Source organism: Tyto alba, unplaced genomic scaffold (assembly GCF_018691265.1).
Source record: "Tyto alba isolate M040663 unplaced genomic scaffold, T.alba_DEE_v4.0 Super-Scaffold_18, whole genome shotgun sequence".
NCBI lineage: Eukaryota > Metazoa > Chordata > Aves > Strigiformes > Tytonidae > Tyto > Tyto alba.
The window spans coordinates 29,071,536-29,132,483 of NW_024881280.1; the positions used below are offsets into that span (position 1 = coordinate 29,071,536).

The 60,948-nt window shown below is 38.3% G+C and overlaps 1 protein-coding gene across 2 annotated transcripts; it reads right to left on the reverse strand.

Annotated features, from left to right (window-relative positions):
- Positions 1 to 22,267: 22,267 nt before the first annotated feature.
- Positions 22,268 to 60,685, reverse strand: GALC (galactosylceramidase). Of its 2 annotated transcripts, none has more exons than XM_042791162.1 (17): positions 60,372 to 60,685; positions 59,327 to 59,395; positions 57,333 to 57,396; positions 55,229 to 55,342; positions 53,648 to 53,787; positions 51,379 to 51,417; positions 43,012 to 43,142; positions 38,368 to 38,523; positions 36,845 to 36,969; positions 35,469 to 35,596; positions 34,897 to 34,986; positions 33,472 to 33,561; positions 32,984 to 33,128; positions 32,280 to 32,460; positions 28,559 to 28,722; positions 26,779 to 26,855; positions 22,268 to 24,995 (listed from the first exon to the last, which is right to left on the reverse strand). In XM_042791162.1, exons 1-17 carry the CDS (start codon positions 60,537 to 60,539, stop codon positions 24,852 to 24,854), a joined length of 2,025 nt encoding a protein of 674 aa, XP_042647096.1. In that variant the 5' UTR covers positions 60,540 to 60,685; the 3' UTR covers positions 22,268 to 24,851. The 2 variants fall into 2 exon arrangements, with proteins under 2 accessions (XP_042647096.1, XP_042647097.1); XM_042791163.1 differs by lacking the exon at positions 43,012 to 43,142 and adding an exon at positions 46,663 to 46,790 and having other exon boundaries at positions 60,372 to 60,684.
- Between the last annotated feature and the right edge of the window lie 263 nt (positions 60,686 to 60,948).

A 60,948-nucleotide genomic window follows, 5' to 3' on the forward strand; every position in this document is an offset into this window, starting at 1 on the left:
TATAAGATTATATGGATGTGATGAATGTGTCATTGCTTTCTCTAGTTCCTGTATACAGAACTCTGATCTACATCAACCAAGACCAGAGCCTGACCTCTCAGTGTGAGGCTCCAGCTGAATCGTGAGCTGCAGAGCAGAGACCTGTAGTCAGTAGTGACCTGCAGTTCCTCTGGCCTGCTTTTCAGGCCCCTTCATCTATGCTCTCTTCTACCTCACCCATGACTGTGCTGTGAAGTGTTGGCCTGAAGACTATGGGCTATCAGGCTGCACCAAGCTTTTGGTCACTTCTGGTTTAAAAAAAAAAAAAAAAAAAACAAGGATATCACAGTTTGGTGAGATGCATCGTCTGTATAGAAGTATAACAAGATCAAACAAGGTTACTGAGTGCTAACAGTGAACTCAAAAATTCAAGTGCCCACCACGTGACAAAGGAGCTAAGACTCCTGCCTAGCTCCTTATGCTATAAAGTCTGCCTGGGTATTCCTCCCCATCTGGAAAAGAGTCTCCAGTTCCTGTTGGCATCTGAACAAATACAGCCTACTTTTTAGATCAAGGATGAAGTAAAAGAAATTATAATTTAGAACAGATACCCCCTACCCCCAACCCTGTGGCTGAGAAAGGAGAGAGCAGCAGATGCATACCACTGGCAGACTTGCAGGACTGTGAGCCATGTGGGGACAGATCCAGGGACTGGGACAGAAAGGAAATGTAATGGGAGCTGAAGCCTCAGCCAAGGAAGCACTACTTGCATCTATATCATTGTTATGAGGGAAATGCAGCCTAAGAGAATATTTTCCATACTACAGCAAATGGAATGATTGTTATGGAATATACCAAATTTTAGGGGATGACATGACTAAAAGAAAACATTGTACATCTTTACTTCCCTTTCCTTCATACCCTTTTTTGCCACGTTACCAGATGAATGTGAAGTAACCCAAGCAGGACCATTAAACACACACCCAACATTAATTCCACCTTTTTAAGTGGAAAAAAAAAATAAAAGATTCAAAATTAGGACTGCAGGTATGGGAGATGTGACTAAATGAATGAATACGTACTCTGTTACACCAAGAACATTCTCAGAGACTTAAACCAATTATCAGTATTACCCAGACAGCTCTGATTACAAGTCTTGGAAGCTGTATGAAATAGACGTGTGTTAGTGACAGCAATATTCAGCTTCTGCATTCGTGACACACTGTAAATGTAATGGAGTCTGAGGGGCAAGACCACCTTATTAGTGCAAATATCTGAATTCTACGTCAGCTTCCTGATAAAGTTGATATCATTCTAGGCTGGGGAATTCTTCACATGAGAAAAAGTGAAGATACACATTGCTGGGTTGGTAACTTCCGTTGATTGTTTCCATCTATCAGTGTGAAAATCATTCAAACAGCAACAAAACGTTTCCTTTTCATGGTTTTACTGCAGCTGAAAAATTACTCCTCCTTCCAAGTAGGATGTCCAGCAGATTAAAAAACAGTATAAAGTTTCCCTCAGTCACAAATAACATTTTTATTACTATCAGAGCAGATAGCCCAACTGTTTTCTGACCTGTTACAGACCGTGGAATAGGGGTACACATGTCACGATTAGGGTCATGTGAGTTAGGCCATATGATAATTATCAGTGAGGTCATGAAAAAGAAAAAAGGAAGATGCTGAAGTCAGGCTCTCAGAGGTAAGACACTCCTGAATGGTGATTTAATTTTCAGGATCACATTTGGCCCTCTCCTGTTTCAGTCTCTTGCCTGATTTTCAGATCCTTCCCCATCTCTGCTGTCAGGCTCCCTGCCCATCCTACATCAGATTTTTGCCCCACCTGCATTTAGATCAGAGAGCTGCCCCACAGCACCACTGTCAGAAGAGTCACAGAGAGTTCAGAAATGAAATCACACTGCACAGATCTGACTGGAGCATGTTTTATGAGAATAGCAAATAGGTGACTAATCAGTCACTTGAAAGAAATACAAGGCAGTGGAGAATGCTCAGAGAGATGAAGAATTGCAGCTTAAAACCATAACTACTTGTGCCCTGGGCATGGAAAATGAATTATTGTCTTCCTCTTTGCAGTAGTCTTTTATATATATTAAAAGATCAAACGGCCACACATTCATTTTTTTCCTCACAACCCATGTTTCTCTGGGCTGTTGATTATTCCCATTGCTCTTCTCTTCAATTACTTCCACATATTTCTTTGCAGAAATACAATTTACACTAATAATAATCAATAGATAGGATGACCAAACCCTCTAAACTGAAGAAAAAGAACAGCTCTCAAAAAAAGACTGAATTTGCTACTTGGACTTCAAGTATTAAGGAAGGGAATTGTTTCTACTGTCAATAGGTATAAAAATGCATTACAAACCTCTCTGGACTTTTTTCTAGAACTTTTCTATAAAATGATTCATCTGAAGTAGAAAGACATGAGAACTCTGAAAAGAAGGAAAAAGGTGAAATATTTAATTTAGGGCCAAATTAGGGTAGACTAGACTAGACTCGAATATTTCAGTCAGAAGGAACTTACAACAATCATCTAGTCCAACTGCCTGACCAGTTCAGGGCTGACCAAAAATTAAATCAAATTATTAAGGGCGTTGTCCAAATGCCTCTTAAACACTGGCAGGCTTGGGGCATCAACCACCTGAATTAGGGGACCAATGGTACCCATAGTTTAGAGGGATGGTACAAGACCTGTCTGCAAGAAGAAACAACACCCTAAAACACGATGTCTGCACAGCCCAGTGTGTGGGCTCACCACCCTGGAAATTAGGGAGCCCGTTGTCGTGGCACAAGTCTGGCATATGGATATTTCTGAAGATATATTTAAATTCTGTCTTCAACTTGTAAGGCTGTTACCACCTCTTTTATTCAAAGCCTTTCCTCAGAAGGCACTGACTGGCTCAGAGGTGAAGTGAGTGAAACCAGATATATGGTTTGCCCCACACACTGTTTCTGAGACAAAAACACTGCAAGCACTGTAACTATCAAAACTGACATCTCTGGGCACCTCTCATGGCAGATACTGGTTGTTCTGCAATCTTGTTTGTATTTCAGAGACCCAGAGGAGTCAGGGAAACACTGTGTTTCCTCCCCAGTGCTTCCCTCCTCTCCTTAGATTTAATAATAATAGTAATTTACTATGAGCATGTACAAGCACACAGGTTAGAAAAGCTTTGCATGTTAATCCCTGCAGAGAAGTTAATTTTTTTGGTTGATATTATAAATTGAACTATATTCTTTATTCTTATTAAGTTAAAAATCATCTACCAACGTGCTTATTTCCTGCTCTCCCACCTGCTTCACGCTGCCCCTACACCAGACTGACTAATACCAGAAGTGAAGGGGAAGACCAAAATCAAGTCTCCAAAATAAACTCAGAAAGTACATTGCATTGCTGCAAAGCACCTTTTTCAAAGAGCACTCAAAGTGATTTCAAGCACAGGCCAAAAAAAAAAAAAAAAAAATCCTAAATCATGTAAGTGAAATGCAAATATCCATTGCCAGGAGATTATACACGACATGCCAAAAATTAGCTGAAAAATTACTTTCAGAAGCAGCCACATGCAACAGCTCCAACCATTTTTCTGTTACTGCGTTAGATAATGATCAAACCAGGAAGAACATCAGGTGACACGACTGAGGCATTGCAACTCTTACATCTCTTTGTTTCTTACTTCATGGGGTTGCCTGAATTCAGTCAGTTATTATCCAGCAAACAGTTAAAAGCTAAAGGATAATGTTCACCTAGTCTACAGCCTACAATAAGTGAAAATATCAGCAGGAAGAAAACACACCTTGACTATAAAACCAATTCTCAGTTTCTAATAGAGTTGGAAATATATTGAAAGTACAGTACACATATGCTGTATAGCAGGTAACATGTCATGCAGGTTGACATGGAAACACATTGTCATTGTCGTTTGGGTGGAAACTCTTAGAAAAATGAAGGGACTGTTTGCAAAAAGCCACAGTCATATCCTTATATCTCAAGAGCTGAATCAAGTATGAACCCTCCAAGACAACCCTTTGACATGAAAGAAAGGATGCTCGTGTGTAAAAGGGAGGCACAGATCAGTAAGGAGACTTGCTGTTGTTTGAGTCCCCCAAGTACCAGGACAAGAAGTCCTGGTAACCTGCAAATAGCAAAGCAAAATATGACAGTTGGAAGACAGTTTGGGGTAAGAAAAGTGCTGGAAGACTGATGGAAATTGACTTAGACAAGTACTAAATATAAGGCAAATAGAGTTACTGTTTGATTAATAAAGCAATAGCTCAGGCCCTGAAACAAAGCCAAGCTGCCACATACTCATTTTGTTGAGAAAAACTGACTCAGATAATAGCCTCAGGTGGCTGGAGAGTTCAGTGAGGAGTAAGACACTAGGACAGACTGACCTGGAGGGCTATCTAGAAATGAACCTACAGTGTCAGATCAGCTTTGGTGGTCAGCAGGAGTGTGAGTAGGACATGATGTTTCTCTTCACAAGGACTAGGCAAAAAAGTTTAGTACTAAGCACTGTTTTAATAGAAGGAAACCTAACAGGTGAGGATTTGACATTTCTGAGTATACAGCCAGACAGAGAAGCTTCCTTTGGTAAAACCAGTGTGAATTTCAGGCAGCAAGAGCTAAACATCTCACAAGCCCATCAGGCAAATATTTGAAAGAATAATGACACAATAAATGTGGCATTTTATAGCCTCAGCTAATGAGCAGGCTTCAGCACCTACAGCTCTAACGTAATTGAAAAGCAGAGCATTACTTAACCTATTTCTCATTAGTGTAGGTGTTTCATCCTGAAGGCTCAGTTCAATCTCCTTCACTAACTTATTCCACCAGTGATCTGCCAAGAGTGTTTCCCTCTTAGCTAGTCTCGTGAATTCTGCCTCTGTAAAAAGCAGGACTATTAATTGCACTAACTCTCTCTGGGATTTGCTTCTGTTCTTTGGTTTGATGGTAAACACCAGGTCCCACCGCCTTTTCCCTCTCTTTCCTGTGGTGATATTAAACACATGCATTGCTTTTACAAGACCTATCAAAAGTAAAAATTCTTTTCATGCAGGCTTTACAATAGACCTCCTCAGAATAAAAAAAAGACAAATAGGTATAATAGGAAGGTTCAAGAAGATGACAGAAGAGCAAGGCATCAGTCTGATGCGATATAGATAGCTGTTACAGCTTGATATGGACTGATTCTGAGGTGTTGTTCACCCCAAAACTCTTCCTAAAGTCCACTTGAATTGTGGATGCTCAACCTATCCTTTTTGATTAATACTACAAATAGCTCATTAATCAAATTTAAACTAATTTTCCAAAGCACTCAAGATTTCCCTATCACTCTGATATCACAGAGCAGAACAGCAGCTGCCGGCTGCTCTGTTCATGTAAAAGGAGGGTCAAAAACAGTTTTAGAGAAAGTGTCTTGGAAGTCAAAATCCTGAAAATTAAGAACTCTATATTAGAGAGCTAGACCTTTCCTCTTCAATTAGGACTGTTGTAGAACTCTTTGAGTCCTGCTCATCCCTTCCTTAGCCCTCCAAGGAAATGTCCAGCCAAACTGGGAAACCTAAACTTAACATTCCCAGCACTGACAGAGATGGAAAAGAAATGTAGGGAAAATACCTTTTTTTTTTCCTTCATAAAAACCTTTCAGATTGTTGCTGCCCTCGTAAAAAAATATGAAAAAGAGGAGACATTTGATTCTGCAGGTCACCCTTACAGTCCTGACTAAATAATAGACACAAGGGTGTCAGTGACTCTAAATGGTTATCTGCTGACCTGCCTAGGGCAAGTTGCACCTCCACAGAACCGGTCCCACTGATGCGTTTACAGCTCTAAGCCCATTAAAAAGGCTGAAGGAATTTAGATGAAGGAATAAAGGAATACAAGTTTTCTGGGATTTCTGTCTACGGGGGGTTGGTGGTTTAAAGAATTCTATAGTAAACAGAATTTAAACACTAATCATCTGTTATTTCTTGTCTCTGCGGCAGGAGTAGAAGGCTCCACAGGTAGCAGAAGTGCTTACTTGGGAGAGGCAGCCAACGAGGCTGAAAGCCCTCAGATGTATCTGTGCATCCCAGGCAGGGAATTGGGGCACTCGCACGGGAGACTCAAGGCAGTGACTAACAGATCTACTGCTCTGGGATGAAAAGACCTAGTCCTCTTCTGCAGAAAGCTTTCCTGCAGCTGCTATGGCAACAAGATAAGAAGGATGCAGAAAGGGACTTTCTTTTTTTCCTCCAAGTCACCTGCTCCACCATGAAGAGCAAGTGACATTGTCTCATCCTGAGGTGCATGGGTTGTTTCTGTAGTTCAGAACAAACCATCACAAAGCAGTTCATGCATATCACAGCTGTAATCCCAGTACTCCGAATGAAATAGGTCCTTCTCACTACACCCATTTCTGAAACACAGCCACACCACAGAGGGACAGCGATGCAGAAGATGATAGTGTATCAGTAATCAAGAATCAGTGCGGGTAGGCAGAGCACCGTGCACATTATTACAGGTTACAGGGCTCACAGCCTTAGTGTTGCAAAACTTGACACTGCCTAATTAAGTCCTACAAATAATCAGGCCTTATCTCACACCATATCTAAAAGGCAGTTACTGAGGAGGCACCATTCATCCTAACATCAGTGTACCTTTGGTTGATGCATGGGCCAGTGAGAGAAATCTCCAGCTCGGTAGGCTGCAGAATCCTGGGTTTTCCTCAGAGGTTTTGTATCCCAAGTTCTGTCCAGCTTGTGAAGACTGACAAGCTCAGGGTCCCCAAGTGTTGGTGTTCTGGGCATATGCTGAGATAATCAAAGACACTTGGTTCCACCCTCAGCTGGCTCCATCTGCTGTCACAGGAGGAACTATGGTTGTGCTGTACTATACAGGGAAAGCCTTAATATCACTGTCGAGGGAAAAACGACACTTCTGTAAATGTATTGTTATTTTGGAAGGGATTTTTTTGGTAATTAACATAGCGGTCCAAAGAACCCAGCCACCTTCACTGAGCAAAGCACACTCCAGAAAGCATACTGAACCAAAGAACCAGCTCCTACAAAAGCCAAGACAAAGACTAAGGAGCAGGAAATACAGTCACATCTGCAGAACTGAGGCAAAAGAGATTTACTGTCATGCAGGAAGTCTGTGGCCAAGGCCAGCTCCTTTGAGACCTGTCAGTCTAGCAGCTAAAATATGCATTCCTCTCTTTGCAAAGTCCAGCCCTGACAAACTTTCAGCTTGATTTTGAGCCTTTCATTTTACTTTCACTGCTAAAAGTAATACTGATTATCGCAAGAGGGAGAGAATATTTCTTTGCCTCTCTGAGGTGCCATGGCAATTAACATGGGTATAAGTTTTTAGGAAGATACAGAAATGGAAGGCACTGTGGAAGTTCAAAGCAATATTATTATATGGCTCAGAAAATGATACAATATGCTGACAGAAATTACACAGTATAGTGCTTAATAAACTTACAGCCAGCATAATAAAAATTCTGTCAGTAATAAACTCCTTTCCCAGTTGACTGCAGACCTGTGTTGCCAAAAATTATCACCCCTTTGCAGATCCTATAGCACTCCACCTTCATATTCGGTAAAATGGTACCCCAGTGACATTGGCAGCCATTTTATTTATTATCTACAGTAATGAAAAATACAAATAATTGACCTTAGAATTCTTGGGCTTAGTCCTAAATTGACACATTAAAAAAGTAGTACAACTTTATGTGCACTTAAGTGGATGTGTTTGCATCCAAGTGAGTAAGACATCAAGCTGTGTACCTACCTGAATCTATTATATTAGAGGCAACATTTATTCCCCTTTACAGTTCTCTTCCTTGCTGCCCTAGATGTTACTTATACTATCTCTTTTTGCAGAATCATCTGGCCAATCTGTTCTTATGTATCTGTCTGGCCTGAAAAGCAACCAATACACATCCAGAGACTTAAAAATAATACAGAACAACAATAAAGCATCGGTGGACATTTGTTCAATTCTAACATGATGTCAGCTTTTCCTATTACTTTAATGAGTAGCCACAAGTAATTTATTTGTTCACACAAGTGAATGTGAAGAATAAACATGCCACCACAAATGCCAGTGACGAGTAATGTCCATGGGACTATTTTGAAAGGCCTTTGATTTACTTCTTGTCAGGCATAAATGATCTGGTCATCAATTATCTGATCAAAAACAACATCTTGTCCACTCATATATCACCACTTTCCATAGGAGAACAACACAGTCACAGAAAAATTTGTAAATAACAAAGTGAAAACTGTTCACATAAACAGAACGATGGACAAATGCATAGAGAAAATAGGGCCTATTGACAGATTAGTCATAAAGACAAGTGACTAGAATTCATTAAATGAGTATTACCAGTTTACCATCTTTAACTATCACACTACAGCAGATGCCAGATTTCAGAAGACACGCCTCAGTAGTCTGAGCACAATGAAGTATTTGAATGCCCACGAGCTACTGGTATGAATCCAGGCATCGGCAGAACCTTTTGTCCCTTCATGGATGATAGGCCACATATCGGGATGTTTACTGAATGCAGATAAGACTTAGAAATCAGTCTCCCCTGCCAGGATAATAACAATCACATATTAGCTTTTCATTAAAGGAAAATAATTAGTCAACAGTGTCCCTGGCCAATCTTCTCAAGTCCAGCATGAGTATACTTTGTATGACTCATATCTTTCTGTTTGTTGCAAAGCTGTGGACAGTGGCTTTTTATTTTATGCATACCACATATTTCTGTTTCTGCACAGTCCCTTGCCTTGTCATACTGATCTTAAAGCTTAATTCAGACCCTGAAAGCTACAAGTTCTGTCTTTCCATTTCATTTACCACACTAGACCATAACTAACATCATTAACAGAGAAAGTGTTAGTTTTTCTTTCCCATGCGAATTGAAAGACAACCCATAAGCCAAATTCAACTGAACTCTAAAATACAACCCATGGTCAAAACACAGGGTACACAGAAGTTGTGGGGATGGAGGGGAGATCCTGCGACCCCCTGACACCAGGGTTGGTTTCTCTAGTCTCTACAAATAATTTCTACTTCAAAGGATGTTGAAGCAGTGTGACTTCCAGAGAGATCACAGCAGGGCATGACAATAGAGTGCTTGTCACATCCATGGGTGGGACATCCAGATTTAAGAGAAAGCTGCTGTCTGCACCATTTGATTCAAGTGCAGTGGGGTAGATAATGCTCACCTTACCCATAACTAGCCAAAGCTGGGTGACAGAGTATGCCTGGTCAAACAGGGTCAGCGGGAAGTGCAATTCATTACAGGGTACCAACTGTGCAGCTAGAAAGATGCTATCACTTATGCTACAACCATAAATCTATCTTCACCTGAATCCTACCGAAGGCCTTAAGCATCACTGTGATGAGATCCTTCTCTTTGCACGTGTTACTGATACAAAGAAAAATTACTGTGTGAAATATGCAAAGTCTAAGGCCAGCCTGGTTCTTTCTTGTACTAAACATTTGCTTATAGATCCTTTAAAAAGCACAAAAAAAAAAAAACAAACCAAAAACAACAAACAAACAAAAAAAAACAAGCACTGAGCAAGTCATTTGGCAAAGGAAGTGATGAAGAGTGAAGCACTTTTTCAACACAATAATGGCTCAAGAATGATACAGATTTATTGTACTGTGAGAAATGTTGAAATTCTTTTGATGTATGTTCAGTGCTGCTACCCTGTGTTATGTCTTCTAAGAATGGGATGACCAAATGCCACAAGGCCTTCTCAGAAATGTAGCATAGACCTAATAAATACATAAATAATCCAACATTTCTTTGACATTTATTGACTACCCAGGGGCTCATGGAATATGAAAGGCCTCTGGGATTTTAAGTACTGTTGCCTTGCAAAGTTGAAAGGCAAAGGATGGAAGGATGTTTTGTACCTGTATTCTGACATGTGAAGAAAATACAAGAAGCTGAAGGTGGGAGGAGATGAAATAGCTACTGAGCATGTTCTGTAGCCAGAGATAATATGGGTACCAATCTCTCATCCAGAGAGCCTATCAGCTAAAGCCTCATTTGTCAGAGTGAACTGGGATTGGTGTTTAACATTCATACTCCATAAAAGAAACTAGAATTTAGGGTTCAGCACAGTTCAGGATGCCTCCTCATGTCACAGTGCCTTTGTAGAGATTTCTCTCTTGTCCACTCTGTTGGGATACGGATACTGCTAGAATCATTCAGTGCACAACCAGGAAAAAGTTTTTCTCCCCTACTACTTCCTCCCCATCAGACAGTGGTAAACGGGAAACAGATTTTGTCATTATTTAGGTATTTACTCTTTCTACAAGATGCTTCAAAATGTGGTTTATGAAGACATAAAGATGGACAAGAAGGAATGTACTGAGGAGGATTTCATGATGCAAAACCAGCATTATTGGTGATAGCTGGTCCAATGTTGTGAAGATGTCAAAATTTGTGCTGTTTTCTTAAAATGCATTGTAGCCGTAAGCAGCACACTGAATTGCAAAACTATTAATGTAAATAGTTTATATATCTGTGTCTACATATTAGGAAAGAAGCAGAATGTAAAGACAATGGAATAGCTCCAACTCCAATTCAGCTATCATGCTCACAGAGCTTGATTTACTGTTTTTAATAGTGTGTCTTCTCTATGCTGGATCTGTCTTAAGAATCATTAAATTATTAAAATTTGTTGCAAGCTAAGAACATACATATGTTTTTACAGCAACTCGGTTCAAATACCATAACTCATTCAACAGCAATTGTAAAACACCATAAGATGAGGCTGAGTCCATGGTGAACACTCTTGTACCCCTCCAAAATAGAAAACAACCTCAACATTAGGGGAAAAAGACTGTCAAGTTTAATTTTCAGGTTTAAATCAGAGAGAACAAGGGTCTGAATATTTTCATTCGAAATCCAGACCCAGCAACCTGGCTGCCAGGCTGTGTGCTGCCCTGAATTGTGAACTCTTCTTTCCTCTGTCTGAAAAATCCTGGTTTGCTCTGTAATAGTAATATATCCTTTTAAAATCAGCATTAGGAAGGGATGCCTGTATCTACTATAAGCCAGCAAATATGCATAGGACACACTGAAGACAAACTTGAAGTCACTTGTTTTTGTGCTTTTGGTTAAATCCAAGACAAGGAGACATTCCAGATGCATTAGGTGGAATCAAGAAAAGACCATACTGAAAAAGACTCTTCTTTTGAAGTTCTTATTCTGCTCAAGCAACAAATCCAGGAAAGTTATTAGACCTCTTACCTCACTTTTGCACATTTTTTGTGAACATAATGGATGCAGTGTGGCTTCTCAATTTGAATTCTACTAGAGTTAAAACCTAATCTGTATGCAATCAATGGAAGCTCAAAGGAGGAGGTCACTGAAGTTACAATTTCACTGAAAATTACAAATTCCTTTTTCTTATAACCATGACAAAACACATCACTGTCTTGAAACCCTTTCCTCTTCCATTCCAACCACAGGAACAGGTGACAGGTACCCTGTATTATGCTCAGAGAATGCTGCAGCAACAAGATGGCTTTCAAAGTTGCCCATTGGTGGGTCTTTCTCTGATCTTGCAGAAGTAATTTTGAAAACATCACAAGGAACACATTGCTATTCCTTTGCTACCCCATCAGATACTTAAACACCATCATTTATTTGTGAAAAGCTGATTCTGGTCTCCTAATTTTTTCCAGAAATCTGGCTGCTTTGACAGAAGATAGGAAAAAATCAGAACCATGTTGGCATTGTTCTCTTCAAGTGGAATTTTTCCTCAGAATTTTCAAAGATTATTTCTTTCCCATACCAAAGACATCTTTTGCCACAGGATGAAAACTCCATTTCCCATGAGTTATAAAAAGGTCAATAAATAAAATTTGAAAGAGAAGCTTTATCATTGCATTCATCTAAATGAAGTTAAATATTTAGACATACTTTACATAACAGACGAATGCCTCTTAGGTCTTAGACAGAATTCTCTGCCTGAAGCAAGTCTCAGCATCCAAAGCTCAGTTTAAACCATTTTTGTGTGCATAACAACTGATCTTCCATTTCTCAGTTGTTGTGTTGCCATCACCTAACTACAGTCCAAGTTTCAGTATTCCAGTTCTCCATGGTAAAGTCCATTACGTGATTCTGTCTTCCTATAATGCAAGCTATTATTTCCAGAAGGAGAAAAAAAATAAAAGAAAGTTTAAAAGGCAAGAGCTGTAATTCTTATATTTGTTGTCTGAGTTATAATCATACTCTTTCCTTTATGATAGAATTTTTATTAATAGATTTCAAGGTTGGAAAAATGGAATAATGTCACTGGCACAGCATTTTACAGACAAGGAATCTCAGATACAAGAAACTCACGTTAGTGGCAAAAGACCTGACAAAATCTTGACTCCAGGACTGGTGTCGAGACTGGTTAATTATTCAGTAATTCACAAATATCCAAATTTTAGGTACACAAGGGTTTCTTTTCTCCAGTATTAGAACTTTACCAACGGGCTGACAACACTTCTGTGTTTGGCTTATCACTCTACAGGAGTACCAGCAGTGCTAAAAGTCACTAGCAGATTAAGATGTTGTCATTCTGTCCCCTTGGTGTGAAGGTGAAATGCCACCTCCTAAACTTCCTTAATCATCTGAGTAGCCCTCCTGTCTTTTCACCAAGTCAGTCATAAGGACAGACTGCACAAATGAAGCCTACCAGGAACCTTCACGTATCTGATCTGCAGCAGGGTTAAGTACCCACAGCTCCTGCTGAAGGTCACCAAGTTCTGTATCTTCACTTCCTCTGGAGTTAGGTCCATTCCCACACTTAAAACATCTTACAAATAACAGAGGGTTGCTCCTCAGACAGCTATTCCCAGATATCCTGCCTTACTCCTTGGTCTAGAGACTGGTGCAAGCCCTCCATTTAATGTGGCATTTTCCACATTACTGCTCTCAGAAGACTGTTTTCTGCTGAGCGTTATGTATGGCTCTCTGAGGCATCAGATTATAGCTCAGCTCTGTTACTAGAACTCCTTCTTATTAACTTTACTGCTCTGTGCTATGTATTACAGCACGAAGCAGCCCATGTGCCCACCAGAGCTGCAGCACTGGGGCCAAACAAGTGGTTTGTCATTACGGACGGGAAGCCAGAAACAGGAGCTCTTGCCAGCAACTGGCAAGCGCAGATTTACAGCAGTGGCTCGTCCAGGCTCTGCCTTCTCTCTCAGGAGCTAAAGGCTCTATCTTCAGTAAATTCACTCACTAAATAATCCACAAGGAACTTTTCAAAATTACTCGAAACATTGCTAAGAGGATGTGGAGCTGCATCCCTGAGCTGACTACACAAAACACAGTCATGCAGGTATTATCTTGCTGGCCAAGACAAGGCCATATAACTCACCTGCTCCAAAGATATTTGTAAATAACCACTGTCCTCTACAAGCCATACGATAGCTTGGGATCTCTATTCCACTTTGCTGTATATCCTTCTCTTATCCAAGCACATTTTTTGGTAAGTAATTTGACTTCAATGTACTATGGGTGAAAGGGAAAACCTATCAAAGTTTAATGATCACATTTTGGTCCCTCAGCACCTCATGGAAAGGTTTTTTTTCTAATTTTTGCACAGGAAGCTAAAGTTATAGCAAATAAAGGCAAAATGAAAACCTGAGATGTTCCTGAAGATCCTGTTCTGTCAGAGAAAACTAAAAGGAAAAGAGCCATGACCCAGACAGCACTGAGCACCTAAGGACCTGTAAAGATAACTAACAACACTTAGAGGAATTTCGTCATGAAAATAGGCAAGAAGTACACAGACAGTATTAAGGTTATAAATCAATAAGCAAAATTTCTGTAGTTCTTCAAAGATGTTCCCTCTCATTAGACAGGGGCATGACACTCCCACAGAAAACATTACCTTCCTCCTCTGCAGAAAATCATATGAAACACTGGTCATAAGAGCCACTTAAGACAAACAGGCACCAAGTTCCCTGCCTCGTGCCTTCTCCCACAAATGATGTAGCCACTCTTTAAAGAAGCAAGGCTCATGGATGCCTTACATAAAAAGCAGGACTAAAGAAGTACAGTCCCCACTCAGTTTCACACCTCCTCTGGGTATTGCTATAATCTCCATCAAAATCAGAAACATTTCTCACTTTGCTTTCCAGGAGGTAAGGTACAGCGATATGTTTTCATGTCAGGATCTTGTGTCTTCATTTTAATTTTCACAAAGTTCCTTTGCTTCCCAGTCCCTACACACATCTGGGTATGTCCTTTCTGGGGTTATGCAAAGGGCATAGAAAGAAAATGCCTGTGAACACATAACTAAGAACTTTGTTAAGCAAGGTGTTACCAGAAAGACTGAGCTGAGATAGCCCATGTTTATGCCCAGCATTGAGCTGCCTGACATCGGTGGCCTGTGAGGGACAGGGAAGGACATCACCTCAGGAAGTCTGGGCTTAATCCAGAGTGAAAGCAAATAGCTGGCTATTAACCTATAGCACATAAAGCTTTTGAAAACCTGGCATGAGGGAGTGAATTGCTTTCCCGGTAATAACTGCTCATTTAACCCTCCCATATTTCTGATTATGCTATTCTGAGACACTTGATAATGACCAAACCCATTCTCCCTTTTTGCTTTCACACTGTCATCCCCTTTGTTTTTGTAAGTTTCTCAATCACCAGAAAGTCAGACAGTTCCAGTTTCTGACGTGCTGTTTGTGTCCTCCCTTCACACACGTCTCCAGACCTCTGAGCAAATAACTGCCTTGTTCAAGGGTAAGCTGGGTGACAATTCCTCTACCGTTGCAAACATGCTGCTGCTTTCTCACAAAATGCCTCTGTCCCTTGCAGCTGCCCAAGGTATTGATTTGATATTTTTTAAATTAAAGCAGAAGATATGAGCCCCACACCTCAGAAAACCTGAGTGACAGGAAATAACAATCTTGCAGCTGTACGCTGTAAAAAGCTCCTATACGCCTTTCCCATTTGCTGTCACATCCAGTCTGAGGTTTCGTCCTGTGATCATGTCTGTGCACGTGCACAGCTCTCCTGTACAGTCTCAGTAGAGCACATACGGCTGCGTGTGGCAGCACACATGTGCATGCTCATAGGGAGACCTTCCAATATCAGGGTTGTGGCGTGTAAAAGGCTTCTAGGCTATGGGTTGTAGCAGCATAATTATCAGTGAAGAGCAAACTCATTGTGCACTAAAAATAATCACTGCAGATCCTTTCATAGCTTGAACACGTAAGTTAAAGATTACCAAGACTCACACAAAGCCTATGCCACTGGCAGCAATTGGACATTTGGAGCTTTTTCTTGTTTTAATGACTTTGATCCAGACAAACCACTGTAGGTAATAGGTGCTTTACAAAGTATTTAGTTTTTTATAGGTTAATCTGCTTAAAGCAGATGCAAAATTATTAAAAGACGAATTAGTACTCCTTGTAAGGGAAGCCTTGGGTTTTGTGCACAGAAGGCTATCCGTAGTCTCAACCTTATCTTTCTTCTCAAGTAAAGCTGCTTTTATTCCTTGTTTCCATGGATCAGACGGGCTGGCCCCAGACCCAGTAAGACAGCTATATTCTTAGTCATACTTCCACTGCCATCTAGTGTCTCCAGCACAGACTGCAAGGTCCTCTTTACGAACATGTCACAAAAGACAAAAAGTCCTAAGGTTCACGTCAAACCTCAATTTTTCATTCGGAAGCCAATCTTTGTGATACCAGTATAGATTTTTTTTTTTTTTCCGAGTACAGATCAGACTTTCTGTAATGAGGTGGTGGGGGTTTTTTGTAGCCTGAAGCATGAGCTCCCCTTCCTGACTGTCTGGGCTGAGTGGTAGTTTCAAATACCGTGTCAGTCACACTCAGTGAACTGGAATAGCATTACTGTTTATCTGGTTTTGGTTAGGACCAAGTGACTTTTCACAGGGAATTAGGTCTCCAGAGGAAAAGAAGTAGCTATAGTTCAGCAATAATGTGAACAGTGATCATTAGCTTAAGGAATACGACATTGTGAAAAGGAGACTGCAGATGTAACAACTGGACTTGGCTTTGGTTTTCAATCATACAATTAATTTTGCTGGGTACAACTTACATCATTTTTTTCAATGAAAAGAAGAGAGCGAGCCTGGAGACAAGCATTTCTGAAGGCATATTATGGGCTCAGGCTTTTTATAGATGCATTAACACAACTCCTCCTACCTTGTTAAGTCATGATAAGTATGCAGGGACTGATAGAACTCCAAGGAGACACTATGTAAGCTTTACATCACTCCCCTATGTGTTTCTATATTAAACAAGGCTGTTTCCAAACTATCCATCTCCATTCTACTGGTTCCACTAGAAAGGCAGTTCCATGAAGAACAGCATATTGCCTTACCTTCTCCAGAAGATTTCCTTGTGGCCAGTGGCAGCTGTTGGTGATGTGCCTTTGTTTCTGCTCACTGACTCTACCACTTTCGTGTATTTTTTTCCTACTGTGAGACTGTTGGACAGAGAAACCACAGGACACTGATGTATTGCTGGTACACAGAATCGAGGGAGTCCCTTCCAAAACTCTGTGAAAAGACCCATACCCATAGTGTGACTTTCATTAGAGGTAGAGTATCATCATTGTTCTAGGCACTGTAGCTCTCTGACGTGAATAATAAAAAAGGCAGCATGCTCAGTAGCAGATTCAAAAGGAAATTAAGTTACCACTCCCAGTCCTCCACCACCACTAACAGAGCTGACAACTGCTGAGCAGAGGCACATCCACGGTGGCTTGCTCTCAGAGCACTGTCATATTCCCACTCACACTTTCGATAGGAGGTGACACTGAGCTTTTCATCAGTGCTTTTCCCTGCTAATGCTTTTAGTCTTTGTAGGCAGGAAGTTAAAGCAGCAGCTCTATTTCAGGTCTATTAAGCAAGAGTGCTCAGTGCCACTGTATCCCTGTGCTGCATCCATTTTCTAATGAGGAAACTGAAGCATGGAGTGAACCCATGACACCATGTTAGGAATAAATACCATGCTATGACATCCAAGACTTGTTTAAATCTTCACACTGCTTGTATTCATTATGGGTTGCATAGGTACTTTGAACAATAATTGCAGTTTTATATCCTTTGACTGATGCACTCCAAATCTCCATCCACCAACTCACTTAAAGCTCTGGTAAATGTAGAGAATGTAAAGGTTATTAAAAAAAAAAAAAAAAAAAAACACATAAACAAAAACAAGACTGTCCAGGACTGCATACAGTGCTCCATAATAATTTAAAAACATTACAGTATATTTCAAAAAGTCAATACAGCTTCATAGATAAATTCATTATATTCTGCTTTAAGACCACTGTCCCCAGCAGTGACAAACCTAAATAGAGAATCTCCAGATCATCAGAAATGTACAGCATGTAACACACTCTCTCTTTTATCTGCAGTAGAGGGCACTGGTAATATTTACATGGTACTGAGCTCCTTGAAGGATTAAAGAAGTGGGATGCGGTCCACAGTCTTTTGAAACAAGCAGGCACAGGGAGAAAAAGACTTTTCAGTTAGACAATGCAAGATTAAAACCTCACAGGGCAGAAAATAATCATCACCACACTTGTTATCAGCACATTACTTTAGTCGAAGCTAGCAACTTTTTCAGAGAAACTGCCTTTTGAGATGACCCACTATGGATAACTATCCCCAGAAGAAGTCTTCAAAGGCATCTGGGGATGCAGCATGTGCTCATCAGGGAGGTTGCTAAACACAGAATTGCTGTAATCAGGTTTTGCTGTAATAAAAGCAAGCCAGCACCCTTTCTGCATCAGGCTTCTTGAAGAGGGAGAGTCAGATGCGAACATTTTCCTGGTAAAAGGAGAAATAATAAATAGAAACATGGTCGAAAAGGAAAGAAAGAAAATCCTTTGGGCTACTAAAACTCCAATGCCTGATTGTATAAGAAAAGTGATCAAAAACCTGCCTGACTTCTAGGAGGCTGAGTTCTACAAAGCGGGAAGAGAAGGTTGGCACCTACCCTTCTCAATTCACCATGTAACACACAAGAAAAACACTCACCTTTAATCCATAATACCATCATTGAGGATGCTACTCTGGTAGCCACCCTATACTGCGCTGGGGAGTGTGTGGGATGATAAAGGCAGGGAAGAAATAACACAGGTAAGATAACTTGTGGCTTGGCAGCTAAAACACCAGAAGAAAGTTGAGTTGCCTACAGGGTCCTGCTGACGTCTCCTTGAAGAACCTGATTCATATGAATTCTATTTGTTACAAAAATCAGCTTCCAGAGAAAGCTTATTCAATTAACTGCAGATTATGTGGCAAAATCCAGTGAAGTGACAATATTCAGATTCAGCACAAGAAAATAAATTAATTAGCTATAATACAGAGCTAAAAAGATTGAATTGTACAGAAAATCAAGATTATTGCATTTTTACCTGGCTAAGTATTTGAGTGGGAAGGGCAACAGATGCCTGTGAGTTTTCACCCTTTAAAAAGTGCAAACAGGAAAGAAGAATGAAACCAAGGGATGTAAAGAATATATATTTGGGGAGGGTGCTATTTTTTTGTTGTAGATATCTAGAACCATCATCAAGAAAAGATTATTTACATCTTTCTCATTACAGCATTTGAAATGAGTCTCCCACATGGATTCAGTAACACCATAACAGAAACTCCCATTGGCCTGGGAAATGAGTTTTCATAGTTGATGTATCTATATGAAAGCATTTATCTAATCAAAGCATTTTGTCTCTCAAGGTAGAACCTCGGGTGTTTCATGAAGGACTCAAGCCACCCCACAAGTAAATATTAGAGCACAATAAATATTAGACATTCTGCAATATCAACCTCGCTTTTATCATTAATTGGGAAGAAAAGCTGAACAATCTCCCTCTACCCCTTACACAGATCATAAACAAAAGTAATGGTGCTGTTTGTTTTAAAATCAACAGCAGAAGAGCCACCTACAAAAGAGAAGTGGAAGCTCTCCCACCATTTTGTCTCAGCACGCAACTAAGGCAGGCCCTAAAAATGTACAACAGGAAAAAATGCTTACTTGGCAAGGAGACGGGATGAATGATCAACAGGGTGTTCTCAGCCTCCTTCTTCCGGTACAGACTTGTCCTGCTGCATTGATCAAGTTTCCTATAACACTGGCAAAACCTTTTTTTTTTTTTTTTTTTTTTAGGATAAAGTAACAGCTGAGCAGCAAGAAAAAAAAAAATGAAGTTGAACCATTGAACAGCAATCTTAGACTGTGTAAGAAATAGGCAGCTTATGCCAAGGACACTGTGCATCCCAATGCAGCTTTACAGATCTCTGCACCAAGGCATTAGCACGCACCTGGGCTAAGCACAAAACCTGTCTGATCTCTCACCAGCAAACACTACCATTTGTTGCTCCCACTACAAGAGCAATCACATCAGAATGGAATATAGACATCCTTAATAAGATTTGCTGTTTGTCATTGCCATTTGTTCTTTCAAATGACTCAGTTAACACTGTGTGATTAAACTAAGAGGCTTACAGAGCCGCTCCTGTGCGATCTCAGATTGACTGACATACATGAAGCTTCCTAAAACCTTGGAAGGAGGCTGGTACAAAGAAACATTTTCCCTTTTCTTACGGATCTGGGGTTATGATAGCAGAGAATCAGCCTCCTGCAACCAGGAGCAGGACTGATTCACACATCACAGGTATGCCTTCCAGCCACAGTGTCATGTTTTCTAACCTTTTTTAATCCTAGTGTTCTTGGAAAATGGCAGTGCCTATAATTAGCTAAACATTTGCTTTTTAGCAACAATGAAGTCTTGTATTCTCTACAGGCATTTTAATTAAATTATTTTTCATGGAAAACAGCAAGGAAGATGACTGCATTTCCCAGACGGAACTGAACAAAGGAAGTCAAGCTAAACCTGGACTGTTTTTTGCTTTTCCCCTATTTGCGTATACATGTGCAGCATTTGTTTTGGAGTTGTTTTGTTGTTGTTGTGTTTGTTTGGTTTTTTTTTTGGTTGGTTGGTTGGTATTTTTTAATAGTAATTTTGATGTTATCTTCTCTTAGATCATCACAGGGTCCCAGACCACTGCTGTGCAACATTAGCCTAGAGTACTGTTTTCCCTTGCAAATCCTCAAGTTAGTACTGTACTGAGCCACCCTCTACTACAGTTCTGTGTTCTGAAATGCATCCATGAGCACAGTAAAACCAAAATTACTGTTTTCCTGCTCTAAGTGAAGCTTTAACTCTCAGTCAGGTACACTTGATACCAACAGAAAAGACATTTAAAAAACAGACAAGACACTAACAAGTACTTTTAGGTTACTTTCATCTCCACTTTCCAGAGATAAGTCTAGACTTAGCCTGAGGTATACAAAAGTAAAGGACAAGTTTAACACACTAGTTGCAAAGTTATTAGAAGCCGCCTGACAAAACTGATGTTTGGGTTTTATATCTGTTTCTAACCTTATCCAAATATAATACCTGGAGGGGAAAAACACTGCTTCACAGTAGTTTGTCTTAGCCACAAAGGAAACCACACAAGTATCTTAGCTCACAGTGAAAGCTTGGCAACACTGCTGCAACACACATTTTCCTCTGCTTAGTTGCTAGTAGGCATTTTGGGGTTTTTTAAAACACAAGTTCTAGCAACACCGCCGTTATTGTTCTAGTCACACTTGAGCATAAATGGAAGTAGCGAAACTAGTGGCAAGAGGGACCTGCTCACGTTAACTTTTCATGCATTACCAGTGTGTGCAGGATGATTGCTAAGGTTCCAGCCACACACAAAAAGCATTTAACCTTTACCTAACATATCTGTGTTAAGAAAATGGATAATAATTTGCATTTTATTTCTCTGTTTCAGCAAACCCTGACATTAATTGGCATATTTCTTTTCATCAAGTATCAAAGTATGATATGCTCAAAACCTTAAAATAGCTACCTGATGATTCTGCTACAAGCCTAGCAAGTCTTTTAAAATTGGGGGTTTTTTACAACCTCCTTCCTCCCTTCCAGTATGTTCTGGACTTGGAAGAATGTAGTACTTACAAGGGGGTTAAAAAAAAAAAAAAAAAACACACACAAAAAAAAAACCCCACACAAATGAAAAACCCCACAGCAACAAAAATCCAAAATATCAACGCGAGGATAATAAGATCTCCAAGCAATGTCCCTCTTTAGCCATGCTGCTGAAATCATCAGAGACAGCAATAATTATGGTGGCTATTTCCATTATATGCACAACCCTCTATAAAATGAAGTCTGAATAGAAACATCGGGTAAGACAATGAAAAAATGTTAAGTGAAAACAACCAACCTGCTGCTACCATGAATAAAACTGATTCAATAAGGAAAGATCAAACCACTACCACTCCAAATCAAATCCTGAACTAGAAATTTATTTTTGATACAGTGAAACCAGGAGGCGGCTGCAAAAGGAACTATCTTCAGTAGCCTAAAGCAACAGAATCTCCTGTAATTTTATAGCAAAGGAGTCCTGGTGTCCTGCAGGAATTTGAAAATCCCAAGAACTGCTCACTGTGTCTAACCTCAAAGATATGGTGGCAGAAAAAGGACAGAATTGATTTTGATGCAGTGTTTGTGTAGGTGGTAGCACATACCTGGCTACTGGAAGACAGTATTTCCAGGGTAATTTGTATCTACTGGCATGAAGGCCTGGAAAACATGACTATCTCTATGGAATTTCTCCCATCTTTTTAAAGTTGAACCCTTAAGTTTGGGGGAGAAAAAAAAACAAACAAACAACAAACACAACAACAACAAAAAAAAAAAAAAAAAAAGAAAAAAGATGTTTGAAGCTAGATTCAAAATGATATTCAAAGAAGCCTCATTTAAACTTCAAAAGTACATCCATACAGCACTGTTTCCCTACCTTGAAACAGACTTTCAGCTAAATCTCACAAGACCTTAGTACTCAGCAGTTTTGCGTGACTGGCCCTCCAATTTAATTCCTTTAACTAAATGTAAAAAAAAAAAAAAGAAAAAAAAGAAAAAACCCCACACAACAGAAAGAGGCAAAATATATATCAAGCGCTATAAAAAAAAAAATCATTTTATCAACAGCACAAGTCCTAATGCATATAGATTTTTAGATATTTATTAATGAGCACTGTTTGGCTATTCAGTGTCAGAAGAATTCTTCCAACCCAATTAAGCTAATGCCAAGCATATTTATCAGGAATCACAATGGAAAAAAACATCAGCTTTCCTACTGAAGAAAACCAAGACCCTTTCACAGAAGCATTCTGCACGAATAAAGGGGTTTTAATTGTTTTATTTGTCCATTTGGAATGATTAGTATTTATAATCGACAACATAAATCCACCCCTCAGCGAAAGATCTGACAGCTTGTTATTGCCAAACATATTACAGCCTGCTGAAGGGTGAATAATTACAGACATATAAAGATGAATAACGTTATATCACCATTAAATCACTTTGTTCGTTAGAGTTTAATCTTCTAACATTATAAATTAAGATTAGAAAAAAAAAAAAAAAAATCAACACTTCCAGTGATAAAATACATTGTTTTTAGTACACAATGTAACAGTACAGTTTATTACATTAGTGCATTAAAAGGTAAAAAAATGGGACAGGTCCTTTGGAATAACTGCATCACTGCTGCTCTCTCTTACACAAACACTGCTTGCAGCCACACAAGCTACCAGGAAATTTCCAAGAAGCATCCTACTAGGAAAATCCATCACAGCTAAGATAAGTTTATTCTGAGAACTACTTCTCCTATACCCATATTACTTGAATATGAGGACCTAAGGACCTAAAATTAGATTCCTTCACATCTGGAGTTACCAGTGACATCCCTTCTGAAATCAAGGAAGTAATGAACAGATTTGCATCCATACTTCAACCATCAAATGAAACTGAAGTGGAAAAATGGCTTTCATTTTTCACCAAGTTAAATAAATAGTTACTTAATATTCGAAAGCCTTCTACAAGGGTTTTAAAGTTTAGCAGTTTGGACTATTTTTCAAGGTTACTAGCATGTATGAAACTTGCACATATGAATGATTCATAAGCAATCAATAGCAGTATCAGTATAATAGCTAAAAGATAAGAAATTTTTACTTTTTGGAGATGGAATTTTGAAATTTCTTCTCTAAAAGCTAATTTGGAAGATAACCTTTATAAAAACTTTCCAGTAATGATTCGTAGTACATTAACCCTATATTAGATGACAACTTCAAAGACTGAAGGTAACACTGGAATCATCCTTCAAAATAAAGTGGATCAGAATAACCTGTATAAATTGAAAGATACTGCAAATCTGTTTCTCAAGATATTGCCTGCTACAGATAGCCTCATGCAGCTATTAGTGCCCTATTAAGTCTGTGGAACTACTTGCTTATCAGTGAAATAGGATGTAAATATGAAAAGTAGACGGACACGAGAGGCATGTTTCGTTATGGCAAGAGACATCATCTTAATTCAAATTGACCAAGAGAAAACAAGAATAATTCAGAAGCCAATTAATTTGGAATGCGTGTGATGGAAATCCCATTCAGTACCTCATTATATTCTCAATTTTTTTTTTTTTTTTCAGTAGCATGGCAACATGGAAAAAAAAAATAAAAATGAAGGAACAGTGAAACAGAACCCCTGCTTTCCCAAGGATCTGAAATTCCCTCTGAGCTTTTCTCTGTGAAAAGTTTTAAAACAGACACTACTGTGTCAATACCACTGCCTGGCACACTAAACAATTCTGTCTGCATCCACCTGCTGTCACTTACCTTATGAAGAGGTTGCAAGCTCTTAAGGGCAAAGACTTTTGGGTTTTTGTTTTTTTGGGGGGTTTTTTTATTTGTTTGGTTTTTTTTTTTATTATTATTTTATACCAGTATGTGATAGTATCCATATCTATTCTGTGCTACAGTAATATAATAAGCCAAATAACATTGTTATGCTTTAAGTATTTTCTGCTCTAAACTTTAGATCCATCAAAAGTGAGAGATGGTTGCCCAAGTTTCTAGAAGCAAAAGACTTTTTTCTACGTGACCTGACACAAAAGTAAGCACTCTGCTTGCCAGCATCCATGATGCAAAGTTTTCATTCTTTGCATCATGCAAAAAAACCCACAAGGCTACCAGTAGTGACAAGTTATGGTATCTTTTCATCCATTTTAACCCTTTCATTGGATAGAGGAGGTAGTTTAGAAGTAAGGCACATCCTGCACTGCCTGATCAGCCATAAGTCACATTTCCATCCCACTGAAAATGTGATCTATTTTAGGGCTGGCAATGAAAGTTGGAACAAGTCATCAGGAAGAAGTAATCAAATGCTCTTGGATTATTGCAATCTCTAGACTCAGACTGTAACAGAAAAACAGACAAAACATCTTTTTTTAACTACAGAAAAACTAGGTACTTCATCCAAGTGAAATTTGAGAATGACAGACCTACAAAAGCATGGGGCCACTGGCTCATAAGGCTTACTGGCATTTCATTCTTTCAGAGTGAAAGGAATGGACACAATCATGTAAGTGTTAAAAATGCAGCTTGAGATGCCTCTGTCTTCTGTTAACTTCTGAAGTTATCTTAAAAGTGAGCTGGGAAGTTAAGATATTATTAAGAGATTTAAATTCATGATTTTGTTTTCATAATTACCTTGAACTAAAATTTACCCACAAAAATCCCATGGAACGAGGGGATAAAGTTACAGTCAAGTTGATACCTACTAAAGTAAACCTTTAACAAATAATAAGGACAGAATTCAGGTTCCTTGCCAGCAAATCAACCTCAGCATAGCATCAAGTTGTCCTCAAAGTTTGAACTGGCTCTTATTCAAAGTAATATGAGAACTGGGTACTCCAAACGCCGAAGCCACCTCAGCTAGCTTCAACATGAAAGTTGTCAAACTGTGCAAACTCAAACGAATGAGTTCCAATTGCAGCCCAGCCATTACTTGGTTTAGAAATGGTGACATTCTCCCAGAGTGGATAACCATTTAGCAGTCCTGACGTAGAAGTGCCCTGTCAAATAAATGAAAAAGTTAGCTTTGTAAAATCCAGTGATTGTGATGACACTGAGCCTATTCACATGGGAAAAGAGACAAGATAGATGTCAAGCAGAAAGATGTCAAGTCAACTTTCAACTGTATTTCACACATTTTCATGCAGATGTGCTTCTGAATATTGCACAGAATCCTTCAGTGCCTATCAGCTCTGTGAAACAGACCTAATGACTTTACAATGAATATATAAAAGGCTCATCGTCCCCTAACTCACAGCTTTGCGAACAGTGTAGAATCTGAAAGGTAAGCTGGTTTTCCTCTTCCACTTGGGCCAGGCTCCCTCAAACAGAACAACTGTCTTAAGGGGATATGATACACCTGTCACTGATTCTGCAGAATTACAAAAAAGTCAAAAGGAAAGAGATGTATTTTAGTCATTAAGCTGAGAGGAAGAGGGGACAGCAGAACTTTCAAATATCATGTTGCCATTAAAATGATAAAGTTTCAGGAAAAGTTAAAATTTGTCTTGCTAGTGTTCCAACTAAACTGTATTTAGAAAAACCAACACTTCAGTTTACTTGTATTTCTTAATCTGAAAGACAGTTCCAGACACAGGTAAAAGCAAAGAATGCTTTTCAAGGAGTCACCATGTTAATTCTTTAAGGAGGGCTTTGCAGTTCTCTCATTACATCAAGGACATATTTGGTACAAAATACTTTAACAGCATAGATGGAAATTTGTAACATCATCATTTTAAAATTACCACTGTTTTGTATTTTAAATTATTTATGTTCATCTTCAACACCACATTCACGTTAGCAAGTGTCTTGGCCCATTCTACAGACGGCAATCCCTGTCACATGTGGATGTACAAAAGCCAAAACTAAACTACATCCATTCCAGTGAATGCCTCGGGTACAAGCATCCCTTTTTCACACTGGGAAACAAGCACAAAAGACAAAAAACAGCTTCTAATCCTCACTGACATTTCAGGATGACAGAAAGACTTAGCGCGTAATTTTAAAAGGAAGTTTGCTTCAGTAGAAGATCCTGCCAGCTAGGATTCAAGCTTCCCCACATTTCAGGCTATATTACAGTTGCAAAGGTTATGTTATGCAAAGCGAAGAGGCATTCAATAGAGGGACTTAAAGCCTTTTAGCTACTTGCACCCATGTCACACCTATCTAAGTGTACAGGTATATTTAAAGTAGAGCTTGGGACTACTTTCCTCACCAAGTGGCTATGGCCAAAAGGAATGGAGTAGAGGGGAAGGGAAAAACGTAGACAGACTTCTCATTAACTGTGGCCCATTTTTACAGAAACATTACATCAGTGCTCTGTCAGTATAGGAAAGAAGGATGATGGCTCATCTGAGTTCCCTAGTCCTTAACTAGCTCCACATGCAGGCCCTTTGCATGTAAAGGGAACTGGTGGGAGACAGATTTGTAAAACAGGCTAGTTAGCAGTTTACTGACAATCTTCAGAACAGGGAGTCAGGTCATGATCTTTTCATCAGACTAATCAAAAGATTTACCCCTCTAGCCCTCCTATCTCCAGATTTCAAATCATCCTTCCAGTTATTTTCTATGTTCTCTCCCAGTTTCTCAAGATCTTTTAAAAATACAAACAGCAGAACTTGGTGCGGTATTTTAATATTGGGTTAAAATAACGGAGATATTATTTAAGTTTCAGACAGGGCAAACTAATCCAAGTAGACAATAGTATAGCATAGTTTTGTCTAAACCATTTAGGACTGGAAGTGTCATAACTGGTCTTCTCGCTTTTTTTGCCTGTGCCCTTACCTGAATGTTGAGAGTAAGTGTGTGCCATGCGTTATCCCGGACACCAGAAAGTCCTTTCATTAATATTTCTTCTCCAGCTGCAAAACATGCTTGAGGTTAGTAAAGTGTTACTTCATCCCTTTGCTGAGACTGATAGATAAATACCAAGCCAGCAAAGGGAAACTAAAACCTATTTTTCAGAAGTGTTCAAGACTGTCATCTTACCAATTTCAACTGCAGCACGGAAGGCTTAACACACAAACCTGGACTCTACATTATCCATGCATTCTCCTGTTTTCCCAAGACTGTTTTTCCACTGCAAGTTCCAATGCTCTTAGGAATTTGGACTGAGATAAGGATTCCCTCTATTGAGTGTATGGGTTTATGAAGCGTGACAGTAGCTATTGTTCTGTTTGTTTTATAGATCTCCTTGTTTATGTATTGGAACATTAAGCCAGAGGGTCTGAATTGCTACATCATCATGTTGCTTAGTTCTAGTCAAAATTCACAATAAGAAAAAATTGGGTGTGACTGACACCTGCATGGAAGATCTGAAAAAAAAATTAAGTTCTGAAAGTACAATCTTCAATTACTCAGTAGACTGTTTTAGCTGCAAGTTAATTTAACATTCAGCCTCCCTTCTAGAAAAATATAGAGATCACTGAAAATAGCTGTATAGAAAAAAATTATCATATTTTGTAACAGTCTGAAATAATGAGATGGTTATTCAAAATCCTCTCATTTCATCTAGGAAAAATTATTTTTGACAGCCTGAGAACCTAATTGGGTAATGCTGTCATGTCTTATTAAACATAAGTACTGGAGTCAATCCTAAACATGGGTATGTTTTTACATACAGCTGAAACTTAAGTTGATGTGCAGTTAGACATTGCAAAGTTTCCCTAGGGAACAGCAGTATGTTAAGAGAAGATACTGTAAAGCCTTCTCTGTGCTACCCATCCATGGTAAAAAATAAAATAAAAAAAAAAAAAAAAAATTAGGTGAAATGAGGAACTACAGCTACCAAATAGAAGAGACTATTTTTAAGTCCAGGAGAGTGTAAAATGGGTCATTCCAGGCTGTCTTCACATCAGATACACTGTAGATGTTGAAGTTTGACTCATCAGAAACTACTGGAAATTTTAATTTACACTCATGAAGTGATAGGAAATGCATTTAAACAACTAAATCTGCCACTATTTCTAAACAAATTAAAAAGAGCTTTTCGCTATTGATGAAGTATTATGACATAGACTCTTTTATGTGCCTGTCAAGTGCTCTATAAATGAACACATATGAACGTTAGCATCACAATTAGAATATGCCCTCACTCCACTGAGCTAGACTAACAGTAAAATGCATAATTTGTGGAAACAGTAGACCACTCATCATTATCACCTAAGCTAGATGTATGTACATGGACTTGCACCACTCTACAAGATGGGCCACTGCATTTCAAGCACGATTTTCTTTTTAGATGTAGTATAAGAACACAGATCAAACCTTTCTGTAATTAACATTGTATCAGAGTATTTATGAAAAGAAAATTAATTTACATTTGCAAAACAGGTTTTTATCAGAAGAAAAAACAAAAATCCAGAAAGCTGAGAGAGAAGTGGACGAGCTAGTAGCCTTCAGATGCTCTCTTCACATACCAGATGTGGCCATCATTAGAGCACAATGGGTTAAATTCATAGTGATGACAACCAAGTTACAAAATCTGCATGTCAGTCATTCTTATCAAGGCTATCAAAATTACATGTCCATATGTCAGCACCCACTTTAGCAAAGAGCTGCTTACCTAGGTCACCAGTGACTCTGTAGGTGCCATCTGCAAAAACCCAGAAGAAAACTCCTTTGGTACGTCGAACATATATTCCACCATTGTCGACTCTTCCTGCAATAAACACGCCCCCATCACGTTGTTTTTCTATGTAGATGTCACAAGTGATTGTCATGTTTACCCTGTAAAAGTACAGTATTTTAAGAAGCAAGGAATTGATTTTTTTGAGCAGGCAGTAGGTAGAAGAATATTTCCTATGTAGTACAGCAACCTTTTTGAGGAAAGACTTCTCAATTCTAACTGTGACCTACATATGTGAGATGCACAGGACTTGTCTAGACTGGTTGTTTCCCACACGTGTGTCCATAGATTTTCTTACAAAGAGCAATTCTTCTCAGAAACCCACAACAAGATGAAGTGTATTGTCAGCAACTTCAAAATCAAATCAAATCTAAGATTCAAGGTCATAGCACCACATCTCCTAAATTTCATCTTTGTTGTGGTCAGTGGCTCAATGTCCAAGTGGAAAGCAGTGACATGTGGTGTTCCTCAGGGGTCGGTGTTGGAACCAGTGCTTTTTAACATGGCAACACGGCCAGTGGGACTGAGGGCACCCTCAGCAAGTTCACCAGTGACACCCAGCCGTGTGATGCGGTCGACACGCTGGAGGGCAGGGATGCCACCCAGAGGGACCTGGACGGGCTGGAGAGGTGGGCCTGGGCAAACCTCATGAAGTTCAACAAGGCCAAGTTAAAGCACACGGGTGAGGGCAATACCAAGCACAAATACAGGCTGACTGATGAGCGGATTGAGAGCAGCCCTGAGGAGGACTTGAGGGTATTAAGGGATGAAAAAAATGAATATGAGCCAGTGATGTGCACTCGCAGCCCAGAAAGCCAACTGTATCCTGGGCTGCATCAAAGGAAGTGTGACCAGCAGGTCAAGGGAGGGGTTTCTCCCCCTGTACTCCACTCTCTTGAGACCCCACCTGGAGTCCTGTGTCCAGCTCTGGGGCCCCCAACATAACAAGGGTATGGACCTGCTCGAGCAGGTCCAGGGGAGGGCCACAAAGATGATCAGAGGGCTAGAGCACATTTCTTATAAGGACAGGCTGAGAGAACTGGGGTTGTTCAGCCTGGAGAAGAGAAGTCTCCAGGGAGACCTTATAGCAACCTTCTAGTACTTAAAGGGGGCTACAGGAAAGAAGGGGAGGGACTGAAAGAGGATAGACTTGGATTAGATGGAAGGAAGAAGTTTTTTACTGTGAAAGTGGTGAGACAGTGGCACAGGTTGCCCAGAGAATTTATGGATGCCACCTCCCTGGAAGCGTTCAAGGCCAGGCTGCACAGGGCTTTGAGCAACCTGATCTAGTGGAATCATTCTATGATTTTTCTAAGATTTTTAATACCAGACAAGTCTTAAGTAATCCAGACCTCTCACCCAAAAGCCAAAACAAACTTTTTAAAACAAAACATTCAAATAAGTTGAAATTATTTGATTTTCCTGAGGTGATACTTCAGCTCAACAGTAAAGCACCATGTTATACATATAATGACAGCTGTAGAGGAGAACAAAGCAAAGGAATACCAGAACAGTCAATGGCACCTAGGAAATTTATACAACTTCCTCCACCCCAAAGTTGCATTACAAGCCTCTTAATAATAAAAATTAAAGGCATTCTTTACCTCTATTAATGTACATTCAAATAAAAAAAATCTACAAGCCATGTCTGAAAGAACTTGCAATATGTATACAGCCACAAGGTCGCATATTTAGGAAGTTTCTAATTATAATTACTTACAGAGCATGAAAAGACTCTCTGTGACATCAGCTCAGCTGATAACTAAATAGTAAAGAATATTTTATCAACTCTTCTCTCCACCTCTTTCATAATAATAACGACCTGAGATTTCATTCTAATGTAATGCTATCAGAAGTATCAGATTCTTGGATACATATTCATGACACAAACAAGATTTCTTTCTTGTTTCCCTGGGTATTAAAACTAGTGACCCCCACACCTTGCTTAAGCCATTATAAAAGTGATAAGAAGCAATGCAGAATGAGTTAAACAGTAATATTTTCAGTATACAGTTAGGCTCAATAAAACCATCAGAACAAAACACTAACAAATTCAGGAGTAGAAACAAAAAGATTTCACAAGCACAAGATTAAAATCCAAACTAAAATCAACTAAGTAAACCTGAAGTTTAATCATAATAAATTGTCATTGATGACTGAAGTAAAATATCATTCCACAGAGAAATTCGGTACAAGATTGATTCAGTATTTCAACAGCATGCACTAATGGTTGAAAACATCTTCCTAGGACAAGATGAGCCTTAAACTGAGGATGAATCAAACAAATCAGAGGGCCTGAAATCGAGGATTATCATTACAAAAAGATACAGATCAGTAACCTGAATTATCAGCTGAATATTCAAGAAGCAAGGTTGGTTCTGAAAACAAGATAAAAATTGAAAAAGAAAGGGAATCAAAATTAAATAATAGGAAGCTTTTAGGAATCTCAGTATTGTAATTTAAGAATCTTGTGTAGCTCTTATAGGGATCACTGAATATGATCTACTCAATAAAAGAAAGTTGATTACAGGGGGAATACAAGACTTTGCTTAACAGGGGGCTGCAGAAGAAGAAAGAAGGTAACGGAAGAACAATCTCCAGCCACAAGATGGTGATATTATTCCAGGCTTCAGAGCAAAGTGATTCAATCACTTGTCCAGGCCAGAAATTAGAAGCATGAAGCACATTCTGAAAAAGAACTTGGAGGATCGATGATCCAAATAGTGAAAAAAACCTGACAGAATAACTATTTTAAAGAGAACATCAAAAGAATTTAAACTAGACTTCTAAATATAAGAAAAAGTTTTAAGCATATAGTTTATTAATACTTACTACTACTAAACCAATTAATTAATAGGCTCTTTCCCAAATAGTTCTTAATTTTAAATAAGCATTATGCTAAAATATGCTGCTTGATCCCAAATTACCATCATTATATCTCCCAGAAGAATTTCAGTCATAACCATACTCTTATCAAATCAGTAAATCTCAGTTACGTTTACCCAGAAATTAAACTGTTTTAAGTAACAGTTGAATAAAATCCACACAATTCTAGGAACTGCTCAGTAGATGGCAGTCTGCAGCAAATATAACTGAATTAACTCCCAGCCTATTTCATTGATATGAGATTGATCAAATAGCTAACAATCAAGCAAGACAACTCAAAACTAAGTAATTTAAACAGAATGAATTTTTTTTGTCCCATTTAAAAACATACTGAAACCTCAGTGCACAATCTGAATTGGGATTTTGACTTAGTCTTTCTAGTATGCCAACCCAGATCCATTATCTTGAAAAAACAGAAAATATGCACAGCACAAATATGCCCATCAGCACATTAGGAAAAAAAATTTCCAAGGGAGCGCAGCAGTGGGCTAAGCTCCCAAGAAGCTGTGGTAGACTCTCCATCCTTGGATGTTTTTAAAACTCATATAGACAAAGGCATGGTTGACCTCTTACAGTTGCCATTAGCCCTAAACAGGTCTCAATTACTTTTAAAAGTCCCTTTAAGTCATCATTTCTACATGTCTACAGAGAGTCTGAATGTAAAAGTTCTCTGTCCAAGAGAAATGAGGCTTGAGACAGATTAACTGATCATAACTCACACTGGTAAGGAGGAAATTTCCCCAGATATCACTAGAAAATAGTATTTACATACCACTGAAAATTTCCTATGATACTGATGGTCTGGTCTGCATCAGAAGCCCAAGTGATGGGTCGTTGAACCACCACCTGGCGGAGTGTGAACACATGATCTCCGGGGTCAGAAACATTTATGAAGTACTCAAATACACCTGTTTGATCTGCAAAATTTGGGGCTTCACTGAAAGGTGGATCACCTGTTCAGAAAATAAAATCCGTATCAACATCAAACATTATTTTTCTTCTGTGTACTTTTGTTTTCAGAGACTTCTCCTGACAATATTCTTCACAATTTTGTCTTACTCTATCAAAGCACAGTCTCCAAAACGGAAGTTTTGAGAGTTGAAAGGTGAGTTTATTTTTGGTTTTGTTTTTAAGGAGACTCCAGATTTTTCAAACACATGAACAAAGTAAAACTACCTTCTCCCTTATCTTCCTTCCAAAAACTAGTTCACTATAGTTATGAGGTATATCACTGGCATCAAGAATTTTAAAACTGTTAGTGACCACCCAGTTAAAACATAGAATTCAATACATCTCATTGCAAGTGAAGTATACAGCTGTAAGTTGTTGGAGAAGCAGGTATAAACAAACAAAAACAAAGCACATATTCAAACTACTTCATGTCACTTATATTAGAAGACTCATAATTGTTATTGCCTTTCTACATTAAGACTCTGTGTGCGAATCAAGTTTTTGGATAAGAGAATTCTGACTCACGAATATTGAAATCATCTTTGTAATTTGAAGGAAAGGGCTGAGGTGGTGGAGGCTCTGGGTAACCACATTTCTGCCCTGTCTTGAGTGTGGTTAAAGTGTAGACTTCATCCACATTTAGATCTAAAGAAAAACTTCCCTTCCACACCTGGAATTAAAGAAAGCTCAAGCTGTAAAAATAAAACAACTAAATTCCAAAATACTCAAGCTCCTGAATTAAAGAAGATTGCCTAAAGTACCGATTTAATGCAAAAATCCTGTCTTCTTGCCCCAGCCCTTACCATCTCTAAGCTACTTCAAAAAACCCTTTCTCTCAAACTCTTTATTACCTCCAGAGAAGCCTATATAAAGCTAGTAAAACTGTAGCCAGACAGAGCTAATAAAACACACCCTAATCGTGCAGTTTAGGCATGAAAGTCCAGGAGTTCCAGAAAAGGGGAAAGAAACACCTGAAATATCAGAGAGACTGTAATTGATACTGATCAACTTACCTTTACAGGATGGAGTTGCTGAAAAAGGCTAGAGTTTCCAGATTCAAAACCAAGTCTAGAATACCACACTTGAAGGGTTTCCACCAAATACTACAATGAAACACAACATAAAATTTAAAAAAATAAAAGAAAAAAGAAAAAAAGAAAAAAAAAACAAAAATCCCCTTAAATATTCATCCTGAAAAATATCATTCCTTTAAAGGTGTATAATTACTGTTATTTTAGAGCTGTTAATCACATTAGAAGCCACCACTCTATTCAGCTAGCCATTACATATGATTTATCTTTTTACAGATTATACATCAATAAGCCATTGTCCTAACATGTAGTAATGTTGCTTATAAAAACAGAAAGCATTGCAATCACACATGCAATCTTTAGCTTCTTTACTAGCAACAACAGTATTCCTTTGATACAAGCTCTCTGCCTGGGAACAACCAGGCTTAAATATTCTCCTGCTAATTTTGCTTTAATGAGACCTTTAGTTTAGTTGCTAGTTCTTTGATATTCAGTTTTGAGCAAAGTACTTCATCTACAGATCTCCAAACTTCTGTGATACTATGGCATATCAACTACATTACTTACAGATTTTAATTATATCCAACCCCTGCAATTTTTTTTTAGTTACTCAGATGAACAACAAAGAAGCAACCTAGAGTATGGTTTGGATAAACTGTCCAATACTTCCCTGAAAGGGAGCTGTACATTAGAAGTGATGTTCAACTACTTTTCTTAAGCAAACCATTTTATTGCTAAAAGTATTTTCCAAACTATCTCCTCCTAAATGAAAGGAAACTAATGCCACCAAAAATCAAATTCCAAATAAATAAACACTTTCAGCTTCTGAGAAGCAATCATCCAAATCAACTAACAAAGATTCACTCCAATTTACACTGTGAAAGTGTTGTTCACATTTCTGAGGGAAAGTCAGTTTAACAAGATTTAAAAAACAAACCAACCAAAAAACCCTAAAAAAAAAAAAAAAAAGAACTCGGAGATTCTCAGAATATCTCTTCAGAGGATGGAACAACATAACCTACAGTATACCATCAACAGCACTTACTCCCCGGGAAAGTATCTGGTAACAACTAGAAAGGTCACAGCCATGCTGACCAGTCAAACTATGTCAGCATGTCAGAGCACACTTGGAATACCCAACTGTGTTTCTGTTCCAGGGAATTTCTTCTTCAATATACAGATGATTGGCTGGGAGGCAGTAATTCTATGAATTTAGTTATGATATTACATCTCATGGTAAAAGGAGAACAAGAATGCTTAAAACTTTGCCAGGTGTGTAACAGCCTCTAATATTGGAGGTAAAGAATTCCTATTTCTTGCTAACCTGTGATACTGTCTTGCATGTATTTGATTATGGATAGCAATTCATTTTACAAGACTGATGAATTATATTCAAGATCTACTTACAAACGACCCTTTGAGGTAGAAAGTTGCTTTCTGAGGTGTCACACTGAAATGAGGCAGTGGAGGCCTGATGCATTGAGAGTGATTATGAGTCTGAAGAAAAAAATAAATTTAACAGAAGGAACATACATTACTGGAATGCATCACACAGCAATGTTCATGAAAAACATAGAGCATAAATTGAAATTAAAAAAGCAACAAAAAGCAACATAGGATCAATTTGCAATTATTTATTTCACTCTTATCTTAATAGCTGCAATTATACTAGCTTAATAATTTTCTTTTTAATACTGCTTTAAAAAAAAGCACGTGATTTAATTTCCTCCCAGAGCGTGTCATCAAATTAAAGCTAATTTGTGATATAAAGATGACATATACATTGACCTCCAGGAAGATTCAACTAGCTATTCAAATTTCAGAGAGAAAAAAAGAGACCTCTAGCACTCTCATTAACAAAACCTCAAGCATCAAAGAACATATTCACAGATACTGAACTACGTAAATCAAAACAGGTTCTTCATAGCAAAACATTTCCTTTATCTTTTCTAGTTCATCGGAATCACTGACACACGTACCATGGTTTCAATGATGATTGTAAGGTTTCCTAGGCCATCTGTCAGAGCTACAAAACTGCCACCTCCTTCTAAGTGTCCATCCACTTGCAAGTATGACCAGCCCGGCTGAGTAAACTGTGTTGTGTGTGCTGAGACAAAATAGAACAAAAATCAGAAGAAAATAATTAAGTCTTAGAAAAAATAATATCATTTGTAGTCTGAATTAGATTTCTCTCTCATACATGCTTACATAACAAAAACTTGATTTTGGAAAGTAATGGAACTTCCAAAACAAATTCTACCTATGCAAGAAGGAAGATTAAAGAATTATGCTAAGGTGCAATTAAAAATATCAGCTCTGTGGCAGACAAAACAATTAAAATGATGGCTATTATTTAGAAAGGAAAAAAATTATTACACCGCTATATAAGTCAATCATGGTACATGGAATCTGAATATTAATCACAGTTTAGATTTTCCCAACTCTTTTTTGTTTTGTTTTTTTTTTTTGTTTGTTTGTTTGTTTGTTTTGGTTTGGTTTGTTTTTTTTTTTTTAAATAAACACTTGAGCCAGAGAAAGCATAGACTGGCATCTCCATAACTAAGGAAAAACTAAGTTTTCAGTGAAAGTACCAAAGAAGAATATGACCTAGATCATGAATATCCTTAGCAACATGGAAACATAAACAACTGCTCAGTTGCTCTGAACTGTTCATATTACAGTACGGCCATTTTTTTAATTGCTTTTACATATACAGCTAACTAGCAGAAGAATAAAAACTAGGGCATTTGCCTTGTTCCTCCTTTATGGCACTGCATACAATACTTGTTCTATTGAACTGTGGCAAAGACAGTACAATATTACAGAAGGACTACAGAGAAGCCAGTGAATCCCTGTGCTCATAGGCCCAATGTGAACATACTGCCCTTTCCCCAAGCACGAGGAAACGTTAGCTTACACAAGACAAGAATCCCAAGCAGGACAAAAACTCAGAAGTTCTTTATTCCATTTTCTCAAATTGAGAGGTATCAAATGTCTACTTAAGGATTAAAAAAAGAAGAGGGGAAGGAACTAGGAAAGCACACTAACCTTTACAAGCACTTTAGATCAAAGTATTTTAATAAAAGCAGCTATAAAAGGCAGTAGTTTATTAACTTCTGCTGTATCTAACAGTCAACAATTAAGATTTCCCTTGCTATTAGATCTTTCTGCTTTATATTGAAGGGATTTTTTTTTCCTTTTTCTTTAAAGTATTCACAAAACTTTCCACAAAACTACTTTAATGTGGTACAAAAAAAAAATGATGCACATTAAAGCCATTAAATAAATAAAGGCCTTAGAAAATACAGTTATGCTCTGTGTTAGATCACCAAGCTGCTAACTTCAAACCTTTTACCTGTAATCCAAATAGGAGCTTCTACTCTGTAGTGGCCACTCCATGGCTCTTGTGCTGTCATTAATCCACATCGACCAAAGGGCAACTCTTCGTAATAACTAGCCACCAAGTTCCATGCAATGGTTCTGGAAGAAAAACAGTTTTGTTTGGATCTGGATACTATTAGATAAATTTAGTACAAGAATTTATTCCTCTTTTTTTCTCCAGCACACAATGAAAAGAATTTTAAGGAAAAAAATAAATTTAAACAAAAAAAAAAATCTTTCCAGATAAAGGAGAAAAAAAAACACATCAGAGGATAATAAACTAAATCAATTTCTAATTTTTTGAACTTCTTACAAAAGTGGTAATGCATTCTCTGGCTATATCACCATAAAACGTAGCACATTAAAGGAAATGTGTCCTGAGGGTTAAAGACTCCATTTGTTTGGGGTTTTTTACTGTTTTGAAGGGGAAAAAATTAAGTTATCAGTGTTTACAACTTTTTGTTGGGGTGTTGGGTTTTTCTGGTTGGTTGGTTGTTGCTGGTGATAGGGGTTTTTTGGGGAGGGATGGGCTTGGGGGAGCAGTTAATTTACACTAAGAAAAATAATCCTTCCTTTATCCATAGAAACAACAAACAGAAACCAACTCTAACCAGCCATCTTCCAGGAGATATTGCCATTTCAGGAAGTTGTCAGGATACTAACAAGTTTAATTACTTCAGGTCTTTTGATTTGGCCTTCACTGAAAATCTTTTGCTAGGACCTTAAACATAAGACCTGTGTGCCACAGCTTAATAAAGCAGTAACGTGGAAAGCAAAAGCTCGCATGCTGCTCTGCTGTTTCATGTAGATGAGACAAGGAGATACAAGATTCGTTGAAACCAGGTGACTCAAGAAACGTCCTTTTTTTTTTTTCCCCCTCAGATTACTAGTTGTTGCACTGGGAACACTGAAGTATATTTTCTATTCTCTTCTAAAATTGCAAGTTATGTAATTTCCCAATAAATAGAACAGCTTTCTTCCGGATATCAGTTTGGAAAGAAAATGTGCAGGAAACAGTAAACATATCAAAAGACTATGGCAAGTTTTAGGAAGGACTCCGAGAAAGAAGTTGCATGGAAAAAACTAGATCATGACATCCACACCTACTACCTTTAACTGAAGACATACAGCCTCATAAAGACCCTAAGAAAAATAGATAAGTTAGCTTTATTGTTATTTTCCTCCGATGTTTTTCACGTTGTTAGCTCTTCTTAAGAACATTCTCTTTTTAACAAATATCTTCAGTCTCAAAGGCATCTGAACTCTGCATAAACTGTCAGATACTGTGGAACAGTAACTCAAGAATACATTAAAGCTTGTGGGACTTCTACACCAGAAAGAGGTAAGGACAGTACACTTCATACCTCACTATCTTTTCAGACTGACAGTGGAGAGTTTACCTCCCATCTTGCCACAGCAGACAGATGTGTTAGATAGTACTTTAAACAATTCTTACACATGAAGTTGTGAAAGTGAGCAATGGTACACAACACTTACGATGTCATGTTTCCGTTTACGTAGTTTTGGTTCAAGATTCGAGCCCAGCAGCCTGCACCTACTTCATCATTGAAAGTACTGTAATCTTCGGAAGACCACAGTTTCTTCTTAGTTAATAAGGCATTTGGCACTGTTTTTGTTCCAGGATAGTGAGCCCTACAGAAAATTTTAAAAAGAAAAAGCACTTATCACAAATAGAAAAATCAAAGCCTGGAAGTACAAACAGCAGCAGCGATTTCCCTCCTCCAAATTGAAAATGAAAACAAACTTTCTTTGGAATAATATTAATGGAATAGAAGAAAATGGAACTAGAGTGTGCTACAATATTCTGTAGGTTATTGTATTTGTATCAGTAGAAGACTGTTTCTTCTGATACATGCCAACATATAAGTAAGCTTAGCTTTAAAAATATCGTGCAATTTCTGCAGCTTGCTAAAGCAAAGCTTTAACCTGAAATTGAGCTTGAAGATTTTTTTTAACTCTAGTGTGCTAAATTGAGAAAATACACACTGCTTTGCAGTATCTTAAACAAAACTGTAAATAATTATAAAATCAGCAGTAACATACAGTACTAGGCATTATTCAAATAACTTAACCGCATGAATGTCTTAAGTCCTAAAAATGAACCTGCCTAATATTGCACACCATTGTAATAAACTCAGGTTTCAAAAAGGCATGCTAGTTGGACTACAGAAGTTAGAAGTGTAAAGTGAAAATAGGTGAAACATATAATGAAAGTTAATTTTCTTTCCAAGATCTTCCTTAGTATGAGGAGAGATGCTTTCTCCCAAATGAAGATCACCGATTATACTCAATCAGAACATTGATTCACTATGCCAAATTAGTCTGACTGAAACAAAACCTTTCAAAATCACTTGTAGAACACAGGTCATGATTTTTGCCTCCCTCAGCACACTCATTGAACACATATATACACTAAAATGAAACTATCATCACTCAAAAGGAAGGCATAAGTATTTCCTTTACTATTAGCCTGAAACTTGACAAATTAATAAATTTGTGACAGGGACACAAGAAATACCAGGTTTTCTAGGCTGACTGTTGTTTTTTGGTTTCTGCATTATTTTTCCTCTACTGGACAATGGGCCACTTCCCAGTGTTGTACTCCTTCATACTTAACTTCAGTAATAACAATGTAAACAGATAGTAGAGATTTTAGCCACATCTTTCTGTGCTGTACAGATTACCGTATATTTCCCCTTTGGATTGGAAACACAACTATTACCTGAATACCAAGCAAAGTTTTTTGTAACGGCATAAAGCCTGTAGCTTGAAAAGAGAAGGCAAAGAAATAATAATTTGTCTTTCTACACTCCATATTCTGAAGGGCTGTTTCTTAAATATTAAGAGTCAACATCCCTGTCAAATATAAGCTGTACTTTATAAAAAGAAAGAGAAAAAAAATGGGGGTGGGGGGTGTGCTACAGAGAACTTGACATATGATTAAACAGGAACAACATCTAGAGAGCTCTGATTTCCTGTACTGAGACAGAAGATTGCCTTAGCATAAAAGGGAAGAGAAATAATTCAATGCAAGGTCACTAAAGCAATTGGAAAAAAGCAGGGATAATAAACAGGATTAAAGTTACAGGGAGAACAAAGAAGTTCTAGAGACAGACTCCTTTGGCGTGTCTTTATTGCAACTTTGCTCCACTTAAAGCTTACACACTTAAAAATATTTACTTTGCCCCACTGGTACGCGGTCAAATAAAACAGTTTCACTACTAGTTGAGAAATGAATAATTTTTCTCTGCTCTTAGATGCAATTTCTGTTACTGAACACAATTTACAGTGTATTTGCTTTTCACACTGCAGTTAACCAAGGGGCTTTAGTTTACTTTCATTAATATTAAATTACTCCTTAAAAATTAAGACATGACTAAGCTGACGGAGTGGTAACAAAGTATTTTAAAATATTAACTATTATGACATTAAGTGTGTTTCACATAGCGGATGAAGGAGCAATGTAACTCCAATGGGGAAAAAAAAACACGGTTGCCTGTGTAGGGCAGCTAAACTAGACCAGGCATATTAAGAAAGTAGCATTAAGAAAACCTCTTCTATTTATGGATTTCAAATGCTGCTTTACACAATTCCCCACAGTGACTTCTTTTGACTAACTTTTTTTTGTTCATTTGTTTTCTAACACTTTGTGCTATTTTTTATTTTGCATATAGCAATGGCCCAAAGGGGAGGAAAGGGGAAAAAAAAAAAAAAAAAAAAATCAGAATAGACATAGCAGGTTTTTCCACCATTTTTCTCTCATGCATCAGTACAAGGATGTAGAAATAAAACAAATCTTAAAAAAGATCAGCCTATATAATACCATGACTACAATGAAGCTTTGCACAAAAGCACTACCTATGAAAACCTCAAACTCTAGTTCTCGGAAACATGTCTAGAAAACAGAAATCATCAGCTGACAAACTACTTCTCATTCTGTATCAGCACACAGGTCTGGGAGGCACTTGGAACAGTCTGAATTCCCACTACTACAGGCACCACATCATGATTTCATCATGCAGTAGTGTCACAATATCATCTAATTTTTCTTAGGTTGTTAACTCGGGTATAAACAGGTCTAACAAATTTCTTTAAAAGGAGAAAGTATTGGTTTTCTGTGACACGCATATTCAGCCAAGTGTGTGTTTAGAACAGATCTGGTTAAGAACACTGATGTTTCTAACCAGAAAGACTGAGTTGTCACCTAACAGCATACTAAATTTATATCAGGTGAAAATGAAAGTTATTACCACTAAACTCACTGATGCTTTCTAAACACTTCCTATTTTCTTTCAGTTAACAGCAGGAAGACGCAGGGCAGGGGGGTAATTTTCAACATGTAGAGTCACAATAACTTGGTCTCTAACTGTATAGTATTCAAAAATCTAACTGGTTTAACTGTGTTACAAAGCAGCAGCACATATAAAGTACTACAATGAGTAACCATGGAATTTGCAAGCCTATCCTTGAAAAGCATTGCTTTCAAGAGCTACAATGTAATTTAAATGTGTTCAAAGTAGGAGTAATACTTTTTTATAATTCATTATATTTCATTTCACTGGTAAAATTGATGTAACCATAATAGCTCTGAAAAGCTGCTTGGAAATACCACATTATAAAGAGCTTTGTTGACCTAGGTCATTCCTATATGGGTGAACATCTATTAATAGTTCTACATTGTGCCTTCAGGGCTCCCTCTAATTTCTAGTTATTAAATATCTTGCAGATGAAGCCTGCATGCAAATAGTGCAAAATAAATCAAAAGCAACAGCTTCAACTAATCTCCCATCCAGCTTGTCTGATGTGAGACCTTACAGATCACAAATCATGTTATTAAATCCAAAACTGATTTTATGTACATTCATGTAAAATCCTGGTTATCTGAAATATTTTTTATAGTTTCAGATAAAGAGCCAACATTTTTTTTTTAGAGATATCATGATGAAACGTGCACCATAATGTCCAGTAGCCAACCAATTATCCATTACACAAGAGAGTATTTCATCTCCCTCTTAAGTTTGACTCAGAGTAGTGACATAAAACTTACACTTGCAAAGAGTTACATGACTACAGCTTACTGAGTGTAAAAAGTTGAGCTTCAGGAACTGACTCTGGGTGCATACTTGAAGCTGACAAAAAAAAAAAAAAAGGAAGCATGCTTACTACATTGGGATCATTGTAACTAGAGTGGATTTGCATCGGGTCAGACTTCACAATTGCTTTCACTTGTTGATCCACTTGTTGATTCAAGATTCCATTTGCAAAAAAACTGTAACTTTTATTTGTTCAGAATGGGGGGAGGGATTAATTGGGAGGCAGAGGACACTGACTGCCTATCTATATTTGAAGGGAAAGCCTTCATTTCTACACCTCCTACGGATTAGATATATAAAGATGAATGAAAAAGAAGTTGAAGCAAGGAACAGCCACATTTGAAGCCTGTGATTAGGTCAGGCAAGTTTATGGAACCTAGTAATTAACATTTAGAGTTACTGTAAAAAGAAGTTAATGAGCAAGTCTTATACTCATTTCCATTCAGCAGACAAGTCAGTAATCAAATCTCAGATTTAGTCTATTACTTTTGCAAAATATTAGCATCATATGATGAAATGCAGAACCAGAAAAACAAGTCAGATGGTTGAATGCTTTCCAAACACAACCTTCCCATCAAAAAAAAAGGGGAACTAAGAATCAAGACATTATTGTAACTAACAATGGATCACACCCATTTCTGTAAGACCAGTGGAAGTCTAATACAAGGCTGTATGCAAAACTGTAAAGCTAAAGCACTTTTTGCATACCAAATACGGGAACAAAAACAACCCTCAGGATAAACTGGGTTGTCCAAAAAAAATCTTCAATTCATCAAAAGTGCAACCACAACCAGTAGGAATACTCCACATGATAGGACGCTCATGATTCAATTAAAGGGTTGAGGCTGTCACCAGGACAACAGCCCATGCGATTTGATGTAGGTTAGTAATAAAGATTATTGTATCAACCCTTTCATTGAAGGTAAAAGTATAGCGGTAAAGCTTTGTCTGTGCTAGTTATAAATAAGAAGGATGAAGACAAACTGAACAAACCACCAAGACAAAAAAAAGAGAGAGAACCCCCTACCCAATCACATCGACCACTTCGTGGAGCTCAGAGTCAAGCAGCAAGACAGAGGAAATGGGCTCCCACAGTCTATCGCTGGCTATGATCCTCACCTGCTGCAGACTGTGCTTATCCAATGTGTACCTCAACAGCTTTGGAAAAAAAAAAAAAAAAAAAAAAGAGAGAGCAAAGAACAGAGAGAAGGGACAAATAAAAAAAATGTTTCTCAAATTGTCAAGAATTTATATTGGGAAAGGCAGCATCTTTGGCACTATTTGAACATATTTCAAAACCAAATCATGTTCCAATCCTTGCTTTTACAACTTGAACAACTGTTTTATACCAAACAAAATGCAATAGATTGTCAGGCGCAAAATGCCTTCAGAGAAGGACACCTTTTTCCTCTACCATGACAAACCCTGAAGTACATGACAAAAGGAAAATTTAAAAACATTTTGTTCTTATTTTCTTACACACGAAACTGCAGATAAAGTTAAAGACAAAGCATACCACATTTCATGCAAGATAATCTATTTATAGATCAGCCACTTAGATGTTACAAAGCTGAGGGTTAGGCTACAAGGACCACATACAGGGCAAGGACAACTGAATTATAAACCTGGTGAAAGCACAGTAAACATTTAATTAAAATAAAGAGTTGATACCCCCTATTCTCCCTGCTAATCAACTATTTCAGTTTAAAAGTGACATGACACAAGTGAATCAGCTCTTCCTAGACACAACCAACACAAGAAATGAGAAAAAACCCTAACACATACACACCTTACTACTCAACTGCATTTTATGTAGTTTTAAAATTGTAACCACTGTACATTTCCCTAAAGACGTTTTAAGGCCTTGAAAGTCAATAATACAAATCTAAAACATCATGTAAGACCAACTCTATCAATGTAGTTTCTTGAGGTCCAGAGGTCCCCTAAACAGCATTTACTGTACTTGTAAATTCAGATAATATCAAATGCCTATCTTCAAATCAATCTGTATTTCTACCATATATAATCTTCTCTAACAGGGAACACCACCTGCAGGGAACAGTGCTGCAAGACTTTTTTTCCACAGATCGGAATCTGAACTAGCTTATGTGCAGTCTGACAGTAGCCTAAAACATCAAGACTTCCTACCCCGAAGTCTTAAGAACTTTGTCTGAACACAATGTCAGTATTACTCCTGCATTGTATTTTTCTGTTGCATCTTGCATTAGATTAAGGCAGTATTTGGTTTGCATACTTACCATACATTCATAGGCTAAAGTATTCAGCAGTTGGGGGACGTTCATGATGACTAGAGAAAAACAGTTTTAATGCCCATCTTCAAGGACGATCTGAGAAACTACAGGACCATCAATCTAGCCTCAGTCCCCAGGAAGGTTACAGAGCAAGTCTTCCTGGAATCCCTTTTCAAGCACAAGGACAGGAGGATTATTTGGAACAGCACTATGGATTTACCAAGGGCCAGTCATGCCTGACAAACACAATTGCTTTCTACAACAAGAAGACTGTCTGTGCAGGCAAGGTTAAATCAGTGGAAGCCATACACCTTGACTTTAGCAAACTCTCCCACCAAGGTGAGTAGAAAAGTCCAACCAGGGTAAAGATTGCTAGCAACGTCCCCACAGGCTGACAGAGCCAACACTGTTTGATGTCCTTAACAAAACTCAGGAAGTTCACGGTTTGCTTTGCTTGCACACACAGATTTTGCTTTCCTCAAGCTGTCTTTAACTCAACCCCACGTTTTCTCACTTTCAGCCTTCTGATGCTGCCCCCATCCATTGCGGGGGAGTGAACAAGTAGCTGTGTGGGGCTGAGCTGCCTACCTGGGCTAAACCGCAACTACAGTTATATGCTGTAAAGGAGGGCTGTTATTTAGAGGGAACTAGCAGACTGGAAAAAACAGGCTGACAGGAACCTCATCAAGTTCAACAGATGCAAGCCCAAAGTCCTACACAGTACAGGCTGTGGAGTGATTCAAAAATTCTGTTAAGAACTTAAAAGGACAAAAAAAAAAAAAAAATAGGAGCATGAATATGCCCAAAGGCAACATTTAGCATACTTTTAGCAACTTTCTGAACCTGGGCATTTGAAGGACAGAGACCTAAATACTATTATCTTTTTCTAGGTCAGCAACAACTCTGGTAGATGGTATCTTAAAGTCAACACTGTCTGAGAAACATGCTGTTCTCATTTCGTACTAATCATAACTCTTGATAGATAATAACACTACTGCACAGGAAATATTCTCCTAACTCTTCAGTTTTTGTGATCAGCAGGGGTAGGAGATCTGGGAAAAAAAAAATCCATATTACATTCAAGAAAAACCTCTGACAATCATCTTAAAGAAGAACTAAAACATGTCTGTGGTCCTAAAGGCTACAAACAGAAACAGGTACTCCTAGTCGTGACTCTGTCAGGCTCTTAAAGAAGTAAGAACCCATTCATTCAGCAAGTTTCATTGGCATGTAAATCAGAACTAAAACACTTCCTAATTCGCTATAACTTGCTGAGGTGCAACTCTTGCCTAACCTAAGGAAGTTACCGGTTTTTAAACCAAATGAGTTACTCAGTGCTGGCATTATAACTGGTATTTCTCAGGCAGCCACTTCCAGGTGACCAGTGTTTACAAGCTCAACATATATGAAAGCAGTTTCTTCATAAAATCTCTGCTTACCTGGCTTGTATAACCTCTGAACCATGCATTAGTTTAAACAATTATAAGCATATCACACCCCCTTACATACAAATGAGGATAAATGGTAGACTAGTGACCACAAGCATGTTCTTATCACAGTAAGATTAACAACAGAGGTAAGAAAGTTAATAAACATAACACAAATGAACAATTTACATACATATAGGCCATTTCTACCCGGAACATGCTGTAATTTTTAAAAACCTATCTACAGTTTTGAAAAATCAGAGATTATCAAGAAAGCAAGAGCAGAAGAATAAGTATGACAGAAGCAAGGTAATAAAGCGTATTATGGAGCAAGAGTGCAGGCAAACATCAAGTTCCCATTTTCTAGAACTACAACAGTGGGCATTCCTAGCTGCTAAAATTGCAATAAGTTGTATTAGTTTAAAAACATACTTTGAATGCTTGCTTTTACTTCTACTTTACTGTCTGTGTGTGCACTTCTAATACTATCTGTTATTAGATAAGCAACAAATTCCTAGCTTTAGGACATGACCAGAAAAATCTCAAGCAAAGGACACGTAACAGAGAATGCTGCAAGCATATGAAGTCCCAGGGTGATAAGTTCCTGTGTGAAAGTTCAAGTTCACCTGAAATTAAAACTGACTGCAGAACAAGAATTCAATCCTAAGGTTTTAGGTTTTTCTGACTTTAAGATGCACGTGCAGACTAGCTACAAGTCTCCTGTTATTTGCTAGTGCTAAGATAAGATGCCGAAAACATAGCTCCTAACTGAACACTTCAAATAAATGATGGAAGAGCAGTAAGGTTACGTTACACATGTACTAAACTGAAAGAAGAGAGGAAGACAAGAAAGAGTAATCAGTCACCACTGTACATGATGATGAAAAAACTGGGAATAACCAGGAAGTATGAAATAAGAATATATGACTTCTCAAAGTGGAGATGAAGACTTACTTACAGAAATAAAGCAATAAGCAATGTCCCTTCTCCCACACTTACCCAACTACCTCAACAGCATCGTTAAGATAGGGATCAACTATCATCTCCTTTGAAACGTTCCAATCTCCATCCGCAGCGATGATGCCAATGTTCCTTAGACCCAGTCTGTCCAAAGATTGTCGAAGTACCTTAGCAACAGATAACACCACTTAAAGTACAGCCTTCATCAATCAGGCAACATGAAAATTTAAGACTGAAAACAATTTAAGAACTGTAGAAGTCAGTGGAAGCGTTTGTCTTCAGACCAAGATGAATAAAGTTCTCACTTCTCAAAGGAGAGCCACATTGACAACTAAGGCAAAGTTAATGATAAGTATTTTTAACACTGAAGGGTTATCTATGTCATTCGGATAGCTATTACACAAAAATGGGCTTCTCATCACTTGGATTACTTTTGACATCACATGTGCATACATGTACTCCACTTGGACACTCTCAACATACTGATCCCAGCCATTGCATGCACTTAATTCATTGCATGTGAGTAATGGATTTATCATAAAGTCAGTCACATTAAGTTAACTTAAAAATTATGACTGGCTGGAATGAGGAAGTATACATACCTCCACAAGTGATCAGAAGTTAACCTGATCCCCAAAAAAGTATATTGAGAAAACAGTGTTTGAAGGATTAAACTAGAAAAGACCTTGTAACCATGCAGTCTTCTACAAGAACAGAAATCTTTGCCAAATATCTGTCCTTTTCAAGTGAAGAGCGCCTAAGTATTATTTTCATAGGCTATTTTACTGAGAAAAAAAAAAAAATCTTTGTTATAAATGTCTGATATTTAAATTTATCCACTACTTGGCTCTCATATGTCTCATTAATTTTCAGGACAGTAATGCGTAAAACTGGAATTGCGTATCAAAAACAAAACTGGGGACAGTCAACTTATAACTCAAACATGCCAGCAGAAGATAATTCCTATTCCATCTTTCCAGCTTCTCCTTACTATTTCACTGTTAAAGATGATAAACCTCTCACATCTGCCTGTAGAAGTTCTTAGACAAAATATACCCAGCTCTAACAGTTAAGACTGAACCAGTCTTATTATACAGGGCTGGTATTATACAAGCATGTTACATCTGAAGACTCAATAAGAAAAAAAAACCTTTAAAATGTATTTTCAGCAGCCTCCTCATACAGTTGTATCTGAAAAAAATATCAGTCCACAGTCTAAAATCCTTTTTTTCCAATCTTGGATATAAAGGAATGATGTACCATGTGCTGTATGTATGCATGGATGCACACGAAAGATTTTTCCAACAATTTGAAGATCAGTAGGTGTGAATCCTTAACTAGTTTCTTGGAATAGCCCTCCAGCAACGTGAAGGAGAGTAGGGAGCATTTCTATTTTGATGTGTAACCAAATAAGGACACAAAGCAAAGTCTGAGTGTTGGTGACAATGAAAGACTAGACCTAAAGGACATAAAACTTCCTAAGAAGAAGAAAAGTAGCAATGAAGTTCTGTTCAGCTGCTTGAAGCCTTTGAAGCATAAAGTTTACCAGAAAAATTTCACAATGGTAGAAATACTTACTTTAAAGCTTTCTAGCTAGCTAGATGTTCGGAAAAACTGTCTAACCCTAGAGATAGTTCAGAAGAAAATTACTAGAAAAGTTGCAGAACTTCCATGTTGAAAGACAAGAACCAAGGACACAAAACTGTAGAACTCAAAATGTACTCCACAATAACATATGCAGGATGGTTCCCCCATATCCATATTCATGTTTACATACAGACAGTCCTTAAATTTTAGGGTTAGTTTAAGATGACAGTATTTGAAAATATAATTGGAAGAATAGGTTCTTCTTCAGTAAGAATTTACAAGCAATAGAACCATCATTTTTCCTTATTAGTAAGAAATATAACTAGTACCTTAGTGGATGAGGTAACTAGAACAACTTCTTACAAGTAAAAATTTAACAAGAAAACTAAAACCTTATCTATGTCATGTAGTTGTCAGACATTACAGAAAATGTCTGGTGTGCAACAGCACGCTTCAGTAAATAGATCTTTTTCGAAATGGCAGACTGCAAATAGATCTGTTGTGCTGATTAGAGAATAGATACCACATGACACTGCAGAGTGAAAGAGAATGAAGATTAAAACAGGTGTTAGGTAAAAAGCCTTATATCAATTAATGTACAGTGGAGGAAAATCTGACACTTTTCAGCAAATTGGGTGATTTTAAGATCAAACTTTAAACTAAACATCTAGCTCTAGAAGCCAAAAGCTTAGTCCCAATTCAACGGCATTTAAAAAGCTAACAAGTAGAATGTTGCACCTACACTTGAGTTTGCTCTCCGCATTCATTCTCCCCACATTAGGAAGCCAAAACAAACAGATGAGAAAGCCTCCAGATGACATGACAAAGAACTGAGCAAAACAGAACATTTCTATTTCTTACAAGACCTACAGAAAGCCAGAAAACCAGTTACAAAAAAAAAAAAAAAAAGAGCAAATTAGTGATATCAGGGAAAAAAATAGTATTTTATTTATAGTAAGATCTGCCTACTCTCTCCAGTGATTCTTTTTTACAAAGGGTTCAGTCTCATAGGCATCTCAAGCAACATCTAGTCAGTGAAGAAATAAAACTTGCAGCTCAAAAAAAATTTCTCAGTATTTATCTTCCATCTTACTTGCATTATTTTATTCCAGTCTGCAAACAAATATTTTCAGTTCTGTTTGGTTTTGCTTCTATAACTTACATACGAGACAACTAGAGATTTCTACTTGAAGTCCACATACACGTTTCCCCCTCCTCACCTACCAGAATAATCTACCATCTACCTACAATTCGAATATCCTTTAGGAGACTATTAGTACCCTTAGTGATTTCTCCATTAGCCTATTCCCAATTAGTGAACCACTTTCTGTAAAAGAAAATCCTACTCTGTTAAGTGGTAGTGGTGTTAGTGTTTTAATTAAATTGATGTTCTTTTTCTTACCTTAAGGAATCTGTCTTTTGCCCATGACCATAATGGGTGACTCATCTCTCTCTCCTTATCTTGATTCCTGAGCCTTTTGCTTTATTTTCTCATTCCCATCCCAGAGGGGGAAGGGGTGAGTGAGCAGCTGCGTAGTGCTCAGTTGCCCTCTGGGTTCAAACCAGGACAACTAGCAAAATCTGAAGTATCTACACATCCACCAGAGTTTTGTTACTTAACATGCCCAAAGAAACAAGACACCTTGACACAGATACCAAAATATCCTGCTGTGTCACGCTTCAGTGTATTTGTGTTTTCTCTGGAAGGGATTTTGTAAGTCGCTGAAACGCCAGTGCCAAACCTCTGTGCCCAAAAAGAACTAACGGCCTAGCAGCCTACAAAAGTGAGAATCTAGAAAATACCTTTAATAAAATTTAGGAGTGAAGTATACATTACAGAATTTGGTCTAAGACATTACAAGACTCAGAAAACTAAGTTACTGTGATACTAGGGGACCTGGTAGATCAGTTTAAAATACATGGTTGATTAACATATTTGTTAACAAGAAATCCATAAAGGTAGATATAATGTACTCCTCTTTCTTTGTACAAGGTATATGACCAGCACAAAGCTTCCTACCTGTGCTTCCTGCCCTCCCTCAGTCAAAGCACGGCACAAATCATAGGAAACAGCTGTAAAGGTATTCACTTAATTCTACATTCTAGGAAATATAATTTTTAAAAGAAATGTTTTACAGGAGAACATTCTCAGTTTTCAGGAGTAGACAGAATTTTATATATGCCAGCCTCATGAAAGATATTTAAGGATACCTTTTTGCTTTTACTGCAATGTCAAGTTTAACTGTTGTATGCCATCTCCTGTATCATTCTACTAAAACTAATCACTGAACAAAATAACTACAGAAGTTGCCAAGAACAATTGATGTGACAAACCTCATGCACTGTACACAAGCTGTAAGAACTGAAACTGTTCTGACAGCTATTAATCAATTAATTTTAAGCAAGTGGGATCTAATCCCTCCTGAGTTTTGGAAAAAAAAAAAAAGTTTTTCTATACACTCAATTTAACTCTTATTTGCTTTGAAGGGGTTATGTTATTGCTTCTTTGTCTCAAAGCAGCAACAGAAATCAACAAAGCAGAAGCTTGTAGTTAATATTCCACTTCAACATAACAAACAGAAGTGAGTTTTCAAAGAAGGGCAGTGGGCAGCAGGGGTAGGCAGCAGAGGGAGATATTAGAGATATCTCAAGGTTGGTTATGTGAAATACTGTGTTTTTCCAACTCTTTTAGAACAGAATGTACTGAATTTTGCACAGCTGAAAACACAGAGCCTTTATTATGTTTACCATAAAATAAAAACCTGGAGTTTTATAGCAATGATTTAAGCATATTATATCCACTGGAACTTTTCTACAGAATTTTAAGTAATTCTAGATCTTGGACTTATAACTATATCCAAGCCAGTATAAAGATGATGAATATGTATGATTTCAGTAGCATCAAGTGGAGCTTCCATTAAAATGTAGAGGTCCTAAATAGTTAGCATACACTGACACACTTAAAGTTCAAAATAACAGTTTCAGACACACATGGAAAGAGATCTAGAGATATGATCCTATTAGCATTCCATGACTGCAAGAAACAGAGTTCAGTGAGTAAAGCAGTTGCAGGATTAAGGTCCCTTTTCTAGGTAAATTCAGAAAAGCTATTTTTTTACACATGATAACAAAACGCTTCACTTTAGAGAAATAAGAAAAAATACATACCTTAATGTATTTGCTATTAAATGCCCTTTCATTCCATATCTATAAAGGAAAAGCAGAAAGTCATTTAGAAAAATCTGGATATGTCAATGCATAATGAAATATTTTATTTATGTATATGCAAGATTATACAATCCATTAATGAACTCCATGGTTTCAGTTTGCTAGAGGAAAGTGCTCTGGTTGGTTTTGTTACCAGCTCTTCAGGGGAAAATTCCATATCAAAGTTCAAAATAGTGCTTCTTTTTCTTTCTCTAAGGTCTACTGACTGCCTTCTTGTGGAAAAGAACTCGAGAGCTGCTCAAGCCCTACAATGGTAGGGGTGTTACACAAGACATTCTTACCAGTGGGGCTACAGTTTGTTAGAAATCATTGAAGAACACATTGTGGCTGCAAGGTGTGGTCCGAATGAATGGGCCCTATTGTCATGCACTGACACAGAAGAGCTAGAGTAAGTTACATATTGAACAACTGCCTACAGTTTTAGGGGGTTATTCAATTAAACTTTAAGTTCCTTCTTATTTACAAGGGACTCTATCCATACTTGAACACAAGAGAGATCCAGCACAGTCGAAGTAAACGGACACAAAATTATCTCATTTCTGTTGCTGTGGATTTTCCATCTTTTATGGAAAAAGCGTTTAAGCTTAACACACAGCTCAAACTTCAAAAGCGGAAATGCTGGTCTTCATATTTCTACCAAATACCCTGGCCAATAAAAAGCATAGTCAGAAACTTTCTTACTTTCTTTTTTTCTAACCACAACATGAACACTGTGACTCACACCAGTAAGGGTGAAAGTATCCCCCTGTAGGTATAGATTACCCAACCACATACAAGCAGTTTCCTGTGGGTAGGATATATCCATTTGATTTTCATATTTCTAGATCTTTCTGTAAGTGCTAATATCTGACTTCAGAAATGAGCCAATCAAAAAGTTACTTACTGAAAGGCTCATTTCATCATAAAGCTATTAACAATATATGACACATGCTATAAACCAAGAGCAGTAAAGGCTAACAATGTAGAATCAGAACAGCATTAAAAGTGATTTGACAGTTTCTGAGCCTTCACAGACCTCACTGTTTTCCTGTATTTCAGATTATACCCACAAAGAAATCAGGCAATATGCAATGTTATCACATTGCCTGCAAAAGCAAAAATTTGCTTTTCTTAGAAATATAGAATTCAGAAGGCCAGTCACTGTGAAGTAACAACACAGAAGCCAGACATTACTCAAATACCTAAAGAGCAGAACTTAACTGCTATACTCCAAGACTATAGGAAGTTGTTCTCCCTGTGCCCACCAAGTGAATTACTGAAGCATCACTGTGTTACCCAAAGTGCAAGACCAACAGAGCTGAAATAAGTCAGCAACATCGAGGGGGATGCATTCCAGAGGAGATACACATCAGATATACCTCCCCATATTACAGCAGAAAGGTAAGACTTCCTCTGAGGGATGGAAACTGCTGAGGTGATTTTCAGCTTTTCTGCAGTTAAACTACTGTCTCCTATCAAAAAAACTTAAGAAATTCAGAATAAGTGTTTCAATAAATATAGGACTGATTTTAGGGGAATCCTAGCCACACATTTTCTTAATTGGAAGAAAAATTGTAAAAGTTGATTCTCAGTCAAATAATGAACTTGAAAAGTGCTTTTTGAGATTGTCTGCCTCTTTCTCTCATCTCCAAATTGTGACATTTTTCTCATGCATTCATTCACTACTTCCATATATTGCACAGTAACACAATACAGTAGTTATAATTTACTGTAACACATGTACCTTTATCTACAATAAATAATGCAGGTAAAAATGGAAGAAGTTGTAGAGGATTGCCCTTCTGCTAAACAGTGATCATATTTTATGCTAAGAAGTCATGTTAGCTGACTTTCACAAACTCTGTCTTAACTAATGCTTTTATATAGCTGATAACTGCTGAAACCCAAGCAAAACAAGCAAGACAGAAAATTACAAGTCCAAGATGTGAACAGATTTCAGAGTTCTCAAATTCTCTGGTAACTTTTTTCTAGAATTGGGAAGGCGGGAGACTAGCCATTTTACACTGGTTCTGCTCTAGTGGCCATTATTGCAGAGGGACTGTAAACTAACATAACTTCAGTCTTTCCCCTTGCAATAGAAAAAGCCAAAACTGCAATTACAAAACAATTTCTCTTCCCATCCTCCTCATCCAGTAATCAACAAATAGACAAGACCAAGATCTTTGGAATTAAGATAGATAAAATATACAGGAGATTTTGTTTTACTGACCCCAATATAATCAATGTCCAAATCATGATACTGTTTAGCTCCCAATATCCAAGAAACAATATAGTAAGCAGTGACATCTGGATAGTCATAGGGCCAGTTTTCGCCCTTCCCTATCCATGCTGGAAATGTCCAAGGTAATCCTAGAAAGAGAGGAAAAACAAATGAGTAAGATAAGAGGTTGGTCTACATTACTCAGTAAGCTTCAACAGCAAGCTCTAATTTGTTCTACCTAAAATAAAGGAACAGACGTGCACTTCAAATTCACATAGTTCCAGTGAAGACAATGAAAAATAACTTCCTTAACTGCAGAGTATGCTCTAATATAAATTGCAAACACACACATTAATAGATGCCTTTTTTTTTTTTTTTTAAGCTGGAAAACCTTCATTGCTAGACAGCAATTAACTGCATACAATCTTTAAATTGTGTGGTATTAGCTCTAATGGATTCCAAAGATTTTAGGATAAAAATTTATAGTTATAGACAAAGGATCAATACTGAAGACCAAAAATTTTTAATCTCCTGAATACGAATTTCAGAAGAATCAACAATCTGATCATCACAGAATAAGAAAGATTAGGATCATAAGAAAGCATTTCTGGGTCTCAGCTGTTTACTGGATCTTGTAGTAGATAAGAACAACAAATTAACCTAACCAAATCCTACTAAGTTTTCAGCTGACTTTGCATAAGACACCATAAGCTAATTCAAAGGTAAACGCTCCTTCCTTTGTTGAGCACTTGATCTGAGGGAAGAGGGAGGTTATTAATAACAATTAGACATAGATGGTAAGCTTACTGCTTGTCACAATGCCTGTCTGTGAACCTGATTAGTAAATCCTATACCAAGTCATGCCTTGTGGCTAGATATGGCAAAGCCTGATCCCTGGAAGAGGGAAGGCTAGATACTTTAATTCATAGATTTCTTACCTTGTTTCATGTGAAATACATTTTGCAAAGTGTTTCAGTTAAAATCTAGTGTTCCACATTCGTACTGTCACAGCACACACACAACCCACAATCAAAACAGGGAGACAGGAAAGTCCTCCTACAACTCAACTATATACATAATTGAAGTAAGACAAGAACCAGTACAGTGGGGAGGGGGTGATAGGTTTGTAATAAGAACATTTAATTGAATTTAGCACATGTAAGATTTACAGATTTATACTTCCTGTAAGTTTACTTTATCCCTCCCAATTTTTTTACTCTATTATTCAGAAACTCAGCTCTCATGATCAATCATTTATGTTCATTGCTGTGATACAGTCTAAGCATTAATGTTACTCAATGCAAGCAAATGATTAATTTCTTATCCTATGCTACTCGCTACATACATTCTTGATATGCTGCTTGTAACAAGTAGCACAATGCAAGAATGTTGTGCTACTGTAACAAACTAAAACACAGTAAGCTTAAGTGAAGCATCAATACAAGCTTACCAAATATTAGAGATTCTGCTTTGTCTACTGCACCATCAAAACATCTGCCCATTAAAATCATTATGCTAATTAATGGTCAGATACATAATTTAGTTAGGGGGAGGAAAAGCATTTAAATCTTAAAGCTTGAAGCAATTTACCAATCAGTTTAATTTTAGGGTTCCTCTTTTTAGCTTCTTTCATCAGCCACCATTCATAGCCCCGGAAGTAGTTCTCATCATTTTCATAGTGCATATGGGAGGGTTCAGTACCATCTGGGAAGGAGAGACACAGGTAGCTCACAATTATCTTCTGGGTCATAAGCTGTTACACATTATAAAGTTTTCTGTATTGCTCACTGCCGTAATATGCAAACACATATCTCCAACATGGTTCACGTGCTCTTTGGTATGTATTTCAAAGCAAAATGAGTAGTGGGAGGGAACATGCAAAACTTGCCAACCTTCATTCTTAGCATATTACTTAGTATAAATTTATTATTTTTTATTTTTAAGGTACTATGCCTGCTTTTAACATCAGAATGTGATTAACTGTTGGGCATTTTATATCCCTAGTTATGATAACACATATAAGTCTATATTAGTGATAATTTTGGTCCCAACAACCACTAGGAAAGTTACAGCATTAAGATCGGGGCGAGAGGGGGGAACCAAATTTGTAGAAGCAGGTTATACCTAAACAAAAAGCAAACATTAAAAAAGTTATAGTTTGTTTCTTCTGTGCAAGACAAGTCAGGGGAGAGAAAATAAAGGAACTGCCAGGAAGTTTTGCAGTGGCAGAAAAGAGATTTTTTTTATTTTTATAGTAAAAGATCTAGTTTGTCATTTCCATGGTGTTTCCTGCCTGCAGGAAGAGTTTTTGGAATTGAAGACTGTGCACTGAATTCCCTCAGGCAAAGGTAAACAAACTAGAAAGGCACAAAAGAATCAGTGTTGCATGGGAAATCATTAAACACAAAAGTCAGTAAGTCAATAACTTGTGCATGCAACTGCAACAATTACTTATGCTAAACTATATGCCTAATTGCCCCAGAGATCTCTTCTGATGAGACTTTTTTTTTTTTAAATGAAGCCTGCCAAAGCAGCACATTTCATTACAGAAAATAGGATTGATTTTTACCTTAGTAACACCTGACTGTTTGGAAGTTCTATTTTCCAGAGACATAGAACAACAATTAAATTCCAAATTTAGACTCCTGATCACACCTGTGTAGTCAGAATAAGAGCTGCAGACTAGCGTGTTAAGATGTATGCATCTTACTGTCTCCTAAAATCTAAAAAGCCATCACACAAGTATGTAACGCTCTCCTTAGCCAGCAACAAGAGTGTTTGAAGAGAAGGTCTGTGTATGCATGAACATGACTCCACTCTCCTCTAACCAGCAATTTATTGACCAAATACCAAGCTCTTAAACACAGTATAATGCTTTTTACCACATTAATTTTTCTTAGGGAAAGCGAAGAATGAAAAACAGTATCTAATTACACAAACACAGACTTTTAAAAAAAATAGTTATAAAATGCCACAAAGACAGATGCTATGCTTTCAATTTATTAACTGAGTCGGCTTTAAGCCTATTCTTGATGTGGCCAACAATTACTTTGGGGGAGATGGGGTGGGGGAGAGGAAGATACAAACTGTAGTCTCATTACTGCTTCTCAGCTTCTGATCACAAGCAGTTACTAAACAGTTTCTCCTATATGTACATACAGTAGGCTAGGCAAATTACATCAAGACATTTTCATTTGCAACTGTGGCCAGGCAAAAAAGAAAAAAAAAAAAAGTAGTGCCTACTGTCAGGCAACACCACTCCAGTGAAATGCAGCAGCTCATTAAACCAAAGAAACACAAATGGTTTCGACCAGCTGTTTTCGCATTTTCATGCTTTTAAGATATAAACTACCTAGTCCTATGCAAGTTTTACAGTTTGTATTGCAAAACCAGTGTTTGAGAAATGCTCTGCAATTCAGAAAGCTACCAGAGCTTCCTTCATCTCTGGGGGAGAAAAAAGAACTCATTTGCTCTAGACTGCAACCTATTAACCATATGACAGTGAGAACTGTCTCCAGAAAAGTAGGGTAAATTTCTCTTCTATAAGTTATCAGATGTCATTTATGTTTGTCTGCATCTTCAGTACAACTACAGAATGTATCTCCATGCTTCAGCTAAAGTGACACATGCAGGACATGTTAGTTATGTCATCACTGTAACAAGAAGTTAAACCATGCTCGTGCAAAATCCATACCTGTTGATTGTCCATCACCTCCGATCTCTACTTTGAAGATATGTAAAGAAGCACCAAAATTTGGCTAAGGAAAAAAAAAAAAAAAAGACAGAAAACCAAACAGAATCCTGCTGTTAACAAGAATGCAATAAATAAGTGTACAATTTTGAGGATGCTATTCAACTTTATTTTTGTCAACACCCATTATAGAAGCAATGAGAGAGAATGCAAAATTCTGCTTCAGAAGGAAATTGAGCAACATAAATACCACACTTATCTTGAGTCAGGTGCACTGACCCTTGCACCATTAACAACACCTCACCTCAGCTGTGCTGATTTTAAATTGGTTATGCTCAGGAAAATACTGAAGCACTCTTAAAGTAGAACATGAGCTACATGAGGAACTCAACAGTATTTTTAATGTTATTAGAAGTGAAGTTTGTTTTCTTTTAAAATCAACATACTGAAGTTAAAATTTCTGCAAATAATTTATTCTTTGGTATAAAGGGTTACACTGCTTATGCGAAAGAGCATACATATGGGTCAGAAATAATCTGCTAACTATAGGCAGAAAAGCAAGAGAGAAAAAAACACCACACTGGAAAACAAATAGCTACCTAGTTCACTAACCTCTGTCCCTGATATCTGACTAGTGGAGCAGAATATAAAATTCAAGCTCACACAGGTGATCCTACTCCTAGTATGTTCTTCCAGCCTATTAGTGTCTTAAGAATTGCTCAAGCCAGAAGTTACAACTAATCATTATTTTAACCACTAATGGCTTCCTCCATGGAATTACTCAAGTATAATTTCGGCATTCAAAAAAAAAAATATTTTAAGATGTGAGAATGCAGTTTGATTAAAAAAATAAACTGCATAGATGATAGTTTGATTTTCTTTCAAGTTTTGGATATTTTATATTTGCTTTTAAATAAGAAGCAAATACTCCCAATTTATCATTTCTCTTCCTGACACTTGTGATTTTAAACTTCTAACACATTTGCTCTCTCATCCCCATCATGAAAGTAGACTGGCATTAAAGGACAAGGAGAACGAGGCAAGGTATATCCCTCCCAGGTATCTCATGGCAGCTTGAGAGGTTTTGCTGGAAGACCATGTCAAAAATTCTTTGAACATCATGATCTCTCAGCTAGATTTTCTTTTACCACATGTCTATTGATACCTCCAGAAAACTCGTATTTGTAACACGTAGCTTCAGTCTCCAAAAAACATAGAGTTTGATCCCCCCGTCACAAATTATGCCTTACTCTACCCTTTAAAACCAATTCTTTAAACTACACAGTGAGTTATTTGCCATTTGCCTCCAGCAATCTGGATTACATTACTTGAAAGTGACATGACATCCTCTTCCAGCAGAGTAATTTACAGTGCCAAAAGCAAAACAAGTTATTACCATCCAGTGCAATAATCTTACCATATATTTAATTGGTTAACTCCATAGGTTGCACTTGCTAACTAAAGCAGGTTACACACCAGTAATGTTCACACACCTTCTAGAGTAACTACACTTATACTTGAGACTGGTTTGGAATAGATATGCTATTGAAATGAAGCACGCTGCAGACTCATTTTCACATTATATGTACTCCAAAAAAAAAAAAAAATCAAAACTGCCCCGAAGACCAACTTCCTGCAATCACTGTGGACAGCTAAACCCCTCATTTTAGCCGCAAAAACGATTTAATCCTCACTAAACCGACATGGATGATCAAAATATATTGCAAACATATTTTTTAAAACATATTGTGAAGACATAAAAGGAATTTTCATAGTAATCTGAAAAAAAAAAAGCTCTTGAACAACATGCTGGTTGTCAAAAACAACAGCTAAAATTTAAGGTTCTGCTAAAAATCAACATTAAAAGTAGATGTTTTACAAAATGGGATTTTGTCTAATTTCAAGTAGTGCTGACTATACTGGAAGAGTTCCAACATTATACAATAAGAAATTCTGCATGAAATTAGACATTCTTGTAGCAATGAAACGGACTTTACCTTGAACAAGTAATCTAAAATCTGGGAGCGATAAGGTTCTTGATAGTTCACCAGTAGTCTAGATGTGGCCTAAAATGGAAAGCAATGAAAATATGAAAACCCAGCTTTCAAACACAGATGTCTCAGCTTGTCAGTCTGGGACTTTCCCATAGCTAATAAACCTACAAAAATAAATATAGCACCAGGAACTCAGCTAAGCTCCTACGAAAACTCCTTTCTAACCCATCATTGTGCATTTCTGGTTTCGCAGACTGCCTCGTACTTCAGTTACTTGCAATCTACTGCGAAGACAGTCCAGAGCACAGAGAAACAAAAACACCTCACAAACTTAGCACAAGCAAAACACAGCTCCCTCCCATCACCATTTCTCCTGCTCGACTCGAATCTCGCTGCTTTGGTTCACCATATACCAAAGGCAACCGGAGCTCACAGGGCAGGCAGGCAGGAGGGGAAGGAAAGCAACTCAGAAGGTCAAGAGTGGGTAAGAACTCGCAGGAACCCACAGCTCTGCTGCTGGCTGCACCACAGGAAAGCATACAACTGGCCATCGGCTCGCCCAGCGTATTAAAAATGCCAGAGATGAGGAGGTAGAGAGACCCTCTACAGAAAAACCCCGCGCTGGCTTAGCCCTCCTCCGCCAGCACCGAGGCGGCTGGCCCCCGGCACCCCGCGCAGCACAAGGCCCGGGCCCGGCTCCAGCTCCCCCCGCAGCCGGGACCACCGCCCGCCCAGCGCCCCTTGGGGGTGCCCGGGCTCCCCTCACGCCCTCCCCCGCTCCCCTCCGCCCTCACAGTTCCCCCCCGGCTCTCACGGCTCCCCTCAGAGCCCCCCCCCCCCCCCCAGGCTCCACGGCCCCCCTCAGAGACAGCCCCCAGCCCACGCCTCGCCGAAGCCTCAAGGGCCAGCGCCGAAGCCACCAAGCACTCCCACTGATGGGATCCCCCGCCTCAGCGTTCGTTGCAGCCGGCGCCCCGAGGAGGGTATTAGCACCACAATGCAGGAGGAGCCCCCCACACACACACACGCCCCCGCCGGCGCCGCTCACCCCGCCGCCGCTGACAGCCCCGATCCCGTCGAACTGCCTGCCCAGCCCGCCGGCATCATCCAGCACGTAGGTGGCCTTCAAGAGCGCGGCGGCACCGGCACCGGGGGGGCCCGGGCCCCAGCTGCAGCCAAGCAGGAACCAGCCCCACAGAAGAGCCACACGCGCCATTCCGCGCTGCTCCGCGCCGCTCCGCCGACGGCGTCCCGGGCGCGCCTCCCCGTCCCTACAGCAACTCGCCGCTGCCCGGCTCCGCGTGTCACGTGACCCCGCAACCTGGCAATCACCTGGGAGGCGGGGCGTGAGCGCCCCTCGCCGCCATTTTGCTAAAGGGAAAGGCGAAGGGAGGGAAGGCAACCCCTCCCCCGGGCTGAAGTTAGGTGGTTGCCATTTTGAGAAAGGGCAGGGCCTGCGCCGGCCGGTGGGAAGCGTACTGCCATGATGGAATTAGGCCCTGAATAGCGAGCGAAGCTATTGTGGAGCCATCTTGGGTGTGGAAACCTGGGCGGGCTGTGGGGCGAGGCGGGGTGTGGGCGTCACGGCTGGACGGGGTTTCTCTGGCAACAGACAGGGAAATTGC

Bases quoted from the DNA above. Each gene is read 5' to 3' on its own strand.
- GALC (XM_042791162.1), bottom strand. From the start codon at position 60,539: ATGGCGCGTGTGGCTCTTCTGTGGGGCTGGTTCCTGCTTGGCTGCAGC. The intron at 36,970-38,367 runs GTAAGTGTTGTG...TTTTTCTTCCAG, and splicing joins GTAAACGGAAACATGACATC to AACCATTGCATGGAACTTGG. The intron at 33,129-33,471 runs GTAAGTTGATCA...CTTTAATTCCAG, and splicing joins AGCAACTCCATCCTGTAAAG to GTGTGGAAGGGAAGTTTTTC.